This window comes from Macrosteles quadrilineatus, unplaced genomic scaffold (genome assembly GCF_028750875.1).
Source record: "Macrosteles quadrilineatus isolate MER2022 unplaced genomic scaffold, UCM_ALF_1.0 Scaffold_9__3_contigs__length_116548681, whole genome shotgun sequence".
Classification (NCBI taxonomy): domain Eukaryota; kingdom Metazoa; phylum Arthropoda; class Insecta; order Hemiptera; family Cicadellidae; genus Macrosteles; species Macrosteles quadrilineatus.
The window spans coordinates 2,217,734-2,280,614 of record NW_026542602.1 but is presented as its reverse complement, the minus strand read 5'-3'; the positions used below and the strand labels follow the sequence as shown (position 1 = coordinate 2,280,614).

At 35.8% G+C, this 62,881-nt stretch overlaps 3 protein-coding genes across 3 annotated transcripts; 2 read left to right on the top strand and 1 right to left on the bottom strand.

The window, feature by feature from the left end:
- The first annotated feature begins 19,681 nt into the window (after positions 1–19,681).
- LOC129002253 (uncharacterized) lies at positions 19,682–27,401 on the top strand. Its single transcript, XM_054429920.1, has 7 exons — positions 19,682–19,801; positions 20,954–21,141; positions 22,200–22,264; positions 24,900–24,970; positions 25,703–25,923; positions 26,756–26,866; positions 27,251–27,401. The coding sequence occupies exons 1-7, from the start codon at positions 19,682–19,684 to the stop codon at positions 27,399–27,401; spliced, it is 927 nt and encodes a 308-aa protein (XP_054285895.1).
- A 684-nt stretch (positions 27,402–28,085) lies between these two features.
- On the bottom strand, positions 28,086–40,593 carry LOC129003123 (phospholipase A1-like). The gene is made up of 8 exons (XM_054431363.1): positions 40,496–40,593; positions 38,128–38,194; positions 33,604–33,755; positions 32,969–33,087; positions 32,159–32,321; positions 30,867–31,070; positions 30,024–30,183; positions 28,086–28,636 (listed from the first exon to the last, which is right to left on the bottom strand). The coding sequence occupies exons 1-8, from the start codon at positions 40,533–40,535 to the stop codon at positions 28,234–28,236; spliced, it is 1,308 nt and encodes a 435-aa protein (XP_054287338.1). The 5' UTR covers positions 40,536–40,593; the 3' UTR covers positions 28,086–28,233.
- Positions 40,594–41,726: 1,133 nt separating this feature from the next.
- LOC129003877 (phospholipase A1 2-like) lies at positions 41,727–54,100 on the top strand. Its single transcript, XM_054432206.1, has 8 exons — positions 41,727–41,835; positions 42,647–42,710; positions 43,598–43,752; positions 44,301–44,416; positions 45,055–45,217; positions 45,952–46,149; positions 48,508–48,667; positions 53,120–54,100. The coding sequence occupies exons 1-8, from the start codon at positions 41,799–41,801 to the stop codon at positions 53,841–53,843; spliced, it is 1,617 nt and encodes a 538-aa protein (XP_054288181.1). The 5' UTR covers positions 41,727–41,798; the 3' UTR covers positions 53,844–54,100.
- The last annotated feature ends 8,781 nt before the right edge of the window (positions 54,101–62,881 follow it).

Here is a 62,881-nt window from a genome sequence, read left to right as displayed (position 1 = left end):
TTAAAATTTAAGCAAAAAAAAAACATTAACTTGTAAATTCAGTTTATTATTATTATAACTAGATCTCGAGTTTTGGCAGTACATACAAGATTACTATTGTACAACAACTTGTAGTTAGTAAATAATTTCTTTACAGTTTTTGTTATTGAAATCCAGGTTCTCATTTTATTTTACCAATCACAGATTTAAACTTTATTGAAAAAACTTGAAGAATTCTCGAGTCTACATTTCCTGAGTTCTAAGAATTCTGTCATATAATATTTTTACACATTCTGTTTGAAATCCTGCCAAACACGGTTTTGTACAATGTAATCAAGTTCTGTGTCTTCAGATTGAAAAATAGTTTTTCTATTTTACTACATTTGAATGTGCGTACAAATATGAAATATATATAAAATGTTATACTCTGATATGTATTTTGGTTACTTAGCTGCTAGGTTAGGTTGTTTTAGTTTGACATCACAGTCGCGACAGACCTCGCCAATAGGAGTGTGCTTGCGACGGACGGCTTCGGCTGAAGTGAAATCAACTTCTGATCTCAAATGTAGGGGTGTAAAGCTTTAACATGTTTTTCAATTGAAAATAATTTAAGTGAAAATATTATTTCTTTGATACTTAGACAGGGTGTCTACCGTTCACGGAGATCACTGAAAAGTTGCTGATTTTGTGAGAAGGTAATGGATACTGAAATCACTGATAGGGGTCTATGGTCGAGTTGGGTCAAAAGTTGGCTCAAGGGATTGGTCCAGACCAAAAATAATGTTTGAGCCAAGCTCGAATTGGATTTATGCTAGAGGACTTAGAGCGACTCGATTTTCAAATCGAACTGAGCATTTATTTTTGTCACAGAAATCAACTGTTAAAGTGCACGATTAAAAATTAATGATTTTTCTGCGATGATATCTCAGCGACCGCAGAATTTGTACATAGTTTTGCTGTGATGAGGGAAGACGTTCACGATTTTTTGGTGACGGAAGATGTTCACAGTTTTACCTCGGTTCCCAAAATAGGTTCATGATTCCACAGTGGCAACGGAAGATGTTCATGAGTTTGCCATAAACACAGGAGATTACTTACAACATTGTTTAAACTAGTTGTAGCACTAAGGTTAAAATAGTTTCAAATCAATGATTTCCTGAGTAAATCAATTTTGGCTTACAACCAAAAAGCTAAAATTTCTTACAAGTCTGGCCCGCGCACCCCTAGTCTCAGTTACTGAATTTTCTAGAGGCTAATGAAATTCATTGATTTAAATCAAAAAGAATTCTAAATGACTTGATTTTCTTGTACAAAGTAAAGAAATGGTTAAAAATATAAGTGTAGTTTATTCATCCTCTAGTTAAAAGCAAAAATGTAAATATAATATAGTTTTTCTTTATAACTTGATGAATTTAGTAAAAAAAAAACTTTCTCATCATTTACTTTGTGCTTAACTCATTTCTGGAGTCAAGAAATTTATTCTGATAGATTATTACGCTATTACAGATAACTATTTACTTCAAAAGGTCACTGAAAAGTCATGGATTTGTCTTCAACAGAACTGGTAGACACCCTCTGCTAAGAGTGTAGTATTACATAAAAAATAAAATTTCAATTAATTTACAGCTGCAATTATTTGCTTTTTGTTGTCTTCGCTTTTTTATTTGTGTCAATTTAAAAGTTGAATTTTACTGTCATGAAAATTTTGTTCACTTACAAAATGAGTTTTAACAACTGATACAATTGTTTGAAATTGAGTAAAAAAAATGTCATCATTAAAAAAGAGCTTTATGAAACTAAATAAAAAAATTCCAGTTCAAAATTGAATTTTTAAATATGAGAAACACAAGAATTGATCGGATTTATTTTTAAAAGTTGACAAGTTCATAACGTTGAACTGCTAACTTAGACCTTTTAATTTCTTGGTAGAACATGTCACATTCGCACCATGGTTTACACTGCGACATCGTGTTATTTCACTTCGGTTCTGTGTCTTGCGCTGAGTGTAAACATTTGCTCAATACATTGTATGAATTTATTAGTTTTCTATTGAAGTGTTACTTTAATCAAATCGTATTTGTTTCTGTAAAACAATGTGCTTAACTAAATGTAAATTTTGTTTGAAAATTGTGAATCCTGTTGTAAAACAACACCTTAAAGCAAGATAAAGTATGAATTTAATTTAATTTTATGTTAATCGTCACATAGTTATCAATAGTGCTGATTTAATTAACAAAAACCAAGGGCATTATTCAACTTCACTGTAAATAAAATACAATTTCTTTTATTTTTACTGGACAAGTCTTAATTTTAACAACATCTTTGTATTAGAGAGAGTATTTTTATACGTTAAACTGTTTACCAAATTCTCGCATTACGGAGGTGCATATTTTTGTAATTTTATGTTTTAACAAGTGACTAAATAGTTTTATTTTTTATCTCTACCTTTACCTAAATGGTGCAAGCATGTTACAAAGTAAAATATTTTTTGCTATACATTTTCCACTTTACTTACGATAAACTGGTATATGAAATTTCTGATAAGTTTGGTTTTATTTGTGAAGTTTCTGTTTGGGTATTTGAAGATTTACTCTTGTATTGACATATTTTAATAGAGTTGGATGTTTTTTTAGTTGAGAAAAAGTATGTTTACGTTTACGCTCTAACAATTTTGTCCGTTTCAAAGTGTAGTCCTTAAAACAACCATTTTCTCAAAATGTATGCAATGAATATAGAATCGATGAAATATTGAAATAAATTAAGCTAAAACAATTAGGGTAACCCTAACTTTGCGATTCAATATTTTTTTTGGGAATGGCAGTTACATTGATGTTTGACCATTGATTATATATCCTGAAAGTAGATTCCTTATCTTTTTGGGAAAAACCTTAAAATTATTTTGGCCTTTGTTTCATTACTGGTGAAGCTTGAGTGTTTGGACGTTCATTGAATTTTTTTAACTTATTTTAAATTTAAATGTACAATACGTGACCACTTTGTGCTACAAGAGGGCAAGCAATACACCAGAGCATTTCATGCTGTTATCTGTACAGGGCCCCATATTAGTTTTGTTTTGGGAGACTCTGTTGTAGTTTACAAACAGATCATTACATTTGGTTGGAATTATTTTAAAACTAAATTTAAACTAAAATTAAAATAAATTTAAAATATAAATAAAACGCCACACTCAAACATTACTGAATACATTCTTTGTGCATATTTGGTTTCATCCTTGGTTTTGGCTTGGGGTACTTTATTTTCATGTGTACCCTGTATTTAGTGACTAACGGAATGTAAATAAAATATGAGAAAATATCATTACTATTACTAATTCCAGTGCCACTTACGAAGTAAATTTCCCGATTCGGTACTATTTAGTTTTGAAAATATTCACTGAATAAAGAATAGGCCTGAATATGAATAACGGTATAAAACATTTTTCTTCAACAGGGATACCTCCAACTCTATTGAAAATACATGTCAAGATTATTTATTTCATGTACATGACCAGTACTCTAAATGTAGAATCATTGTAAGCGGAAACATGAGAAGTGATAAATACAAAGGAAATTATGACAATGTTTGACTGAAATCATGGGTTACACATAGTCCTTACTCATAAATAAGTCATCCTTATAGATCAGTTGAAGATCAATGTTTCTGTCTCACGTAGAATGTGTTTTATGTTACTCTTTATTTATTGTAATTCCACTAAGTATGAGAAAAAAAAACATTATTTATCCATCCTCAGATTATAACAAGCTAAGCACTGCTTGAGTGAGGAACATAGTCAGAATGTCCTGTACAAAACGGCACACGGAAGATTTCTCAAGTGCCGTTTGACGTCACTAACTGCTGACGTCACTTTGAGGGAACACCAATACCACATCGATACGGTTTTGAGCCATCGGCCTTGGTGGTTTAGTGGATAGCGTGGCGGGCTGATAATCCGAAAGTACCGGGTTCGAATCCCGCTGGTAGCACTAACTTTTTATCAAAAATTTTTTTCATATCAGCAAGTTTGGTTGGTTTGGTTAGGTTATGACAGTTTAATTTTATAATTAAAAAATTATAAAATTGAATTTTAGGCATTTATAATTTTATTTTATGAACAAAACTATTTTTTAGATTAGTAAACCTTCATTCGATTTTTCCATTATCAGCACGTTTGGTTAGGTTATGACAGTTTAATTTAATAATAGAACAATTATAAAATTGTCTGTTTCTTCAGACCAAGGCCATACTAAAAAAACAGTTTTTTTTAGTGTGGCCTTGTTCAGACGCAGCAGTTAGTGACGTCAGCAGTTAGTGACGTCAAACGGCACCTGAGAAATCTTCCGTGTGCCCCACCGTGTCCTGTACGCTTACTTGTCATCAAACATATCTGAAGAAGATTTAGGTTTTAAAACAGATGGATTCTTCTAAAATTTCCTTTGTTTTTATTACTTCACTGAGGATGTTAAAAAAATTGTCCTTGTAAGCTTCATACAATAATAACATTAAGTTTCTGATCACAGCTATTTCATCGTAAGAAATAATTAGGCCTACAGTCACTATTAGTATGCATAAGATTATTTTAGATCAGAAGTGTTAGAAATCGGGATAAGAGTATACCGAATGAGCTTTAGTCAAAATCTCACAACCGAATTAAAATTTCCTTTTCGTTATGTTAGAAACGATATTTTAGTTAGAAGTTTAATTTGTTTATTTGAATTATTAGTACGAGTGAGCGCTTTTGATTTATACAAAGTTGGAAGTATAGTTTTATGGGAGTGTGATTATTTGTTCCTGTACGATTGGTTTTTAGAGTTTCACCAATAGCAATAAATTTAATCCAAGCAATATATTGACAGAAATAACGTGGAGTGTTCACAGTTTTATAGATTGTTTAGTATTTCTATTGACAATTTAATTATTTATTATTAGAAACAATCAAAATCGTGCTACTTTATCAGCGTATTTGTTCCTAGAAACAGGTTAACAACTAATTTTAATCGATGAATTTTTAACTAGGTTTTAAATTGTGCTCACATTATCTTGGTGCTAAAGTTAATATTTACTTTTTCTTACTGAAATTCAATGGTTCTGTATGTTTTTCAGATGTGTCCTTATACTTTGTCCAAAAAGGCCTAAATGCACAGCACACTAGGTTTAGATTCTTTCGTTGTATTTCTTCCTTTCTAACTGTTATGTTGTTGTTTAAATGTTGGATCTATGTTTAAGATCGCTTAGACATTTTCTTTAACCCTTTGTATTATTTAACCCTTGAAAATTTACAATTCTACTTCCTCTTTTTCTTCTTCCTCGCTGTTTTAACAATCTTCCAAGGGTAAAGGTCTTTGGGGAAAGCAGCTATTTTTTAGTTGTACAGTAAAATTAAGCGAACATAAATTTAAGGTATTTGTCAAAAAGAACAAAATGGAAATAGTTGCTTTTGAAATTACAGAATTAAACACGTTAAGATGGTAGCAATTTGTAGCCTTAGCTATTGAAAGAGTATATTTTTATGAAAATGGTGTTTATTTTGTAATTTCAGCACAAACTTTCATTTTGTTTTTTCCTCTGGATTGATATTCTTTTAGTTTTTAAGTTCTTTGTGTAATTTATTTATGAATTTAATGATTTGTACAAATATTAATGATTGAGCTAGATTAGGTCCTTTTTATGGCAAGTTTTGTTGTTTTGTTTCTATTCTGTTGTTGTAAATACTGCCAATTCAGCGCATGTTAAGCAAGCCAGCTTAAATATAATTATTGTTATATATTGTGTTACAAAGTTGCAAAGAATTTATCGATGCTGCAATCTTACTAAAATTAGTTCTGAAACTTTTTTAACTCGATAAAAATTGTTTTAAATTAATTTTTGTGAATGTATCTTCTATACAACACAGCTAATGATTCTTAACATGTTTGTGATTTATTCAAAACCCTGTCTTAGATCCAGTTATTTTTTTTCTTAAGTGCAAAGTATTATATAAAATACTTTTGTTTATTTTTGTTTGGTGACATCTGAGAAGTTCATTTATAACCATAAACATGTTAATACATTCATAACTTGATTCATAGATACAATTATACTTTGTAAGTAAACAAATCTTGTTAAAAAAAATTTGAAGACAATTTTGAGATCTAAAAGATTTAAAACAAAGATGAGTTTTGGTTTTTGTGTATGATGAATTCTCAAGAAAGGTTTTTCAGTACATTATAAAACTGGATAGTTTGTTTTAAAATTTTTTGTAACCTATTTTGCCCCTCTGGATGGCAATACAACACAAGAGAGCAAAATTATTATTTAAATCTGCTGTGAAAAGGTTTGTCATCCACATTTAAATATAGAAATAAAAGTCAACTGTTCTACTTAATTTTGTAAAATTGTTTTTGTAGATCCAATAAGATGTGTGACAAAGTCCAAATTAATAACTTATACTTTATACTTTTTTATTAAAATATAACATCCAAATACAAATTTAATGTAGTTAGTGCAAAAGTTATGGTTGTGGATTTTTATTGACATGGAGACCAATCAATATTTACTTCCGAAACTTCAAAACTATGGATGTTGACAGGGTGTGACGCAAAGTGATGTCTAGGCCTATAAGGCAATGAGTTGGTGGCCAGGCTTAGAATTAAATTTTACCTCAGTGTGAAATTTCAACCAGGTAGTCTTAATAGTTTAGGCTTCACCCAGGATAAACTAAACACAGATCGTACCAAAACCACCTTTTACTGAAAATACAGTAAATGTCAACCTTCATCAGTATTTCAATATTTATCATTTCAAATTCTACTTCTGTTTGGTTTTCAATTAGCATAATGTACTCAACGGTTGGATATGACAAGATTACAACAGTTATATAAGACATGCAAGGTGTATAGGTTTAAAACATTGTTGCAGTCTCTTTACTCAACAATTATCACCAATACGTGATCTAGCGGACATGCATAACAGGGTCTGGCTCGGCCTGTGTAAAGACAGAGTTTAACGAACTCACAATGAACTTCTCAAGTCTGTTGTTTGTGTTTCTATCACTATCAATGATCGACCACAACTGTGCCGCTCGATCAAAAAGACGATTGTTGGATTTCCGTAAAATGATGAAAGTCTTTGTAAGTAAATTATACCTTAAGAGATATTCATGTGGATGATTTAGGAGTTAAGAGTTCGGAAGAAAATAGTTCTGGTGTTTTTTTTAAAGAGTAAGAATAAAATCTTTTAATATTACTCAGATTTTGTCGAAGTGGACCAATAAAATAATTTTTATCTTATAGTCACACACCGGGATAAACATCTATTGTGTTTTGTGACCTTTTAATGTTTTATCTGTTTGTCCCTAGTGCGATAATGATTCGGTAGAATTTTGTATTTTAATTTCAGAGTAATACCAACAATATTTTTTGATATTTTACTATTACTGTATTTGGACCTCACACTGTACTTTGATATACAGTAATGGTTATTATACAAACTTACATAATAAACTAGTATGTTTTATTACTGCCAAAAGTGACTCTTTGCTTTGGGAATCTTTTTTTGCTACTTTCAACAAACAGCTGTTACTAAGTTACTTTTAACATTTAAAGTTTGTGTGAAATGTACAGACGATGTCCTCGACTCCAGCTGATTTACTACTTTAGGAATAAAAATAACCACTCCCAAAACATGCATTGAAAAGCACTGTCATGGGTAAATGATGAAAAATACTATTGACATGTTCACCCATTTTTCTTTATAGGTACGTTACAACGTTAAAGTGAATGTAGTTCCTTACACCTCAATATTTGCTTTTGCCATGGGATTTCGAGGCAATTGGGAAATTAAACCTTCAACTATTATCCGGCCGAAGAAGAAAGTAGACCAACCAGCTGTTTCTTACTACCCAAACTATCCGAGCAGCTATGTTTACAATCAATACGGGAATATTCCGTACAACAGGTATCAAAGTACCCAGTATCAATACTACCCAGCCTCTTACTACCAGAGAGCTATCCATAGTGCAGTGCAAGGGGCTTTTGATTGGTAAGAATTCTAAAAAATAATTACTTATCTGTGTTAATTTATATCTGTTCCTTGATAACTTGTATAATATAATGAAAATTTGAGAGTTTCATCATTATTTCTTTTACACTGGTTATCTATGGATTTTAGTGATGAGAGATCAACAGAATGAAGAATGTTCTTGAAAGGGATTTATTGTTTTTTGTTTTTATTGGTGAAACTACCTTTATACTGTAGCTTAATTTTGGTAAAAAGTTTAAGGTTTAATTACACAGCTATTGGCGATTGGCGGGATTAGAACCTGAGCTTACAGAACCAGAGGCTTCCTCTATAACCACATTAGATCATTAGTACTTCATATTACATTATGCATTTACCTACACAAAAAATACTGCAATCACGTAAATTGGCCATGGCAAAATGACTATAGTCCTCGCCACCCTAAGTTGAGGCAGCCCAAGGCCGCACTGCTGCACGGCGTACTAGTGCGGCCTTTGGCTGCCTCAACTTAGGGTGGCGCGGACTATAAAGATATAATTTTCTCAGATTTTTAAAGTTTTTCATTTTTAGTAGGCCTATTTGACTTTAGGGAATAGTATAGTGAGAAATGTTAGATTAAATTAAAAATGATTTTAAATCAATACTGTATATGACGCTGAAACATGAGAGTGCCCTTCAGTGACAACATCAGTGGCAAAAATAAGAGTGGATAAATGTAGAAAAATTAGAGGACAGCTTTTTTCTGAACAAGATCAGCTGACTTGAGCCACGACCACTTACTAAATCCCAAAATTATCAAGGACAGCTGGGTCCAGTACGAACTATCAGAAAGCCTCTCTGACCTTTCTCAAAATAGATTTTTGTTAACATTGCATACTAGGATAATACTCTCAAAACAGTACTTACAAGAATAACATACTGTTGTGTATCTATTAAGGAACTGGTCTCCGATTTTCTCATGGAGCTTGCTGAGCTTTAAAAAAATAAAAATAAAAACTCCAAATAACGTTTTCTGCCCTTGGGTAAATTCTGGTCTTCCAATAAGGAAACATGAGATAGAATATAATGTAAAAAAATACACCACGGATGAAAAGAATGATTAATTTAGAAAATACTTGAGTATTTATGATTATTAGCGCCAAACAATTATTTGTTATAATAATTTTTACAATCACTGGTCAATTCCTCTGTTATAAGTTACAGGTTACTAAAAAGTATGCTAGTGATTTTATGTATCTCAAAGGCATTCAAAACTAAACTAAATTCGAATTGTATCATAAAAATGGTTGATTTTTGAAAATTTCCATCCCTCGATCTTTATTTATCATAGTTTTATTCATTTGTAGGCATGGATTGAACGGGACAGCTTGCTTAACCAGAGTGTTTTGTGAAGTGAGCTTAATCCACCAAGACGATGTCATCAGCCAGATTCTAAGGCTTGTGTTTAAGTAAGTGATATAAAATTTCAATACACTTTTTTCAAACCAATAGAAATTACACATCAATAGGCATATTTCCTTGATTCTCAATTTATTTTAAATGTTAAGCTTTGGCATTGAACAGTTGAATCAATTTTTCATCTCATTGTAAACATTTTAAGACTTTTTTTTTACCTATTTTTCACTTACTTTTAAAATTTTGAGTGTGCTGTTGACAACAAAATGTCTCTCATTTATTTTTGTTTCCATTTTACCATCTTTGCTTTAGTGTGTTGTATGGTTGTAGTATCTGATAAAACGTTATTGTTAACAATTCGATAATTTCAATTTTTTCAGATAGCGTTAATAGTACATTCATCACTAGGGCTTAAAGTAACCATTTTCAAGCTAAAGTTTAGTAGTAAATGAGTGAAGATCAAAAAGAAGTGGTTGGTCCCTGTGATGAGCAATATTTTTTACTATACTGTGCTATTATTTCAGCAAACTTAATCGCAAAATGACGTTGCGACGAAATTTTCTGCACTGGAAAAAAAATATTAAAAGTGCAGTCGTCGCAACCGTTTGCCGAGGATAGCTCAGCCTACAATGGCTGGGTAAAGTTCCAGGGTCTGCGACAAGGTCAGGGAAACCACTAGGCCAAAAGCCGGGTCTAACCGGTATAGGACTGGCTCATACACGGGCACTGTGAACAAGTCAAAAACAAGTCACCACAACAAACGTGCAATAATCACTACCAGGCCTACGCCGATTCTCCACTCTCCTAGGGGGTCGTTGCTGACTACGCAACTCGGGCTTCGTCCTAACTATCCAATAGTTAAGCCCAGAGTGCCTAAAACACGGTGAGTTACACGACGACTTGCCAATAAAAACCACAACGCGTGTTATCACCAGGCGGGGTCCACTAGGCTACTATAATCCAATACACAACTCTAATGCCCAAGCTAAGAATCAAACAGTTCACTCAATAATCGTACCACATAATAATATACAAGTACACTATAGGTAGAGTGACTACACCACTAGTAGCTGGTCTCAATAAATACCAAGCCAAACAAGCAAAACTAAATGGCAATTGCACTATTAAAATATTGAGCTACTTAGTAGCAGATAAATAAATATTAAATACGTTCCAAACACTAGATAAATATATTATCTGATAGCCGGTACTCCGCTATCCAAGCTACCAAGATAACGTGTTGGACTACTAAGCAAGCTGTTCAGGTTAAATTAAAATAATCAAATGAATAACCAATAACAACCCTACTACTGCTACTGCTACTACCAACTTTATGTTACTTAGCTGGGCTTCTGTTAATAGGCTAATAAAACTAGCTACTAGCCTGCTGGCCTCGTGCTTCCAACTACGCACGCTAAATCGTGCAGCCTAGGTTTGTCGGGCCTCAGAGTTATTAGTAATATAACTAACTCTAGGTACAACGCAAAATAATATCTACTACAGTCAATTAAATTATATTATTTGCGCTCTAGCACCTGCCCAGAACCGTCAGGAATATACTTTAATATTATTCCTGACTAATAAATCCTAACTACCGTCAGGCTTCGACCAGCACGGTTACCACTCTAACTCTCTAACTCTCTTAAACCAAAATATAATAACACGTCGTCCACTCACCCCAAGTGGGTCACTGTTTCACTACCCAACTTGAATGCCGACACTCACTCCTTGAGCACCAACCTCACACGACACCGATGTCACCACAGCACTCCTCTCTACGTACACCACTGGACGTCTCACTAGACACACGCTATCCTCACTCACTCCACGGGATCCACCACTCGAATGTCCTTCTCCTATACTGTCCTGAAGATCTAGGATATCCCAGGCTTATCGGAACTGATAAGCCGGGTCAAAGGGCGCTAGGTAGCTTCGCCGCCGCCGCCTGCCTACCTCAACAACCGGTGCGCGGCCAAATAGCGAAAATTTACCCCCCTAGGAAAAATAACTCGTTACATCCCCCACTTACATCGGGATGAAAAAAAAAGAAAACGGCCAAAAAGAAAAAAAAATAGTCGAACTCCGGCCTAAACAAAATACTCAAGCCCCTAACCCAATGGTGAATCCTACACCACAGGTCTCAAACTCAAAATGAAGAAAAACTCTTGTACTAGTCACTACCAGCCAACAAGGTGCTGAATGGTTTAGCATCAGCAATCAGACGGGGATTTCCATGGCAAGGGCCTTCGGGGTCTTCGTCACCAATTTTGACACTGTCTATGCGGCCACCTTGGCCAGAACAGTCATCACCCACGCCCATTCTTACTACCTCTGTCCCACATGTCACCAATCCGAGGTCTTGGATGACATCCATACCCAGAATCATATCCGTGGTGAGAGTGGGGACATACAAGGCATCTCCTATCCACCGTCTTCCCGCAGCTTCTCCTGCTAGCCGAAACGAATACTCGGCCGTTGACTGTGTTCCATCTGCCATCCTCAGAGGAGTGGTTTTCTTACAAGGCTCTATCCCCAGGCGTTGAAGATGTTCGGCGACTCCTCGCCCAACCAAGTTGACGACGGACCCAGTGTCCAGTAACGCCACAAAAGCGCTGCCCATCAGCACAACTTCAACGAAGAGTCCAAAGTTAGCCGGTCCTCGTCTACTCCACCAACCAGGCTGTTTAGTTTTCCGAGCCACTCGGACCACTCATCTGAGGTCGTTCGTTTTCGGTGGCCTCGCTCAGTTGACCTCCTGATGTCTGAGCTGGCCTGCCGTTTCCCGCACGACATCCACACTGATTCACCGTCATGCCGGGATTGCCACATCCATAACAGGAGACGGTCCTTGGCTTGCCACATTCTTTGGCAAAGTGACCAGTCTCCTGGCACCTAAAGCACCGTACACCACAAGCCACTTTCCTTGTCATTGCGGGCCTTCGTACACGAGCCTCGATCGAGTATGAACCAACCCGCTGCCCAACTGACTTGGCTTCAGGAGACGGTCTCTCAAAACTACCTCTTTCGAACGTGACAGTCTCAAGATTCTTCTCAGCTTTCTTCCTGGGAACGTAGGCGGTTTCCAAAACCAGCGCTACGTTGGGTGAAGGTGGAGGCCGGAAGGCTGCCTTCTCTCGCAGATAGGCCTCATAGTCTTCAGCCAACTCCACCAACTCGGCCAGGTTGCTGAAATCACGCCGGCGTACCATGAGTTTGTATTCTGGACGCATGTTGCTGTAGATTAAGTCTAATCTACCATGCTCCGACAACGTACCGCTACGCCTAAGCAAGGTACTTATAGCCACGACATAATCTCGGAAGTGTTCGCCTTCACCCTGTGTCCTTTTCCGGATCTCCTCATCCAAATTCCTCCAATATCCTGGTGGGAAGAACTGGATTTCAAACTGATGCCGGAAAGCTTCGAATGAATACAGGAGCTCCTGACAATTCCTATACCATAGAAGCGCTGAGCCTTGCAGCAACTCCGGCAGCGCTCTGAGCAGGTCTTCTGATGATATAGAGTATGACCCCATCAGCTCTTCGAGACGCTCCAGGAACGATACAGGGTCTCTACGGCCATCAAACTTCAAACCCCACTTCCGGACCATGTCGCATATTTTGGAGCAATCCTTTGGCTCCACCCTGCTGGCCTCATTCGAGAGTATACCCGAGCCTCGTGGCATCTCCAAGCTAGAAGGACGGACTGGTCTCTCCGAATGATCGTTAGGTCGCTGCCATCCCTCGGGTCTACTGGGTAACCCAAAGGTAGGCATGGGAGCAGCCATAACAGGGGACGTAGGGTTGGCGGGTCTTTCGAACCCATAGCCGACCCCATTACTCGGCGAGCCCCTCGCCTGTCGCACCACCAATGCAAGTTGTTCTCGAAGAGTCCGGGTATCAGTCTCCAAAGACAACCCAAGAATCTCTTTGACCGCCTCTAACTCCCTGCTAATTCCCACTACCTCGGCTTGGTCAGATTCCGTATTACCCAGTACCTGAGGTACGGTTCTCGGGGGGTCAGGTAGCTCCACAGTTGTAGTAGCCGGCGGTACATATGTCGGTGCAGCAGCCCCAGCCGTACACAGCCTATCATCGCTGTACCGACGGGCATTCCGCTGCTTCCAAAACGATGAAAATCTCTGCCGTAATTCCGCAGAAGTCCCAGTGGTCACCAAACCATACTGGTCCATCGTCCTCATGAGCTCCCCTTTCGAGAGGTCATATATCCAACCCACGCGACCGTCCCGGGGCTGCGACCCCAAGGACATAGTCGCTGGCGCGGAATAAGTCAGGGACGTTGTTACTGTCGTACCCACGACCGATGAAATAGTCGGCCAAACAAGCGAAGACGCAGGCCACAATGACGACGTCGTCATCACCGACAGTTCGGAGCTAACCCCAGAACTAGTTGTAACAAGAGCAGACGTGATAGGCGTACCGCCTAGCACAGACGTCGTACTCGTAGTCACAACCATATTTAAAATTCAAAACACCACGACAAATCCGCAAAAATAAGAGCGAAACCAATTAAAATATATTTAACACCGTTATAATAAATCAAACCAATTATAGGTGTGAAAGTCAAACCACAAATACACAATAAGGGTTCTCACTCAAATAATATTCAACACTAAAGCTCAATCAATTAGCAAAATAATAAATCAAACCAATTATAGGTGTGAAAGTCAAACCACAAATACACAATAAGGGTTCTCACTCAAATAATGTTCAACACTAAAGCTCAATCAATTAGCAAAATAATATTTACCAACTAATATATATGTATACAACCACTAAATAAATTAGGGTTCACAACACACCACGCTGTAACAGAAAACAGGTTAGGCCTACCCAACCGACTATAAAATCACAGCAGGTCTGCCTAAAACTCTGCTCAACAGCTCAGGTCCGCAGCCAATCTGCACAAGTCCGCAGCAAATCTGCACAAATAAAATTATTTTGTTCGGGCGCCGTTAATACGTCAGCAACTCAGCACCACTGCCAACCTCAGTCCCTGTTCGCAGGCGCCATCTTGCGACGAAATTTTCTGCACTGGAAAAAAAATATTAAAAGTGCAGTCGTCGCAACCGTTTGCCGAGGATAGCTCAGCCTACAATGGCTGGGTAAAGTTCCAGGGTCTGCGACAAGGTCAGGGAAACCACTAGGCCAAAAGCCGGGTCTAACCGGTATAGGACTGGCTCATACACGGGCACTGTGAACAAGTCAAAAACAAGTCACCACAACAAACGTGCAATAATCACTACCAGGCCTACGCCGATTCTCCACTCTCCTAGGGGGTCGTTGCTGACTACGCAACTCGGGCTTCGTCCTAACTATCCAATAGTTAAGCCCAGAGTGCCTAAAACACGGTGAGTTACACGACGACTTGCCAATAAAAACCACAACGCGTGTTATCACCAGGCGGGGTCCACTAGGCTACTATAATCCAATACACAACTCTAATGCCCAAGCTAAGAATCAAACAGTTCACTCAATAATCGTACCACATAATAATATACAAGTACACTATAGGTAGAGTGACTACACCACTAGTAGCTGGTCTCAATAAATACCAAGCCAAACAAGCAAAACTAAATGGCAATTGCACTATTAAAATATTGAGCTACTTAGTAGCAGATAAATAAATATTAAATACGTTCCAAACACTAGATAAATATATTATCTGATAGCCGGTACTCCGCTATCCAAGCTACCAAGATAACGTGTTGGACTACTAAGCAAGCTGTTCAGGTTAAATTAAAATAATCAAATGAATAACCAATAACAACCCTACTACTGCTACTGCTACTACCAACTTTATGTTACTTAGCTGGGCTTCTGTTAATAGGCTAATAAAACTAGCTACTAGCCTGCTGGCCTCGTGCTTCCAACTACGCACGCTAAATCGTGCAGCCTAGGTTTGTCGGGCCTCAGAGTTATTAGTAATATAACTAACTCTAGGTACAACGCAAAATAATATCTACTACAGTCAATTAAATTATATTATTTGCGCTCTAGCACCTGCCCAGAACCGTCAGGAATATACTTTAATATTATTCCTGACTAATAAATCCTAACTACCGTCAGGCTTCGACCAGCACGGTTACCACTCTAACTCTCTAACTCTCTTAAACCAAAATATAATAACACGTCGTCCACTCACCCCAAGTGGGTCACTGTTTCACTACCCAACTTGAATGCCGACACTCACTCCTTGAGCACCAACCTCACACGACACCGATGTCACCACAGCACTCCTCTCTACGTACACCACTGGACGTCTCACTAGACACACGCTATCCTCACTCACTCCACGGGATCCACCACTCGAATGTCCTTCTCCTATACTGTCCTGAAGATCTAGGATATCCCAGGCTTATCGGAACTGATAAGCCGGGTCAAAGGGCGCTAGGTAGCTTCGCCGCCGCCGCCTGCCTACCTCAACAACCGGTGCGCGGCCAAATAGCGAAAATTTACCCCCCTAGGAAAAATAACTCGTTACAACGTTCTTAACTAAATTCTTTTTCGTTGCTTATTCTTTTGGAAACACATTGAAAACAGCAGTTTTTGCTGCAGTATAACAAAAAAAGTATCAAGGAACAAATACAACAATTGACCAAATCTGTAACGTTCTTTTTTAGCTCTACGGAAAATGCAAACTACGGTTGTCCTGAGGAAGTGGATTGCCCTGTGTCTTTGCTGCATCTTCTAGACCATGCTTTATCAGGACCCACGACTTGACAGCTGTGAAGAAAAGTCTACAATGGATTCATGATTGATTATTAAAATAACGGTTTATTTGTTTGTTGTGGAACCTTAATTATACCTTTGCCAAAACGTGTAGGATTGTACTTTAACTTTTACATAAAACTGGGTTTTCCTAGGTGCGGAAGTGGAAAGCAAGGAAGCGATTTTCCGCTCGTCCAGTGGTGGTCTGCTCTGTCTTTAGGATACAGTACCTAAGACTAGAGAAGAGCGGACTGTACTCTCCTCTTTAGTGCCTTGAAAAACCCCAGTTTAATATATCTAAATAGCTAAAGGATCATTGACCACTTTACCAAGACAGAGAGGTTTTTTTTTAGCAGAATATGAATACAGGCTTGGTGTAGAATAGAGTAAGATGATCCGTGTAGCTTTTTTACTGACTTAGATTAGCTGTTTCTAGTCAGCATCATTGATAAAAAATCCAATGAACATTGCTAGGTCCAGGGTGAAACAACAACTGCCTTTTTCAGGATCAATCTCACAACTTTCTGATTGTTATACAAATTGGTATCGACATTGGATATGTTACTTGTGGTCAAAAACGTATCACTGATTATAGTAAACAATGTGTCTCTGGCCAACTGGTGTGACAACTGTCACATGTAAAATAGGGCTTTAAACAATTTGGTGGCAGATCCTATAATTGTAAAAAATGTTCTATGCGTACAGTGAAGCTTACACTTCATTGAACTTGTGTTGAAATTGCGAAATTCTGTTCACAAAAGATGCCAGTGACAAAAGTAGCAAGGAGCTTAGTTGCAGCCTACATGCAAACTACGAAGCTAATGCAAAAACGGCCCTTAAAAATCAACCCTCGTATATGGAATAGTCCTACGGAAGAAACACTTAATTTTAATTAATTCTTCCAATTCACTATAGTGGTAAAATGTTTTAGTTATTTTAAGTCAAATATTCATCATAAAAATTCAATAAGTAAAAATTAGGGATGGACGAGATTGGATTTTTAGTTCAAGACGAGACGAGACGAGATTTTTTATTTCTCATAAAATTTCGAGACGAGATTTTTTATTTCTCATAAAATTTCGAGACGAGATTTCTCTTCTCATACACAACGGGAAATGCACGTTCAAAATTTTTACCTGATTTTGTAACATTGTTAGATGACTGTTTAAATACTAAAATAATGATAATAGGCAAGAATATTTACAATCTTTCATTAAATAACATCAGCATAACATTTTTTTATTAATCACGCCTAACTTATTAAAAATGCCTACGATTAGGAAACATGGTGATATCAGTTAGGATAGAGTTCAACTTATCCTAAAATAAAATAAATCATAAAATAAAAGCAATATTAATTTTTATAAAATAGTTACTTGTTTTGACTTTTTTTATAGTAATAAAACATTCCTCACACTGCTTACACTTAACAAAACTTCTCAAATGTTATTAAAGTAATATTATTAAAATAATGAAAGTAATATTTACATTAAAAGAATTAAAGTAATATTTACATTAATAGAATTAATTAAATAAGAACGCCTTCGAAAAGGAAACGCAACTACAACACGCTCCTGTATTGCGGGTATTGCATTGACTTTTTGCAGGCGTTTTTAATTTTTTTTTTTTTTTTTTTTTTTTTTATTCTCGTCTCGATAAAAATCTCGGCCAAAAAGTAATCTCGTCTCGTGTAACGAGATTGAAAATTTCCCAAAAATTTCCCGAAATTTTGAGACTTGACCATCCCTAGTAAAAATCGAGTGATGTAATGAGTGAGTACTTGCAAATTTTGATTCAATGCCTCTCTTCACGCATACATTATCCTTTATCAACTAAGGTTGATTCTGTAGCATGCTGCGAGAATGGCTATATTGCTTGAACATGTAGGAGTTTCCAGCTTCTTATTCTTTTGCTTGAAAATATTTAAAATTGTAATCTTTATTGGCTTGTTAAGTCCTCTATTATGAAAAGGAAGCAATGACAATATGTGTTAATTTTATCTTTTCAACATCACCAATGGCATTGCTTCCTTAGGCTATATAGTTATTATCTGTCTTTTCACCTGATTAATATCAGACTAAAATCTTATTTCATGATGGTTGGCCACTGGATTGTTAAAATTAGCACTAATAAGGTGTAGGTTACCTGGCTTCAGTCTACGATCCACGGTAGATTTAGGAAACTACAGCTGTTTCATGCCTCTATTATTATTGGCACATCATCAGGTTTGTTGAACACCAAACTTTATACATCCCTCGGTGTCGAGTTCGTCATGGTTTTACGATGAACACACACGAAACATTTTAAACATTAATTATGGACTGCGAAACGTGATATGGCGCTGAGGGATATATAAGGAAGCTGGTGTTCCACAAACCTGATGATGTGCCAATAATAGAGGCATGAAACAGCTGTAGTTTCCTAAATCTATACTGTGGATCGTACGCTGAAGCAGGGTAACATAAACCTTATTAGTGCTAAAATCTTATAGTTTCACCAATACAACTCAAAGCATAAACACAAATACAATACTAAACTATTCTGAATATCTGTGCATCAAAACTACAGTTGCATATTTTAAATCTTACTTTTGAAAGTAAATTAAATAGAAAAGAATTTATTAATAACAATATACACGTCTGCATTAACAAATAAGTTTGCCAATGACACAGAAAAAATGTACACTTAAATGATTATATTATAACATCTTTAAGACTGATTAATTTTAATACAAATTTAGGTATTAGATATTAGATAAAAAAAACTTAAATACAAAATTTTTTCAACCTAAAAGCTATAACTAAATTTCTCTGTTGGAACATAAAATGCTTGTTGGGATTTGATTAAACAATTGTTTTAAACTATTAAATGTGAATGTATATGAATATGTGTAGTTATTGAAGTAAATAATTTCAAAAACACAAGTTATTTAGTAGTAAAAATCCCCTTTCGACTCATATACTGAGTAACGTAAAATCCCTAGTTACATAATGATAACCTTTTTTTACCAAAATAACCGGTTCTTTAGTTTGTAACATAAATTCTAAAACTCCCTACATGTGATACAAAATACCAGAAACCAATTTACTCAAATGTGGCTTGAAATCTAAGACTCATAATACACCTTTAAACCTAAAATTTTGAGTAGATAGTACAATTGCAATTATTTAACCTGTTTTCCTCAACGTCTAGAACTGTATTTCATCTCCGTTACTCAGTCTTCAGTAATTTTCACGTAACTGTTTTAACACCCGAGCGCTAACTCTCTAGAGCCCAGTCGTTCAACTTTGCCCATCATGTACCGTTGTGTAATTCCATTGAAACTTATCTATTGTTGATCTTTTAGTCATTAAATTATTTTTGGATTTTTTCAGTATGGTAAGTAGGTAGCTTTTCAGTTTAAAATAAGTTCAAAAATTTTTGATTTTTACTCCTAAGAGTTTTAGACTTATTTGCATTTAGCTACAGTTTTTTCACAGTGTGTTATTTAAACAGTTTAGCTGGTAATTTTGTTATTTATTGTGTCCACATCTTTTTCCAGAAAAATTATTTGAAGATTTTCCACCTTGTTTTAATAATTCTGATGACATCTTTGATTTCAACGCAACAAATAATAGAATCGTCGAAGAATTCTTCTGAGACAAATGAAGTTGTGTCAAGGAGAAAAAGGTTTATTATTTTCCCAAAAGGAAGCTCACTACAGGTAACCTTAAAGCTGTTCCTTATAAAAAGTTAGTATTACCGTACTTACATTTGGTGTAACGTTATTGCAAAGATAGCGACGCTACTAAGCTATAATTTGACTATGAATGAAAAAGGAGTGTGACGTTGGTAGCTTTGTTACTGTTAATCAGGCCCATTTTTGACAATGTCAGCGCCCTAGGCACAACTAATAGTAGCGCCCCTTTGGAATATTTATAAAAGGGTGACCACCGACCAGGTAATGCGTGGACTTTTTTGAACCAGGAATTATGCATATGTGAATGTTGTATTTCTAACTGGAATTGCCAATTTACCGCGATCGGGCATGACAACATTACGTGACCTCGGGAGACGATAATATGTCTACACACGGCCCCGAGGGATGATCATAACATTGCCAAGATCGCAGAAAACGATGATAATGTCTACACGACTGCGGGAAACAGTCAGAATTTTGCCGCGATCGCAGAAGACAATGATAATCTTTACACGACTGCGGGATAAATCGTGGGAGGCGATTACGACGTCTTCACAACTGTGAGAAACGATTACGATCTCCACAAGACCGAGGGAGAATTATGATATCGGCCCCGAGGGATTATCAGAACTTAACTGCAATCGGCCAAGACAATGATAATGTCCACACGACCGAGGGAAATTATCAGAATGTTGCTTCATTTGACGATAATCTCCACGACCACGGGATATGTTCATATATTGCCGCAATCATGGAAGACGATGATAATCATTGTCTTCACAACCGGGGGAAATATTCAGAACTTTGCCGCGATCGCCTGTTTATTTATACAGGACCATTTACTAAAAGCCCAATCAAGGACATCTGGGTCCTGTACCATCAAAAAGCTACTAAATTTTTCTCCAACCCGTGACCTTCTTATTTACATGTTTGACAAACTCTAAAATTTCAATGTACTCTGAGTTTTAATCCTGTTTTTAGAATGTTTATTTGAAAGACAATCTCAATAATAACGATATCAAATTTGTACCATTAGAATTCTGCTGATCTTTCTATAGTTTTATTGTCCTAGTGTGTGTAGTGTTCCTAGCTGATGTGCGTTTGTGTTACCAGGACTGGCCTTGTATTACCCTGACATGTAAAATTCCAACACAATTGATATGTTTTGGTCAACAGATGGTCTACTGCTTCCTAACCACTGCTTATGGTACACCAGGAGGTCTATTTACCATCGGCATAACCCTCGGACTTGCGTGGGAGATACCTCAAGACCCCAGACCTTTCCTACGGAATGCAACAATGTCTTTCGTCCATCGTCGTCACAGAAGAGATCTCTTTCCCAAGATTGAGACTTTTTTAGACAAGTAAGGGTTTGATCCAAAATATAATTTGTTAGTTCCTCATTTATTTGTTTGGCATCAGGCATGTCTTAAAAGCAACATCATACTAGGTGTAGTAACTTAGTGTGGATATCCAGCCTTGGTTTTCTCACTCCTTGGTTTATCCGGTTATTTCTTGGAAGCCAATTTTGGAATGTATTTCCCGCGTAGTTGCATGCACTAACCTCCGCGACTTTGTGTACACTACTCAGTAAAGCTAGTATGTGTAAACTACAAACAATTGGTTGATTATTTCTATGACAGTAAGTACCAGTAATTGTTTTATGCCACACTACACTGTTTTAACGAGCTTCCCACTCAAGGATTTAGTCCAGAAAACCGCTGTTTGCCGTCAGCTTAATGAAATGGTGTTTCATTACGTACTACTGTACTGTAATGAGTTTTTACCGGACACCAACCAGCTGATTATATTTGGAAATGAGTGGTTATAAACATGACCTCACTTAAAATTGTTAGTCCTTTAGTCCGTGGGAATATATTAGGATCTGTACAGATTTTTTGTTGTCAAGTTAGCTTAGTGTAGTATGGCGTAAAATATTGTACGTCACTCGTCCAAAATGTGTTTACCGGACTCGTATGGTAATCCCGCATTCAACTTCGTCTCGCATGGGAACAACCACACTTGTTCGGTAATCACCTATTTTCAGGACTAGTAACGTAATATAAAATTACTTAACCCCTTTTTCTTACAAATAAATTTTATTTTGTTTTTACAAACATGTGCATTTTTAAAAGTCCCAAAATTTGCTTAAACACCATCTTTGACTATTATTAGATACCATATTGATTATCAACAATTTATATAGGTTGGTTTATCCAGCCTGAGGCTTTGTCCTATGGTGGTGGAATATAAAAATGACGGGTTCTACTGTTGTAGACCTAGAATAGATGGCATGGTAAAATAAACGACAGCCTTCTTTACTTCCAAATTATACAGTTCTTGTACACTTAATAAACATTGAAAGGGTTGATTGTAATTCAAAAAATTCCGCATACTTTGTAAAATTATTATATTTTTTCAGATATGGAGTGAGTGGAAGAGGGTGTATTCTCAGAGCAATTTGTGAATCAAGAGAACGGACAAAAGGCAATGGAACATTTATGGAAGAAATATTCCATTCTATTTTTTCGTAAGTAACTACTTATCTGGGGAATTTATTTAACATGTCATTAATTTCATCCCTTAGCATCTAATTTAAAATTTTATAACTAAATATATCAAGTATGTTACGTCCAAAAAATGTTTAATAATTTGTCACTAAAGTTCACAAAAACTGCTTTCCATCCAAAATTTGTTTCAAATATTTTTTTTTCCGTTTCTCTTCACACTAATCTCTGAAGAAGAGGATGAAATGTTAGTGTTATGTTTTTGTGACTTGTTGTGTGTCTATTAGCATTTAGCACCTGGGGCTGGACTTTCTTGGGGAAGCTAACAGATTTCTATCACCTTAAAACCTTTTTACCGTATCTAATCATGAATTTTCGCTTGTTACAAAAGCCTTAACGAAACCCTAAAGAATAACAAAATTAGTAAATCGATCACACACTCATGAAATTAAATAGCACAAATTTAAATGCACTCAGTAAAAATAATAAGAGATTTTCATCACATTCTGGTACTGTATAGTGTAGTTTTATTTTTATTGGTTACTGTATATTTTTTCTTTTGGGAATTTTTCATCTGCATTGCTGGTTACACAATCTACCTTTGTGTTATGTACAATCTGTCTTGCAATTTTCAAAGCAATATATTAGACATTGATTTAAGTTTGAGGTCACTGCCACAATTAGAAACTATACCATGTTTTCCTTTTCTTATCAGTGCTTTCTTTTAGGCTCCCATTGTTCGACGACACAGAAGAGGATTTCTCTAGTGTTTATGACGAAGCTCATCACAATTGTTGTGCTAAGTACAAAACACTTTGCCCTACTTCAATCCTGGATCTGGACTTCACCGGGACTTCAGATCAGAGAAAATACTCCGATGACAACACCTGACCTACGAGGACTTTGGGGTTCATCACAACCAACTAACAGCAACAATCAACAAACTTTACCGTTTATCATAATAATATACAGCAATAATCTAACAAATTTAGAGACTCCATCACAATAATTGATCAACACAAATCCTGCAGCTATAACAATCAAACAAATTATATTTTTCAGATTATTTATTGTCATTTTATGTGACTACACTATTTTATGTTTATGTTTACACCATCATTATGTGTATGAATAAGGTATTTTTATAATCAGTGTTTTGTGATTGTAATTTTATATTAAATGTGTATTAAGCGTCATACAATTTTATTCTCACCATTTATACTCTTGTTTACAAGTTGTCCTCAATGGTGAATGGTGATTTTTTGGGCTATTATGAGAAAAAAAAAACTACCTATTATATCATCTACCTAAAAAACAGATGCTCTTGTAAATTTTAAATGTTTGCTTGAAAACAGTTCTGTAAAGTGCAAAGTTTCCTTCCACCAAAGTAATATCTTGCATTGTCCAAGTTGCTTGGAGTGTCATTCAAATATGAATTATTTTGTACAAGTGTTGTGCCTAAAACCCCAATTTCTTCTTACATAGTTTTTTGTTCGACACACACGCACACACACACAACATGAGGAAAAGGTGAAAATTACCTCAATGTGCTACATGTTACTCACTGGGAATCCACCTATCCTGTTTATTTCCACTGAAACTGACCATTGATTATTTTGGGTGGGCCTCTGCCACTTAGTACTCTCAAAGGTTTGGGTTGTTCTCATATGTAACAGTTAAAAAAAAGTTGATATACTCAAAAAGTCAGGTAAATTCCCCATGAATTAGTACACCAGAGAGGAGATGCAAGCTCTTAAATCTATGGTGTTGTCTCTCGTCTCCTAGTTGAAGAGTTTATACCCTACTGACCGCTTGGCCATTGATTATACTTATCTTCTGTGATAATAATCGAAACAGTTTTGGTGAAACGATGCAGTGTAGTACTTAAAAGCTTTCCTACATGGTTTCAGCCCATATACATTATTGGTAGTTTATAGTACAGTTTTCAGCCGCTTTGTTCTGTCATGTCTTATGGTAGTAATTGCCATTTTGTTTGTTTGTGGTATTCACAACGTTTGATTATAATTAAAAAATGGTTGGGATTAGGTAGTAGCCCAAATCTATTTCAAACTGTGCCCTTAAAAATAAAGCAAAAAAATGTCACGCAAAAAATTTTTATACAAAAAGTACACCACACAAAGTATAGGTACACAGAATAAAAAATAAAAAGGACACAAACTTCCTTATATAAAAATCCTGGCATGAAAAAATACAACTAATAATCTAAAACTACTATAATACGTTTGAATGTATGCATTGCATGGCTCTTGTTGTCATTAAGTTTGAATCATCTCAGGTATAAAAATTAATGGTGACGTACTGAACCGGTTTATTGTTTTATCCAAATAGCTAAAAATATGGTAATTTATTTGTTTATTCATGGATTCACCATCTTTACATAATTACAGAGATATTAAAAGATGTTGATTATATATATTTGGTAACAACTTGTTAATAATTAACAGTCACCTTACTAATTTAAATAGACATAACCGTAGTGTGCTACTTAGCACCTACAGTTAGTGTTAATGGACAGTTGGGCTTCATCATTGCAATGGTTTCCTACAGATTTGTTTGCCTGTTTGTTTCTTTGTTGTGTTCGGAGTTTGTTCTAGGTGAAAATCTTCTTCCAACCATCAAGAGACAAAAAAGATATCTCAGTTTTCCAAACAAAGCTGCGTTTGTGGTAAGTTTGAAATAGTTTTTGCTGACAACAACTTATTATAATTGTATTTCTAAAAGATATTTACGGTAAATTCATGTTTTTAACTAGTTTCGAATCAGGCTACTGAAAATTCGAAGTGTATTTAAAATCTGTCACATTTGGTATTGAAATAAACAAAAGTGAGGTAAAATGATGAAATCCAAAAGCAGTTAATTTAGCTCAGTTAACTAAATGGAAAGTTTTAATCTTAATAGTGTCAGCAATGTGCTTACTTGTACATCAAGGAAAATGTTAAACAAATTACTTAACAGTCAAATTATTTTGTACTTATTACTTAAGGAATTAGAGATGTTTATTTAACCATTGTACAGCTTGACTTCTCGAATAATATTTATTTTATAATTCTGGAACAAAGAACTTTTTAGTTATTGACTCGGTAAGTCGGTGGCTCAGTTGGTAGCATCACGGACTTCGGGCCCAAGGCAGCGATGTCGTGGGTTCGGATCCTGGTCACTACTACTACTTTTTATCAGTAAAGTTCACCCTTGTACTGTACTGGCTCACCCCTTGCTTTGCTGGATACGCTACACTCACAGGCCTCTGTGGCCTATGTGGACGGACAAATAATGCATGGTAAAAGAGGTCACTTCTTTAAACCAAACAAAGAAAAAAGAATTATAAATTATCTCCACAAGACGCTTCAACTGCACTGCCACCAGTTGTCATCAATAAATGATTATTTGATGTTCACAGCTAACATGTTCCCTACTGAAAGGTGTAGCCAGTGAGGTGGTTGTAGGACCTACAATCAAGCTAGTTACTATACATGAGCTGGACGTTATATTCCCACTTCCTCACGACCCCAGCCCGTTCCAGCTAGCACAGACAGCCCTAGGTCAGCCTCCTATCTACCACACGGCACACTCCAGGCAGCGACGTGACCTCTACGATCAGCTGGAGGAACTGTTGTACATGTACGTATAGTTGGTTGGTAGTCAGAAGCTGAATACCTCAGACTTCCGTACAGCAGAAAACAGAAAACTGGCTGTGTAGCTAAGTGTAGAAACATACAGACAGCGTAGTGTAGCGCAACGCAGCTCAGCGTAACAGAGCGCAGAGTAGTCCAAAATACACAGAGAGCGCAGCGTAGTGTAGTGCATTATAGGTTTTGACCAGGGCCATCCGAAGGGGGGGGGGGGCAACCGGGACAAGCTGCCCCGGGCGCCGTGGCTGAGGGGGCGACGCACAGCGCCTATTTGTATTAACATAGTATTGAAATATGCGAATACGACTATTACTGCTGAGGGGGAGGGGGCGCCACGACCACGTTTGCTCCGGGCGCCGCCAACCCTAGGGACGGCCCTGTTGTAGACGGTCTTCATAAGGTACATCAGTACAGAAGATGGCCCTGTCGAAGACGGCTCGTATTAGTCTTGTCGAAAAGACCTTAAGGTGGCAGTTTTTGATCAGTAGGAGAAGTGTCCGGGGTGCATGAAGTGTGTAAAGGCAGGGACAAACATGGTGAATATCACCAATTATTTCACCAAACATAAAAATATGGCTTCTCTTTACCATAATCTCTTTTCTTGATCAAAATTAGATTCTTCAGTGATGTAAATAGTTTTAATGCGACAATTTTTGCTTTTTACAAATTTTAGAACTAGTAAAATTACTCACTACTTTATAAAGTGACCATCTTAAGACTACTTGAGTCAATTTTCAACACAGAAATATACTCTAATCATGTAGAATTGTGTTTCTTTTGTTTTATATAATTTAATGAGTTCTTTTGGTGTGGTTTTCAAGGCAAGGTCATGATGGGAGAGCCTGCTTGCTTAAGGCATTATGCGACACTAGAACCATGCCAAAAACATCGGAAGAAAACTTGATACAGGATTTACTGAATGTTATATTTTCGTAAGTACATTATGGATCCCTTCATCCTTGAATCTTATCATGAGTGAAATATTTATCACGATTCCAAAACAATAATTGACTTAAGATATTATATATATATGATACTTTGATGAAAAGTTAGGATTTAGGAATTAGACTTACTGAAAGTACAGACTTCTTCTATTATAACATAAATGCTAAGCTTACAGTTTCATAGTTTAGTTGTTTGACAAGGCTTACAAATTTGGAAATATGTTTCATTTATGATCCTGACTTATTAAAATTTAGATATAAATCAAGCAGACAAACCTTATAATTTTTGACTTCAATGGTAAAAAGTAGTTGGTTGCTGTTCTAAACTTTTATAGTATTATATTTTTCATTTTGTAAAAAAACCTTTTCTAGGATACCCACGAATGAAACAACAGGCATACTGGAAGAGTACCATATAGACGAGAAGAAATGCTCCAAGTACAAAGAAAAGTGTCCCTTGTCCATTTTTGATCTGGCTTTTGAATGGGCTGATCAGTTTACCAGGGTGTATGATGCGTCATAAGCGAATAAATAAGGTTCTCTGCATTCAAATTTTCATTTATTTCTCTTAGCATGCCAAAATCATCATTGTTCCTATGTATAAAGCTCTGTACTGATATAGTGTAGCTTGGTCAACTTCATTATTAGTACCATTGACTATATAGGCCTACCATGAATAGAATTCCCGAGTTCATGGTAGCAGTTGAGGCCAGGAAATCTCCCTGCGCACCTAGCAGATTGAAAATTAAATTACACTTGTGGTGTATAGTCAATGGTAGTTCTATAACCTCTGGATCATTAATTTAACATCCAAAGGGTAGCTACTTGTTTATGTGTTAATCGCTTAAACTGCATTAAGCAACTAATTTTGATACTGAATTGAACTCAGTCTAAGCTCAACTTAGCCTGATTCAATTTTGCAAAATCAGCTGATTTGAAAATTTATGTGATTTTTTTGTTAGTTTTTTAAATGTGACAGTCTTCAGCAGAAGTTGACAACTGAAATAAATTTTTCAACACAGTTTATTCTCGTAACATACCAGTTCATCCCTTGGTTAGCTTTTGCTTGATGCCTTCCATGCAAAGACCAGATATTGCAAGTATGGATAGAAAAATACAAGGTTAATAAAAAGCCGCCGACCCCTTTGAAAATTCCATATTTTTACTAATCAACAAAAGTGTATATACCGGTAGCCTATGTGTTTCTTAAATTCTTATCATCACAAATTTTCTTTTCGTATTATCATTTAAAATTTAAAATCTTTTTGAAGATTGCAAGAATAGAAGCAACGGTAAAATTTAGATATAAAATAAACAAATTTCTATGGATAATTTCACAAGATGGGTATTAGAAATCATTTATCAACTACGTTGTGATGCATATGTTCCACCATATCATGCATGGATATATCATGTGTCTTTGATTGCTTCTTAAGTTTAGCACTGCGTTTAACTTTATTTTTACTACTTCTTGATGTCGCTGGTTTTTTCGGATGTAATTTAATATATTTGTCTACAGTCCTATGACGAAATGATATTGGAGATTTTGCCGTCTTGTGAACTTTTCTGCTTGACGTTTTGACATATTTTCCATTTAGTTTCAAGCCCTGCTTTCTGATTTTCTTATTGTTTTCTTGAAGTGATTTCACAAATTTAGATACTTCCAACACTGTGGTGTCCTTTTCACATTTGACACCGGCTTCTGAAAGTCCAAACGGTGTTTCTGAATTTGTCTTTAATTGATAAGTTCCTTTAGCTCTGAAACATAAGGGGTTTTTAGTTTTTAACAAACCATTCCGACCTTTTAAACTTCATAAATTATTTTGTGATTTCACAATTCATATTGTTATCAGTCATTTCCCTCATCTTTATGAACCCAAAAGAATCAATAATTTCAAACAAGTTTTTAATAGCCTTTCACAAGAATGTCTGACTTCAGGTGTGACTCTCAAAGAAAACACCCATCCAAACATCCCTTCACCTTTCACCCTTAATTCCCCACTAAACTCTGCCACGGGTGAATCAGTGGGGGCAATAGCGGGCCTGCAGGGCCTCTGGTGCTGGGGGGGAATAGTCTTGACCGTAAGTTTAGGAAGATTTCACTAGCACACAGACACCATCACAACATAACAGTATTTATATGAGTATTACCATAAGTTTTTTATTAGGATTAACGCTTTTGCCGCGATCGCGGATGTTGGCGAGAACATTTCCCCGCAGGTGATGATGTCTGCTTGGCTGTGGGAGATGTTATGCCGCTATTGCCAAAGACGATAATGATGTCCTCAGGACCGCAGGAGGCTTTCAGGATTTTGCTACACGATAGTGGAAGACGATTTGAATGTTTCCGTGATTGTGCAAGACATTTAAGATTTGAACTCTACTACAGAAGACGATGATGACATTTCTTTTTCCGCAGTACATTTAATTGGGATTTTGCTGTGATTGTAGAAAAATAATATGTTTCCGTCAACTCGGGAAATATTAGAGATTGGGCCGCTATCGCGGGAGACCATGATGTTGTTATCTGATGATGCCCTAGGTTTTTTGAAATCACAGTAGACTATAATAATGTTTCCGTGACTGTGAGAAGTATTCATAATTTTTTTGCGATCATTAGAAGACAATGATGGCAACTCGGTGCCTCGGAAGTTGCAAAAAGCAAAAGTGCAAGTTTAGGGGGACCTGTGATAATGTTTTTAAAGATTATTAAGAGAAGAGTTGAAGATGGCCCGCGGGTACTTCTTATTCTTATCGCCGCCACCGAGGTGTACACCAGACCTGACTTCAACCAGGGCCAGTGGGGGGTTGGTGATCATTTGTACCCTTAATCCATAGTTTTGTCTCCTAGCCTGGAAGACAGCACCTTACACTTTTGATTTAACATTACTGTCTAGCGCTCGCTCTAAAATCCCCTGCCAAACAGAAGCCAAAGCTTAGTAGTCTAGTTCTAAACTTGGCCTCCAGGTAGCAGAACATGTCATATATACTCTGCATAGTAGACAAACTAGACTATTTTATAGCCTTTAAAAATATATTCTTATATAAAAGATGAGTTGATTATATTTATAATGTATCGTTTGAATCAATATGCAGAAAAATTAAAACTACATTTGATAAGTGATGTTTAATATTCTAAACATACCCCAAGACAGGTGGGAAGGTCACGAACACCGTTTCTTCAGATTCACATTGACAGGAGGTGAAACTTTTCCACGAATCACATTTCTTAGCTACAAAGTTTTCTGGGTACAAAACACTGTCAATGAAGTAGAACGGCACTCTGTTGTGGCTGCATCCGAGATCTAAACAAACCAGAGTCTAACTGATAATTATAAAGCACTTTACACTTGTATGAGTAATAAATATTAGTTATGATTTATTAGGAGATGGCTACTAGTGATGCTCCCTAGTTCGAACTAGTCGCCCTATGGCATAATTGTGGATTGAATGAACGTAGGTTGTTAGAAATTAGAATTCATTCCTACTACTGGAACGTCAGTTATTAATAAATAATATAATGTTACCTTCAAACGTTGGTTGAAAGAACGTGTAAGAAATTGTTCTAGATGAATTTTTAGTCATAAATATTTTGGAGATAGCATGCATGGTAAACTAGCTCTGAAATTCCTTTGTCGAAGAATTCCGTCGTCTGCAATCTCAGCCACACCAGGGAGTCCAGGACAAGCAGTCTGAAAAATTTCTGTAGGTTTTACGTTTTTGGCTTCAAAATTCGTAAAGACGCACGCACACACCTCCCAACTAGCAAGATTTTCAATTGCAAATTTGTAACATCGCAAAAAATGGGCAACAACACTCACTACTGTGAGAGCTGGACTTACAGAGGAGACGAACACACCTGTACTTGAAAACTCACAATGGGTGCATGCCTAACGTTAGACACAAATGCTCCTTCTTTCTGAATAACCCTCGTATTAACAATAAGGGGATCAAGACGTTTATATATTAAAAAAACATTGCTACCAACTTTTACTGGTGGCACACCCAGGCTGGAAATTCCCTCCGTTGAAGACAAAGTTTGCCGTGGCTTGGTAGTGAAGTGTTCCCCAGCCGATGGAGTTGCAGTGCACGAAGTGGACATATTTTGCGTCGTCTGCCGTCACGTGCGTCAGTCCGGTGTACCACGAGGCGAAAGTGGACGGGGTGAAGCCAATACCAGCTGGGTCTAGTCCTATGGCAACATATCAAAATGCACAGTGTGTTGACTGACTGGGTAGCTGAGTGGTTATACGGTTTGCGTAGCAATCAAAAGGTTACCAAATTGATCCTGAGAAAAATCAGAACCTTTTTGATGTTTTGAAACTGAGTCCAGCTGTTCCTGATCATAACTTTTAATAAATTATCCTGACTAATGAAACAGCTGATCTTAGTCAGTAACAAAGCTACACAGATCATCATTCTACATTCATCCTTCGATCCTTCACTCGTTTTGGGTTAAAATATGTGCATAGGTAAGGTCCCCATCTCAATGTTTGATAATTGATTGATAATTGTATTACTTTTGCATGCTGTTTTTGTAAAAAATTATCAAAAATATATGTGGAGAAAAAAATTTAAACATTTTCTGCAATAATGCTGATGCTATACAATCAAAAATATGTTTAAGGATTTTCTTACTAACATTTGATGGGAGGGAATTTTTTCTCTGCATGGACCCCCTTGGAAAATGTCATGGTTGAAAGATTAGGTAGGTACTATATGAAAACACCATCACTGAATCAATAAGACATTTTCTATGAAATTACAGAATGAACTTTTACATAAACCAACCATAAATTTCAATATAAAAAACCTTTCTAAGTTTTACGGTGCGTAATGTATTTATTGTATTGGATGGCTCCTTACCACACTCTGGAATTAAATTCCATTATTGATATAATTTTGTACGCTAGAGTAAAAAGGAGTAAGCCAGGTGTTGTTAGTGATCTCTATTAAACTCACTAATATTGTCAACTTCCAACCAAGCCGGACATTGGTTGTTTAAGGCAGGCTCTTCCACCGACTAAGCCAGACATTAGGAAGCTTATGGATTGCACACATATGGAAATTGAACCTGCAGGCTGCACATGTAAAAAGTCCTCAGTGCTACACTCGTCAGTACAACACCAACTGAGCTTTCATGTCAGACATGTCGTTGGTAGGGGCGAGTGCCACTTAAAAGTACTGCGCCAGTGAGTTTGCAGTACACCTAACTTGGATAAAAAAATCAATTAAGAGCTTTCCTGACGAGCAGCGTAAGAACCATTAAGTTTCACTTACCCATAATGAAGTTTATCAATCCATGTTCTGCTTTGACTTCCCTAGCTAAGTACCCAGATACTTGAGCCCCCATGCTGTAACCGACCACGTGAATCTTGTCCGGGGTCGTAAATTTTTGTTTTATAACATTGTTTAAAAACTTTCCAACTGCAACCCCTGCTATCTGGAAAATATTGCTTTCTTATCAAATATTGAGGAAATACTCATTTTTTGGTTAATAATTTTGAAAAGGTGTAAAGATTGCCTACCTGAGAGAGGCAAGAGTCCAGGGGCTTATAGTTACATAAAAAGTCACACAAATAAACGTCGATATTTCAGTACTTCATCTGCAAAGAGTAGATAATTGAGTAGCCATCAGTTAAAACTCAAAACTTTTATATACACTCTAAAGTTCCTTTCATACAAGGTTTCCGCCATACGGTAAAAAAATGTAAGAGTAAGTTATTTGGTATTCATACTACATGGTTACGGCGACGGCAAAAAACTGTGCTGCGTTGTAGCCGTTCACCGCTACTGAACCTCGGTTGTTGCACTGTAGCCGTGCGTCAGTGGCGCATGTAGTAAATGCAAGCTTTCAGCCTGCTCGTTTTTAGTTGAACTGGAGCCCAGTCTGTGCAAATAGTTGAGCTGGTCACTGTTTAATGTTTCCAATATTTCTTGTCAATTGTACACTGTTTACATTTAATTAATGGTTTATGTTTAATAAACCATTTGATAAATGCTACAATACAACTACACTGTTTCTTGGTGAAAATATTTGCATCATAAACCATAATAATGGGAATCAGTTCAATAAAATGCCAAACCTACCTTGCTGTTGACTGCTGTGGTGTATAGATATTTATCCATCACACTCTGAACTGCCAACAGCTCAGGTAGGTTCAGAGCAATGATGTTGAAGTTTTTGTTCAACCCCCGGAAGTACATTGCTGAAAATGAATGAAATATATAAATTTTTATACATATACAGTAAAAAAAAATCAAAGATAATGCATTTAGTATCCCACCTAGTATTTAAAATTAAAGTTATAATTTGAATGGCAAAGAGATTACCATAAAAAATTCAAGACAAAAAATTGGGAGAAAATAGCAAATTCAAAGTTATTTATGAGAACTTTCTTTATAAGATGTTTCTTTATAGATAAATACCCGTAGCTAAAATTATATTATTTCCACTACAAAATAATACTCTGGCACCGCTAAACACATAGTAGGTGAATGGAAAATAACACAAGATACAACAAGTATAAATTGAATTGAGTGCTTAAGAAGCAATAATTGAAATTGGCATAAAGAGTTACAAGAATAGCCATTAAAAATAATTATTGCTCTAGATATTTACCTTAAGTACATTAAAGTGATCATTAACATAGCATCACAACTGTAATCATACCACTCAAATACAATTCAATACAAAATATTTGTTGGTATAATTTTACACTTGCCTTTGACACTCTCCTCTACAAATATACAGTCGACTGACGCATCCATTCCATGAATAAGTATGACCACCGGCAGAGTGCTATTGAAATGGTTGTGGCTGAAAATCTGTACTCCTGACTCTATTGGTTCCTCTATGTAGACATTGGGGCCTTCCCTGGAGAAAACTTTAATGATTACATGTTTATATATAGATAAGTATCGGGGGCCCGTGACGGCTCTTGCCGTTCTTGCGCCAAGGCCGGCCGAGCGTTCTTCATCATGGATATTTTATCCATTAAACCGGGTTCATTTTCATTCTAAAGCTGGCTACAACTCAAATAATAATAATACTAATAAAAATATATATTTTTATCTGTTATGAAAAGAAATGTTTAGAAACCAAATTTATATGGTTTTATTCAACTTAATAGTCAGCTACATTTTACATGAGAGAATTGCACAAAACTGTAAACATTACATACATAAACAAAACAGTCTTAAATAAAACAGCTGAATAAATATTTGACAGTACAAAAGGAATCATATTACATAACATTCACCCCATCTTTTTTTTTTAAATGTAATCCCTTAGATAGGTGGGAGGCCTTCGGACTCTAGTGGAACGACGCAGGTTTGTTTCTTCGTTATCCCTCACAGAAGTAGGGGTCACGGTCTCATGCAGAGGGGATGTTTCGATTTCAGATTGAATAGAGTTCCCAATTTCAGGTTGAAGCAGATTTGATTCACGTCTCAGGTCTTGAAGAGCAGGATCTAGTTCTTGACTGGGATTTTCCGAAGTCACTGGCTCATCCTCTTGTTGGATAGCTTCAGGAGGAACAGCGAGATGTCGCACCGATACCAGAGCCTCTCTACCATCTCTATACTTGATGCGAGCATAGTCTGGATTAGCCTCTATCAGCTGAGCTTGTTCCACTAAAGGTTCATATTTGTTATTTCTTACATGCCTTCTCACTAATACTGGTCCTGGATTCATGAGCCATTGAGGTTGAGAGGTGCCATAAAATGATCGTCTCTGGTGTTTGAAAAGTCGTTCATGTGGGGTCTCATTCGTAGCTGTACATAGTAACGAGCGTATACAAAGCAAAGCTTCTGGCAAAACGTACTCCCACTGTTCTGTCTTCAGTCCCTTGTTTCTCAGAACAAGAGATACAGTCTTCCAAATCGTTCCATTATATCGCTCAGCTTGAGAATTACCTCGAGGGTTATAAGGTGAAGATCGGCTAGTGGCGATTCCTTTAGAGTGTAAGAAATCACTCAGTTCTTTTGACATGAAAGCAGAACCTTGGTCGGAGTGGACAAAAGCAGGCATACCAAAGATGGTGAAGATTGATGTAAGTGCTTTGATGACAGAAGATGCTGATGTGTCCGAGCAAGGAATAGCAAACGGATATCTTGAAAACTCATCAACAACCGTGAGTATGTATTTATTCCTTGGCACAGATGGTATTGGCCCCTTAAAATCAATGTTAAGTCTCTCGAAAGGAGCCATTGCATGGATGAGTGTTGATGGGGTTTTTTGGTAGAACCGAGGTTTCACTTCCGCACAAACAGAGCATGAAGCGGTCATTCGCCTGACATCTTCGATAGAGTAAGGGAGATTTTTACTTTTTAAGAAATGAACCATCCGTATTATTCCAGGATGTCCAATGTCACAATGAATTCTACGGAGTTTTTCGAAATCTCTACAAGAGATGGAAGATGAAACTCGTGAAAATGCATCTGCTACTACGTTTTCCTTGCCAGAACGGTACACTATGTCATAAGAGAAAGGTGCTAGTTCCAATCGCCACTTTAAAATCTTGTTGTTCTTAACCTTTCCCGCGTGTTTCTGATTGAACATATATGACACAGATTTCTGGTCTGTAATTAATTTAAACCGTCTTCCAATCAGGAAATGCCTCCATTTCTGTATTGAATCGAATATTGCGAGGGCCTCTTTTTCCACAGCAGGTAGATGTTGTTCACTCTTAGTTAGGGTTCTTGAAAAGAAACATATTGGCCTTCCAGCTTGTGAAAGGGTAGCCGCTATAGCTGATTCAGATGCATCTGTTTCTACAGTAAATGGAATATTCTCTTCAACTGCAGACATACTGGAGTTCGCTATTTCTTCTTTTAATGTCTTAAAGGCCAATATTTCTTTCCTGCCTACTGGGAATGATTTGACTGTAGTAAGGCAATGAACCTTTTCAGAGAATTTAGGAATCCACTTTGCGTAATAGGACAACATGCCAAGAGCTCTTTTAAGGCTTGCATTATCAGTTGGAACGGGGAAATTCAAGAGTGATTGCAGGCGGTCAGGATCAGGACGCATGGACATGTTTTCTACAATGTACCCCAGAACTGGAATGCTGGTCAACGAAAACTTAGATTTTTCTTTGTTCAGGGTAAGATTATACTTTTTAGTTGCTTCCATGAATCTCTGTAGGTTTTGATCGTGTTCTGCTTGGCTACGACCACAAATAGTTACATCGTCCAGATAAGCAAACGTGTCTAGTAGATTTTCATTTTCTATAATCTGATCAATAGTTCTTTGAAAACACGCCACACCATTAGTTACGCCGAAAGGAATTCGAGTGTATTGGTAAAGTCTCCCATTAGCTTCAAATGCAGTGAATGGTTTATCTTCATTCCGAATAGGTATTTGGTGATATGCCTCCTTCAGATCGATTGTACTGAACACTTTGTATTGAGCAAGCTTAGAGACAAATGATTCAATGTGAGGTAGAGGGTAGGCATCAAGCTGTGTGAATTTGTTGATGGTTTGAGAGTAGTCAATACAGAGACGTCTCTTGTGCCCATTGTTGACCACAATCACTTGTGCTCTCCAAGGTGATTTACTCGGTTCAATTATTCCTTCTGATATAAGCCTACTTACTTCACTTTTTATGAACTTACTATCATCTTCAGAGTAGCGGCGGGACTTGATGGCTACAGGCTTGACGTCATTAGTTAGATTATCAAACAGTGGTGGTGGTGATACTTTAGCCCTAAGTAGATTGCAAACGTTGAAGGGTGGGCGTTTACCACCGAAATTCAGCTCCACAGCAGAATGTTGCCGAAGGATGTCATGTCCAATTACAACATCGGCACATAAATCAGTTAAGATGAGCAGCTTTGTCAGTGGGTATTCGTGGCCATCGCACACCATGTCAACAATACAGTGGCCAAGAGTTGATGAAACATGACTTGTTGATGCCATCGATATTTCATGCTTTGTTGGGTATTTAGAAATATTGAATCTTTTCACAGTAGCTTCAGATAAAAAACTGTCGGAACTCCCAGTATCAATGAGTGCATCTACTGGTTTGCCGTTTAACATCAGTGACACTGTAGCTTTTGAAAGACATTTTTGTGAGGCAGCAACAAGAGAAGAAGACATTGAGTTTATTTCTGTCTTATCACTTTGAGTTGTTTTACCCTTAAATGTCCTACTTTGGTTGCGAGAATTGCAAACTGTTGCCCAATGGCCTTTCTTGTTACAAATATTACAAACTGAGTCTTTGGCAGGACAGTTGGCTCGAGAGTGTCGTGACCGTCCACAAAAGAAACATTTTTCTCTTCTTATCGAGGATAATTGGTGTGAAGACGAATCAGAAGCTGCCTGAGAAACATTTGTATCAGTAACATCAACATCTTTAGGAGTTGACTGAGATATAGAGTTACAAGGGCTTGAAATATATGAAACCGCCTGATTTTCAGCTGATTCCAAGGTAATGGCTTGATTATAAGCTTCTTCAAGAGTCAAAGTTAGATTTTCAAGAAGTCTTTGTCGAATGGACTGTGATATTAGTCCTCGAATGAAAGCGTCTCTTATGTACTCGTTGCGATTTTCATTAGCAGTGACAGATTTAAAGTTGCATGCTTTACTAAGTTCTTTTAGTTTTCGAAGATACTGATCAATATTTTCTCCAGGTTCCTGTCTTCTAGTGGCCAGTTGATGACGTGAATATACCTCATTAGTAGGCTTTATAAAGAGTTTGTCAAGAATAGATATAGCTTCGGTATAAGAATCAGCCTCTGAGATTATTTCATGTATGTTGTAGTCCACAAAATTAGTTAGAAGTTTTAGTAGATCATCTTCTGCAGCACATATTTCTTCCACGAAATTCTTGAAAGTGGTTTTCCAATGTTTCCACTGACGATCAGAATGGGGATCATTAGGGTCTAAAGATAGGCGCTCCGGCTTGAAGAATTTATCCATTTAGATTTCTTGGAATAAACTTGAATAGAAAAGATAGAATACAACTTGTATAGAAGAACTTGTAATAATATAGTTAAAAGATTAAGTTGAATAAATTGTTATGAAAAGAAATGTTTAGAAACCAAATTTATATGGTTTTATTCAACTTAATAGTCAGCTACATTTTACATGAGAGAATTGCACAAAACTGTAAACATTACATACATAAACAAAACAGTCTTAAATAAAACAGCTGAATAAATATTTGACAGTACAAAAGGAATCATATTACATAACATTATCACTAGCCAAAGCTTGTTAAAATTGATAGGTTTAATATACTCACGTGTAAAATCGTAATCCAACACGTCCTTCTGCCGACCATTCTGCTTTTGATATTTGCAAAGAGGACACTGGAAAAATATGTATTCATTAAACTCTTTGACCTCCAAAGGCCAATAAATCAAGTGAAGAGTTATTATTATTACTAACTAGAGGACCCATCATGGATGCTACTCCGCAGCCTTAAATAAATATCATATCCGAGAAATAATCAAATTTATGATTTTTGATTGAGTAATTCAGTCTCTTGAACTTAAACTGATTCAAACGAACAATAGCTAAAATTAAAGCCTATAATTTACTGATTATTTTGAGTCTAAAACATATAAAAAACCATAAACAATACTGGAGCTATATTCATTTTCAATCATAGAAAAACCTAAAAAAATAATTTTTATGTTGGTTGTCCGCATTTGCTTGAAACTCGTCCGATTTGAATAACTAATAGCTTAAATAAATGCTGGTATTTCACTGAAGGTTCTTAGACAAAATATATAGGATTATACAATTATAACTGGTGAAATACAGGGTGTTTATAAAAAAACTTTACAACTTTAAACAATCATAAAACCTTTATTTTTTCACTTACAGCTATGAAACAAAAATTAAAATTTAGGAAATTTTCTCAAGTTTTATTTACATGATAAGAAGTTTACCTAACTTCAATGTGTTTCCCGTTGTTTGCTCGCAAAAAATCAAGTCGACATTCCAGTTCTGACCAAACACGACGCAAAATTGAATGATCTATTTCATCAAACGCTCTCCTGATCCTTTCTCTTAGTTCTTCTTTGTTGTCCACTTTACTAGCGTAGACACGATTCTTAACAAAACCCCAAACAAAAAAGTCACATGGAGTTATATCTGGTGACCTAGGAGGCCAAGGTGTTGGCCCACCACGGCCAATCCAACGATTTGGGAATTTTTGATCCAAACAATCCCGAACAAACCTCTTCCAGTGCGGGGGAGCACCGTCCTGTTGAAAAATTACATTTGGCTGTAATTCTTCTAGTTGGGGAAAAGCAAAATCTCCAACATATCAATGTAAATGTTTCCATTTATGTTGTTTTCTTGGAAGAAAAAAGGACCTATCATGAAACAATCCACACCAAACATTAATTTTTTCACTGTCCCTGGTGTGCTCTTGATAACAATGGGGGTTCTCGGTTCCCCATATTCTAACATTTTGCTTGTTGACTTTACCTGATAAATGAAAGGTAGCCTCGTCTGAAAAAAAAATTCTTCTCAAATAATTTTCATCTTCCGCCAACCGATCTAGCACAGTCACAGCAAATTCTTTTCGGAGAATCCAGTCATTCGGCGTGATCTTTTGCAAAATTTGAAGTTTGTATGAACGAAATTTCAATGATTTAAGGATTTTGTGTACAGTAGAATGTTTTATATTCAAATCACGTGCCGCAGATCTGGTGGATTTTTTCGGGTCGTTCACAAATGATTGTTGAACACGCCGCACATCTTCATCGCTTACACGGGGTCGACCGTTTCCTCTCTTGTGATTCAAACTGCCAGTGTTCATAAACTTATAGTACCAAGCCCTAATTGTGGGTCTTGAAGGAGGATTCCTATTATATCTTGTCCGAAATCTCCGTTGAACAACAACATCAGATTTCGTTTCAATGAACCACTCCACACACTGCGCTTTGATTCGTGCTTCCATTGCGATGCTAATGAGACTTTTCAATTATTTGTTTTTGTTTACCAAACAACAATGTAAGGCCATCAGCTGATTGAACTGCCAGCTGATTAAAACTTTTTGAGCAGCCCTTTCATGTGGTGTCAATAGGAAACGTTTATGTCCCATGGATCATGAATGGGAGAATGTTAAAGTTGTAAAGTTTTTTTATAAACACCCTGTACATCTTAAATTGAAGTAAGAATTTAAAAATAAATCAAATTTATGTTTTTTGGTCAAGTAACACAGAAGATAAAAAAATGCAAATATATGCCGATGCTTGATGTGATATCTGTGGGTTCATACCTTCAATTTGAGTCCTCGTCATGAAAATCGGTCGGGTAGAAGAGCCAAACTAACTCGGAAAAAAACCAGTTATCACTGTATAAACACAATGCTCTCCTAAATTTGAGTCAAATATTTGGGTTGCATACAAATTTTAGGGTTAAAAAGATAAAAAAAAAAACATGATACAAGTATGAATAATCCCCAAAGCTTAAAGTTTCAAAATAAAACTCAACTAGACTCTTAAAAATACACAAGGTCAAATCACACATTATAAGTAATCTCTAATTTGTTCAAAACATTTTGCTGACTGTAATTAATAATTAGTACTGTACATTCATGCAGCCATATGTTACAAAATGAATTGACAAAAGTAGTACAAATTAGAATTACATACCCAGTACTAGCAGCCAAAATGTCGCTTTCGTAAATGCCATAAGAGTTTATACGGTAGGCCGCCATACATGTAAAGGTAGTCACTCTTGCTTACGTACATAACACGAACTAAACAGATGTTTGATAGTTTTCAGCTATTAATCATGAAATAATTACTGGTTATGTTGACAATTTGATTCCGACTTGGAACATTCACTGATGAAATAAAATGAAATACACTAATAATCTAGCTTTACAATGGGACAATTAGTCTTGGTATAGTTGAAAAGTCGTGAAAGAAAATTTACACTACCAACAAGTATACCATGGGTAAATCACGGTCTGTACGGAATTAAATTTCTAAATTCAAATCCATCACTATTTCACAGACATGAATAGAGCAATGTGTTTGGACCTAAAAATTGTTAAAGGGTGGAGGGAGTTTTCAACATTTGTACGATGTTTTTCATGGTTTGGGCCAACTGGTGTCGTTCAATAGTCTTCAAGAATAGACCAAAGTTGGGTGAATTTTGCTTGTGGAGCAAAGTTTCTTTAAATTTAATCACATTGCATCGATGAAATTTTACGAACGCCCGCTACCAGCCCTATTGTTTTATAAATCTTTTGACGTACAACTTAGATGCATTCCAACAACTTCAAGGTATCGTAATGGGTGATTGGAAAGACTTTTATCTTACAAACTCAATACTCATCTAATCCTCGATAAAGTAATTAAATGCCGTGGTTAGAAGGGAAAACAGAACGCAAGGGAAGGGTGATGTGATCATGATTGATACTTAGCACTTCAGACAAAAACAAACTTTTCTTAGAGACACCAACTTTGTAAACTTGAATTAGAATGTTAATTAACCTTTCTTGATTGGATAAATTTACCTCACAATTGGCTAACTGATTCACTGGAATTTGATTTGGATTTCATACTTATATTTATTGTAATATTCACTCGACATTTATTTGAGGTCTGATTGAGGTTCAAACAATCTAGATAAGCAAAGATTCACTATTTTTTCAAATTAATTCCATACATCTAATGACAATTTTAAAACCAAAACGCTACAAAGGTATATTGTGAAACATAAATAAAAAATATTTGTTAGGTATAGGGAGGTGTGAAGTAAAATGTGAATACAATAGAATTTTACATAACGTATATTGTTCTACAGACAACATTGCTCAATAATTAATACGAGCAATTATTTACCTCAATAATGACCCCAGGACAATTACACAGTTGGAAGAAATTGGAGGGTTCTATTTATTGTGACAATAGTTTCTAGAATGTGTTGGTGGTCTCATACAAAATAATGAAGAGTCTTTTCATCACAGCTTTATTAATACATTGTAAGTCCAGTACGGTATTGGCAATGACTGTGATTTATTTTATATAGTTATTTATATATATTTTCAAAACTGTTTGAAAACCTTCCTATATTTTTCAGATTGCCTTTTTCTATAAAATAATACTTTATATATACAATTTTGTCCACATCAACTTGATATGGGGAGTTTTATCACAGTGCAGATTGTAATCATATAAGTTTGAAAATGCTTTTCAAGATTTAGTTTACTCTTATGCAAAGATGGTACCTGTATTAAAAGTGTTCTACCTACAAAGTGTTGTTAGAAGTTCAATGTGAAAGTTGTAGCAAGTTTTAGAATACAAAATAACATAATTCAATTGAAACATTGACAGGTACAAAACTAAATTTATTTCTCATCGTACCAACTTTTTGAATTACACTAAATAATAAAAAAAAACTCATCGTAAACTTTATGTTATTTTATGTTCCTATAAATACTTATTGTATAAAAAACTAAAAGAGAAAATAGAATTTAAATGGACGCTTCAATAGGAACAATATATAAGGCTTATTTAACTCTATTCAATAAGAGGGATAGGATACCGGTATAGTACCTAAGTCAAAGACAATGGTATTAGCATCCATAGAGACTTAAGAACTACAATCTCTGGACTTACTAAGGAACAATGTGACACTAGTTTAGTTTATAGACTATAGATTTTTTTACAGATTCAAATGATTAGAAGAATTCCAAATTGGAAAATAATTTGTAAAATATCAAATTAAAAAAATAGGATTGAAAGTTGAGAAGATGTGAAAAATGATGACTTATGATTAATATATTTCTTTAGGTCTTCAGCTATGTCTGGTGGAGGCAATATATTATGAAGACAAAATAAAGCTGAGATTATACAGGTAAGGTATGTTTGTAACACATTCCAGAGAAAAACATTTGAGACAAAAACACAGTTTTAATTGTCATTCTACTATTAACGATCTTATATGAACGATAGTGTATAAACAACTATTTTAGTGTACGTAGTTCCCAAGTAGATCACCATCAAGAACTATGATGCCACATATACACTTGCTGTTATCATTCTTCACTTTCATAATCACCTCATGAGCCAGGCTTGCTGCAAAGTGTTTTGACAAACCGAGGTTTAATAATTTTGAATATTACATACCGTATTTAAGTGTTATGGTAAGGGAAAAATCAATTATCAAATCTTAAAAATATTAATAAAAAGGTTTAAACACCTGCTATTAAACCGGGTTAGGGTCTGTTACAACTGATCAGTTATCTACCATAAATGTTTTTCCGGGTTCGTATCGTGTCGTGTAAATGTTTATTTATTTATGTGTTAAATGTGACGCTCTTCTTATGAAGTCCTTGTACAATGATGATGGATCAATAGTGATCCGAAATTAGTTGCGACTGCAATAGAATGGATTGCTTAATAGCAGGTATTTAAAAACCTTTTTATTATTATTTGGCAATTCACAACTTAAAACATTCATCATAATTTAAATATTGTTAATTAGTCATTGACTTTTATCCAATCTAAAACGTTCATCTACTCTTTCAAAACCAATGCTATTTTGAGGCTTCTTAAGCTTTACTGGAAAATGGAAATTAATTTTTTAGTGATACAGTACCGTATGCACATGAACCCCAGCGGGTTGCTCCAAAGACCACGGCCTCGGTTAAACTCATGTAAAATAAAAACCTGGTTTTATTTCAAAATAAAATCAATTTTTATTTCAAAATATTTTTTTTTTACCCACTGTAAGAATTTCAGGGAAGGATATTCAGTTTTTGAAACAGCCCGTATCTCTGAAGGAGAAACGCTGTTTCAAGAAAGCAAAGGATTCAATCAAACGCTACCTTTGGTACTTATAATCCATGGGATGGACCATGGAGCTGACTGTTATGCTGTAAACGGAATCATTCGGGGTAAATATATTTTGTGGTTTTTATATACTGACACTATAGTTACCATAGTCATAAGCAGTTTTTCAACGTTTTGGTAATATGATAAGTTATGATACTAAAAATGTTACATGAAATACAGTTAAATTGAATTGAAAGTAAAAATTCAAATATAAATATGAAGTCTAAGTATAAATGCTTATATCAACATATTTAACATGTCCGAAAATCTATCATGAATTAATTGTGCTACTTGAAACTTCAGAAATATCAGACTTTTCCAAACTTATACATTTAACAAAGCTTAACTTACTAAGCTAAGCTTGAAAAGTAAAACATGAATTTATTCAAGGGGTGAAAAGTCCCATCTTAAAATCCTTAACTATCTTGGATGAAGTGAATCTTACAATTTTCAACAGGTTTAAAAATGCACCTCTTTCAATTATGACCAACAAAATAACTATCTAATGTATAGGCAATACAGTGATTGAGGCCCAAAACAGGTTATTTTTACATTCACCACTTAATCAAATGTAGAAGGCCTACGTACTTTATGATTTTTTTACTTCTAGCATTCAACAAAAGAAAGCTAACCAACAAGTACAACATCTTTGCCGTGGATATGCCAGAACTCTTTGAGAACAGTTTTAGAAATCAATTCTACTTTGGAATCCTCGCTAATGTTCAGGTATAATATTTCATGCAGTACCTGGATAAGAATAATTTCACATACTTAACTTGTTACTTGTAATTTTCTCCTAGTACTACTTGATAACGGAACAATTGCTTTACTTATGGTCTTTCTTCTATGCTGTGTGTGCAACCTTGTAAAAATAATACAAATTTTAAACCTGAAAGATGTGAACTAAGCTTCTATGATCACGGTCTATCAAATCTTTGTCTTAGAAATGTATGCGTTGTTAAATTGGAAAATATACTCACATGCGTCGCAGTGATCCATTTTTTGTGGTAAGCTAAAATTACAAGTTGTTGCAGGTAGCCAATCCTAATTAAATCGTAGCTTGATCAAAAACTTGCTACAACGTTTCCTAAATCCTGCTTTTCATTTCCCAAAGACCAACATTTTTTTATTTTTTTATGTCCCACCTTCACATTCTAGGACGCTAGTTCTAGCATGGAACTGTTTTACACATTACTTCAGGCTAGTCCTAGTGGGTTGTAGCATTATCATATTGATAAAATCCACTGGTGATTAGTGGGATTTGAACCCGCTACCTTGGGCACCGAAGCTCCATGCTCTACCACTAGACTATCTTGCTCCCCAAATACCGACCTAGTTTGCTAAGTCGACATTCTGTTTTGCAGCCTGCTGGAGACGCGATCGGTGAAATGTTCAGTAGAGCCGTCCAACAACAGCTGGTGAAGCCTGAAAACATCAATATCATTGGGTACAGCATAGGGGCACAGGTGGCGGGCTATGCAGCGCGAGTGGTCAAAGAAACGGTCGGGGAAATCAACTTCATAGCTGGTAAAATTGTTGTATGATAGATTAAAAATAACACTAAATCCTTTGTTTGTCCTTTGAGTTAATGTTGCTCAAAGGTTTATTGCGGATTGTGATGGAAAATGACCGCAACAAACCTTTGAGCAACACTAAATTGGTCAACCCTTACAGTTCTTCTCAAGACAACTTTAAGGTATATTTTTGTCCTTGGTGATTTTTGGTGTGTTTTGATTTATATATTGACATTTTAATTTTAAAACTATTCCAACGAAATATAAATACATAACAGTACTAGGCAATCATCGTGATGACAAAGTTGTAATGATAAAGCCTTAGGAACACAATTGAAGCTTTGGATTAAACAGTCTCTTTTTATAGAACCATATCACTAAATTTGAAGGCAATTTTAGGTTGATTTTGTTGATTTTTAACCATGTCCAAAATACAGTACCGCCAGTCTCAGGGTTTTTATGACTAGGAAAATAAAAAGACTGTTATTATAGTTGTACCATAGAATAAATTAAACACCATTTTGTAGGATCAACAAATTTTAATTTGTGAATAATTTCCACAAATAAAAATTTTTGTTCGCTGCACCTGCAATTCACCCAGCGTAAGCGTGTCCAGTTGGTACTAAACCATCAACAACATCTTAATCAGTTCTTCGTACTGTTACTTTTCCTATGAACCGTTGGTACCAAGTGTTGCCTATAGGTACCAACACATCACCATATATACATACAAATGACATTCTACAGGTTTGGACCCAGCAGGTCCAGGGTTTCACGCTAAGTGGAAAGGTCATCCAGCTCTGATGCATGTATCTGCCTCGGACGCTCGCATCGCTCACTTCTACCATACCAACTCCATCTCTTGTGGAACCAGGAACAGGGTAGGCACAGCGGACTTTGTCTATAACAAGGGAACCATCCAACCGGGATGCACTAAGGATAAAGGTAAGAGGAAAAGTATTTCTAAGTGGGGATTAGCTGGTGAATTGGTAGAGCGCATTGCTTTGCCAAAAGGGTTTATCAAAGTGATAATGCTGCAACCATCTGTGCCTAGCCTGAAGTATTGTGTGAAATGGTTCCGGGCGTCCTAGGATGTGAAGGTAGGACAAAAACACTAGGATTTGACAGTGAGCTGGACAATTAAAGTTCTGCTACGAGGCTTGTCCAGAAAGTAAGTACCGTTTGTTCTACTGCCGGCACAGCAATAACAACGATGTTAGGCGCAAGTGCACTAGTCTCCTTGGTTCATTGTTCAACAGCTGATGCAATTAAAGCAAAATTGTGTTGTGTTTACTTACATTAATTAGTGTACACTCAACATTTTTGAAACAATCTCTGATCTGCAGACTGTGAAGTGCATTCTGTAATGAGTGAAAATTTAAAAACGTACGTTTTCATGTCCCTGGCCTTTTACTTTGTAGTTATTGGATTTGTAATTTATTATTATGTGTTTTAATATTTTTTGGGACAGGAGCAACATGTTACACACATTTATTTGGTTTTAAATAGGTTCTAGGTATTTTTTTCGTATTTTTAAAGTCTCGAAATTCACGACCATGACGTGTCCCTAGGGTACATTTTCCAACTTTCACGCTGTTTTTAGACTAATTATTCATGCCGAAATATATAAAGCCATATTTTTATGTCATCAATGGATATTAAATTTACATAAAAGGAGCATATTATAATTTTATTGTCATTGCAAACTGACTACCATGACAAAATAAGTCTGTCCCTCGATTTGGCGTCACGACCATTTGGGAAAAATTTTTAACTTTGGAGCACGACACTGGCAAGCCTGGCGTCAATGGAGTCTGTTGGTTTTAGAGACTAGTTCGGGGTGTACTTCAGGATTGTAGTGCCGGTCGTTTCGAGTTGAAAGGATGAATAGCAAGATTAATAAAGGAAAGATTGTGTTTTTTGTAATTTTGGTGTGTCCATGACCGTACGTAGTCATTCGATGAAGTAGACATGGTGTTAATTTTTGTTTATTAGATATTTCAATTGCTAGATTAACCTAGAAGTCCACTTTGTATCCTCGAACATGAGGTGCAGGGCTACCACCAGAACAGAGCCAAATAACACGTAATTTCACGACCAAAGTTTCACGACCATCGCGGGTTTTTTCACGACCAATCCAGCCTTATGGATTATAGTGTGTTTGGTCGTGACAATAACTTTAATATAATTGTAAATTGAACAGTTTAGTTCAATTGAAACACATATTTTTATTATAACTAACAGTATAATTGATAGATTGTTTAGAAAGATTTAGATTATTCCAGACAATTCACGACCGTAACGCTTGTCCCTGACCATCACGTTTATGATTTCTATCATAAAAATTTCAAAAATTAAAATATCGTCATATTACAATGTTTTATACACAAAAGAAGCACACCTCTATACAAACATAACGATTTTTCGGATCTCAGGTAAGTTTTTTCGGAGTTATACAAACTTAAAAAGATTTTATTGGCTTGTTTTCAATTTTTTGAGTTTTTTTATTTTTTTCTAGAAAGACCAAATATACCAAAAGCTCAGGGACCTTTTTATTGTATAATGGTCTTAAAAGTAAATTAGTTTATAGCAAAACATAGTTATAAAAATAATATTAACCATTTTTAATATTCATTTAAACGTCCGTTATGGTCGTGACAGGATTTTGTGTTTTTCCACTAAAGATGCTCTTTAAAAAAAAAACTACCAAAGATATTGCGTTACCATGGACATTTTATGAAACTTCAAATGTTAATGAAATAAAAAAAATAATAAAAGTTTTGAAAAAAGGGGGAAAAAATTTGCAAAGTGCTTTTCCTGAAAACGTACGTTTTTAAATTTTCACTCTAATACGATTTTTGAACGCAAGGAACGTGAAGCCTGCTGAAATTCATTGCCGACTTACAGAAGTTTATGGAGAAAAAGTTATCAGTGGTGAAATGGTAAGAAAATGGATTTGGCAATTCAATCATGGGTGAACCAATGTTCATGACGAGGCTCGCAATGGGCGGCCATCTGGTGTGAGTCCCCACTCTACTGCTGCTACTCATAGCCTTATGCACGGATTTGTTTGGGAGCAGCTTGATCATCCGCCGTACAGCCCTGATCCGGCACCTTCTGATTTCCACTTGTTTTTGCACTTGAAGCGGGATATCGGACGGCTGCGCTTTGACAGCGATGACTATATATAGCTATATCAACAAAACAGCTAGGTTCCTGAATCATAATTTTATGCAAACTATTATTTTGTGCGAGAAAATGGTTGTTTCAATGCAACCAAGCTAATGCCTGGATCTTTTTCAGGTTTGGACTGCAGTCATACTCGAGTTCCGAAGTTGTACATAGAATCTGTCTACAGACCTCACAAGTTTGTTGCCAGAAAGTGTCCGAACTGGAAAGAGTTCAGTAGATGTGCTTGCAACAAGCATGAAACTGTTGCGATCACCTTCCCTCCAAATGAAAGGTAAGAGGGACACTTATACATCCAAATAATCTGTACCTTTAGCAATAATGTCAACAAAAAAAAAATGTCATCCCCATAAATTGTCACACCCCAAATTGTCACCGAAAATGACATCACTCAGTCCCAAGCACGTCAAAAATACACGTTACTTCAATGTTACTTTCACGTTACTCACTCCATTGATTCTGATAACTTCACTTCCGGTTTTGGTCTGATACCGTTTAGATACTACTAATTTTTATCACAATCATATAAAGTGGTACATACGTAACATCATAATGTTTTCACGTAGTATAATTAGTGTGATTTCAATTTGAATTCTCAGAAAAAAGGAACGCTCATGTGTGAATAAAATATTATATTTAACATTAGTTATGCATATAGTGGTGAATTGTTTTGTTTAGATATAACATTACTATGATGCAGTGGCGGCTCTAGGACCTAGTCTATTTTTTAAATTTTTAAAGCCGTTTGGTGACTTTCTGAAGCAATTTTAACGCCTAAAACTGTGTCCAATAATAGTCCAAAAACTCCCATTTCACCTGTTTTTTGTCATGCATGAGCAAATAGACATAAGTAGAGTAAAGTAAAGTATATTTTTTAAATAGTTTTTACCAATTTATTTAATAGATCAGATTTATTATCCTAATATAACTAGGCCTATATTAAATATGAATAGATATTGCAAAACATAACAATTAATCCTCTATTGTGGTTTCTATTTCATAATTCAACTTTTTAAACCTAGTTTTAATTTGTACTGCTCAATTTCGGAATTTTGGGGGAGGGGTTTGACCCTCTAACCCCCCTCCCTGCCTACGGCCTTGTAAAACGGGACTACACTGTATTGAAAATATAACTAACAATTGATAATTTAATAGTAAAATATCCACGGCAATAATGAGTAGATAACCAAACGGTAAGGCCTGACATTGATTGAATTGTATAATTTAAACACCCACGGCAATAACGAATAGAAAACCAAACCATGAGGGTAAGGCTTGACTAATTGTATTTTATATTAAAACATCCACGGCAATATGAGTAGAAAACCATACCATGAGGATAAGGCCTAACTTTAATTGTACTGTTTGAATGTGGAATCCATCCTCCTTTCTTTCTGCCCGGCGAAGTGATCTATTACTTTTTCGTTGAAGTTTAAAGTTGACAACAGCTTTTTTTCGATAGAACACATAGCAAGCGCACTTAGTCTGTCTTGTTTCATGGTACTCCTGGTAAACGTTTTAATTCGTTTCAAAGTAGAGAAACAACGTTCACTTTCCGAAGTAGTCATAGGTATTGTGCTTATGATTTTTAAAAGTTTGATTGACTCTGGAAGCACATCTTTGAGGTTGTTGTCATAGACAAAGTTGAGAAGTCTTAATGACCCTGTGGCCGTTGAAAAATCATCCCTATTGTAAATAACATTTAACTCCTGTTTCAATTCAGTTTTATTTAGGCTAAATAGTTCCGCAGCAGCGTGTAACTCTTTTTCGGGAAACTTGGTTTTAAACTCCCCAAACAAACTTGGCTGAAACAGTTTTGCCGCGGACAAATGATTCACAAACGTAAAACGGTCATCAATTCCCGACGTAATTATGTCACACACTTCCTTTGCGACGACGCGTTTTTGATCGTCGTGTCTTCTCCGCTTTTTGCTCGATTCGGGTTCACTATCTCTCGGTTGATCTAACATGGTCGAGTTTCTTACGCGATCTACCACAGTTTTGAAATCGCCGACAAACTTAAACGCCTTGACGCAATCAATTGTTGTTTGCTGCAGTTGGTTGTACAGAATGTCACTGTGGGGCAGTATTTGATTGAAAAAGTCCAGCCAGAAAATAAAGTCTTCGTCTTTTAGAATACTTCTTAGGCCAACAGCTTTATTTATTGTGGCATAGTCATTGGTGTCATCGTCGAGTATGTAACTTAAACATTCCTCCAACTCTCTTTGATAATTAAAAATTGTGCTTACAATTCTGGATTTAAAATTCCACCGAGTACCTGAGCTTTTTGGAATACGACGTTTTACTATCTCATCGAGAACTGCAGTTCTCTTTGTTGACTGGGAAAAGAATGATGAAAACCCCTCGATATTACTGAAGAATATCTTAACCTGCTTATTTTGTGTAGCACTGCGTTCAATGATTAAGTTTAATTGATGTGCGTAACAGTGGACAAAATTTGCATTCTTATATTTAGATTTTACACGCGCTTGTACTCCCGTGTGTTGGCCACTCATTACGGAAGCCCCATCGTAGCTCTGGGCAATGACTTTATCAGGAGTTTTGTCGAGGTTTAATTGCTCTAATACTTCAAAAATTGTTTCGCTAACTGATTCTGCATCATGGCCTTTTGGTCTAATAAAAGTGATAAATCGCTCGTGAATCGTGCCATTCAGCTCGTACCTAATAACAAATACTAGTTGGGATAAAGTGGCACAGTCTGTTGTTTCGTCGGCTTCAATAGCAACATAGTCGGTTTGTGTCAATTCGTCACGAATCATTTGCAGACAAACGTAATATATTGAGTCCAATAACTCGTTCTGTATGGTTTTAGACAGACCCAAAAACACTCGGTTATTTGTTTGATTTATGTGCTGTTGCAATGTTACATCCAGCTCCGCCATAAGGTTAACCAAACCACGAAATATGCCAGGATTTTTTGAATTTTCGCGTTCATCATGTCCTCGTAATGCTAATTCAAACGCTCCACAAAATTTAATTGCATCAATTAGCTTACTTAGAATGTATCGATTTTTCGAAACATCTTCATTTTGTTTTTGTATTCTTAACCTATATGCATTGTCCAATTGGCATCTAATATCAACTTTACCTAAAACAGCATATTCTATTGACGCATTTATGTGTTTTTCACTTGTTTTGTGTTTTTTTACTTTTTCCAGTAGATGTTTAAGGTCTGAAATCCCGTCTACAGTCCATGCTCTATCTTGAACCCCCATGACCAAACAAGTGTAGCAGAAAAATGAATTTTTAATTGAACAACCACATAGCCAATCTGCATGATTGTACATATGTGGCGAAAATTTCCGTGTGAAGCTATTCTTATTCTTTGAACTGTTTTGAATTTGGTTTATGTTCATGAAAGGTCTAGGAGGTCCTAATTTTTTCAAAGAAATTCTGTGGTCAATATTTTTGATCCCTTCATTGATAATCAGGCTAACTTCGTTAGTGACGTTAGCCGTCGACGACAACGAAATGCCGCCGTCCATTATTATTTAGATTTAGGCCTTCAACCCACGGCAAATTTACCCGTAATAACTTATTAAGACTAATAATAAGTAACTATAACTAAAATTGTCCGAGTCACTTTACCTATGGCTAGTCTACTTAGTTTTCGGGTTGATTAGGTTAGCCTATACTAAAACTACAGACGTAACTTATTGACTCAAAGATACCAACTAACTAACTCAATCAATTAAGTATAACTATTAATAATTTCTACTTAGCTCTTTCAATCTTCAACAAACTACCGCTGCCTTCCTTACGCCTCCATCACTATCACTAAACACTATTGATCACAAAACAACAGGTCGTTTGGCACTAAACTATAACTGAACTGTGGTCATGGACATGGAAAGAAGTGAGGTTAGTTAATGTTTATGGTAGTGACAGTGTGGATGATGGCTCCAGCGCTGCCAACATGGTTCTTCCTATCCTAATCGTGTGTGATGCAGAATTATCCAGTTTAGGGTGGCTGCCCTGATTTATGGATGCGCGCGCAGCTTTGGACTCTGCCCCAGAGTCCCTATTGTAAAGCATTGGAATGACGTCACGGCACCCTCAGCGCTGTTAGGTGTTTCTACCATAAGACTACATGCATTGAGTTTGGGACGGAGGTTGCCGCCGTCCGCAATCCACATTATGAAAGCGACTATCGCAAAACAGTCATTACTGGATTCAAAATTTAAAACTATTTCATTTCATATTATTATCATATTGATTAAGTAGTCGTAAGTAATTGTAATTTAATTTTAATTACGACATATTATTTTTTTATTACATAAATAAAAAAAATACTGATTTCTGTATTGTTGGGAGGGCGGCGTCCGAGAGTCCTTATGGGCTAGCCGCTACTGCTATGATGATTTTTATGTATTACTTATCACTTCATTGGTGTCAACAATTTGGGATAACTTTACACGTGCTTTAAAACGAAGTTGTAATTGAAAACAAGGATTAGTTTATTGATCTATGAACTTCACAACATTCTAACTAATATTGCCTTAAGTTTCAAACAGGCTCAATAATTAGTGTCTCTAAAAATCAGTTACAATAAAGCGTATTTACGAATAAACCCAAACAAAATACCACGTCTAAATACTTTTTGGTTGTAATAAATATTTTATTGTAGGGGTATACAGTATTTCTCAATATCATGGTAAATAAATAGAAATTAAAAAGTTTTTACTTATATACCGATTTGTTACAGTGCAAAAGGAATATATTATCTGCGCACAAAAGCTCAAAGTCCTTTCGCTCTGAAGAAGAAAGGAGCTCGATGTCCAAAAATCGTGCAAAAACATAAGAAAAAGTTACCGAAAAAACATAAAGTTACAGTCGCGAGTGAGATAAAACCGTCAAAAGACTACATCCTCACTAAGTACAACAAGAAGAAGAGTTTCATAACAAACTTGATAGAAGGAATACAGAAAATCGTAGACGCAGAAATGGGCGAAGAGACTTCAGAAGTGGTGGTAGATGAAAGTGAAGAACCTAAAGAAAAGAAAGAAGATTCAAAATATCTTGAAACGAAGCAAATCCAGAAAATTGCAGACACAGAAATGGCCGAAGAACCCTCAGAAGTAGTAGAAGTAGATGGAAATGGAAAACCTGATGGATTAAATGTACAAACGAAAGAAGATTCGAAATATCCTGAAACAAAGCAAATACAGAAAATTGCAGACTCAGAAACGGGCAAAGAACCATCAGAAGTGGTAGAAGTAGATGGCAATGAAAAACCTGATGGATTAAATGTACAAAAGAAAGAAGATTCAAAATATGCTGAAACAAAGCAAATACAGAAAATTGCAGACTCAGAAACGGGCAAAGAACCATCAGAAGTGGTAGAAGTAGATGACAATGAAAAACCTGATGGATTGAATGTACAAAAGCAAGAAGATTCTAAATATCCTGAAACAAAGCAAATACTGTGATGAAGAAAATTAAACTTCACTAGACAAGGATAATATTTCACTCGTTTTTCCACCGCTTTATTTTTATTGATGATAGAATTAATTCCTTTAATATACAGGGTCATAAAAAATCTGGGAGCGGCTTTTTAGCTGATGAATAATTCCAGATAGTGCAGCAAATCGTTGCAAATCGATACATAAAATATAGTTTTTGAAGGAATTATGAACTATTTAATTACTATGAGTTTGTTTTATCATACTGGAAACGGTCCACAAAGAGTCAGGAGGAAATTCTCAATGGCATCGTAGGTCGAATTTGACAATGAAAAGGTTTCTACTGGAAAAACAGAGTATGTATCTTCACCTTTAAAGGTTTATCTTAGCAAAAATGACGGTTGCTTAAAATTACAAATCTATGCTCTCTATTTAGAACACAACCGTGTTGCGAATCTGACATAAAAAGGTTAATTATAGCCAAAACAGGGGCAGCTTAAAATTGCTAGAAATAGCATTTTAGCTAATCTAAACAATTCTTAATTTGATGTACTAATCGATCATTGCTCTGATTTAAGATATCCTTCTGACTTTTTGGACCGTCCTCTCTGCCTAATATGATGAAACAAAATTATATTTGCTAAAAAGTTAGTTTATGGTTACGTCTTACTTAGTGTAAGTCTTTCTTACATTAACTGCAATGGGTGGAAAATAAAATAAAGTTCCAGGACTTTTTGGTGACCCTGTATACTCAAGTTAAGATAATATTTGTTCGTGAATGAAACAATCATAAATGATTAATATTTACTTTCTATCACGTTTATTTTCATAGACTCGATGCATCTAGTGGTTTCTAGTGGTCTGAGTTTTACAACCAGTAAACAAATATGCCCTTAAAGATGATTAACATAAATAAGTTCAAATTCTTCGTAAAAATCAATAGACAAAGTTAGCAAAAGTACAATATTTGGCTGCTGAACTCCAGCTAATTTCTTTCAGCCCGAGGGATGAAAATAAATACTTTTACCCCACAACAAATTTATTGAGAACAGCAACTGTTTTTACTCCAGTATGACGGACATATATTAATAAACTTGAAGCATAGGAATATTAATAACATCATGAAGTGGTCTAACTCTGCACTTAATTAAAATAATTTCATTTTCAGAAAGATTAATAGATCTAGTAAGGATGGGAAAGAAGCAAGAAATCAATTATCCGCAAAACCAAACATCAACTGTTGTTATTTCCACCTCTCCAAGATTGATTGTTTGAGATTTGTTCCAATCGAAGCGATCCGCTTCAGGCATTTTCAGTTGGCAATGAATCGGAATTTTTTCCTATGAGGAAAACCCTGTTAACTAAATATTTGGCCAAATACTAGACACTTTTTTCATGGAAATGTTTGCTAACAACTTCCAATGGGCAGTCTTAAGGTCAGGAACTGTCATAACCTGTTCCATAACAGGTGATTTGTTGGCTTACTCATAAATTTGATTGTCACACAAAAATAAACATAATTAATAATAGTTCTGTAATTTTTTAACAGGAGATTCAAAGTAGGCATCTTTTTATGATTTTAATTGTGGTGCACAGAATGGGTAAAACTACTATAATTGTATCTTGTAAGTTCAGTTGTTCCGCGTGTGGTTGCCCGGGTAAGCATAAGATCGCATTGTCCCCCGATTGATCGAATAAGGTGTTTAACAAGATTTCATATCATGTTCCTTATCTTAATGCTTCCAAGTATCACCAAGGCCAAGTTTTCTTCTTATCTTTGGCTTGTCTTCGCAATCTTTCAAATTTCCTATAACCCAAGATTTACAGTTTTGTTCCTATAACCAATGGTGGATGTTGTCTGTGGATTCAAAGAACCACATTATTCTCTTCTGCATTCTTCCTCCGTTGCAAAGCACGGGTAAAGCAACTAGTTCAATTAAAACTTAACAGTTGGATAATTTTAGTAAGATTGACATAATTAAATGGTAAAACTCGAGAGGCCAGAATTCTGGAAAATTTTAAAATCAGATGTAAGACTAAATGTTCCAGGATTATCTAATGCTCCATGTAGAACAATGTACCGACGATTCATGGTGATTGGGTACATGGCTGTGTAGCGTATAAATGACAAACATGCAGACAAAATATACATTTAATATCAATTAATTTTTTCCTTACAGACTAATTTTACCCACACATTATTGAGGTATATTCACTAAGGGCAAATAAGATTTGGCTATTTAATGTGGTGAGGGACTAAAGCCTGAGGAGACAGAAACTCCGACTGAAATCTTATTATGACGAAGGTGTATTTACGGAAGGTATTATTGGACTAAAAATACATTTGAGAAGAGATGAACGTGGATTTCTTGTGCAGTGTTAACAAGATTAAACTTTTAATACAATCTCTATGCTTCATATTACAAAAACCCAATAATTTTAGTACAATTTTAAATTGAAATATCTCCTATATGCTGTGTTTTTATTTGTACACAAAATTAAAAATCACACAACATCTTAACTCAGGTACCTATATTGTATTACAAAAAATATATAATTTTCACCGATTGTCTTTAAAAAAATTAAAAAGAGCCTACATTACATTTTATATTTAATATACTCTTTATCGTAGGTTATTATTTATCTTTTGAATGTTCTTTCAACAGTTCTATTTTGAACATATTTGATGGAACATGTCTGAACATGGCTATTTTAAAAGAAATTTATGATTATCGTATATGTTTATTGTGTAAAATATTTTGGAAGTAAATCCATAAAATTATAAGATTTAAATTAATCTTAAGATTGTACGGTACTTAAAATTTTAAGTACAAACTAAGACAAATTTCATGAAATTGAGGAACTAAATTATACGAAAATTATAATATATTAAAGCCCTACTATTAAAGTACGTTAGGATATCGCACAGAGTATTAATCTGAAATTTTTCTTCAATTATAGACAGATTAACAAATATTTGAACATATAAAATATTTTCAGCTAACCTAAGATATAGTGCATAATTTGATTTAGTTTAGTATGTTTAAACTATTTATTAGCTTATTTCAAACAAGATACAATCATACAGTCATAGTAAAGTAGAATCCGATTCCAATCCTGTCACGTTAAAGTAGGATTTTAAGATCAACGCTACGTAAAGCCTTACACTGGAAGGATATAAAACTCCTCAATAGTTTATACCCCAGGGTATTTTACGTCCACCTTTTACTATCTCTTGGTTTATTAAAAGAAATAATCAGCTTAAATGGTACAAAACCGTTTTAATTACTAATTACCGGAAAGTACATTCTATTTATTTGGACCTTGGTCCACCGATGTTGTCCAGTCCCGAATTACTTCTGGAACACTGTTTCTGCATTCTCTAGGGGAGCAAACATAAAATTAATTATGAAACAGTAATAAACTGTAAATTCCTTTAGTTTTCAGGTTCAAAGTAAATCTGAAAACTAAAGGAATTTACAGTTTATTACTTTGTAGTACTGTAGTTTTTAAATCCAATATATTTTCTAAAAAAAAAGATTTGTTCTGAATGAAATCCTGTGCTTTACACCACAGGAATACAGTTTTACATATGTTTAGGTACTGCAATAAGCAAACTAGTTTAGATACGACAGAATTCAATATAAAATGTGAATCTTTGTTGCAATATTACATATTTATTTATAAGTAAACTCATATAAATAACATATTCAAGGGGAATCTGAATTAATATTGACCTACTGCTTATTGTATAGGTAGATTTAATCAATTGGCTGAACGCCTGGTATGGAGTATGCACTGTTAGGTAATACAATATTGTATTATTTTTAGTACTTTTTGCAATAAACTGATTGTAATATTAGAAAAGTAGGGTAAATATCCTGTTAACACTTCTTTTGTAATGAAATATCCTTTTGTGCCAAGCTCTTTTAGAGAAGAGAAGAATGTTTAATATATTTCTCTTTGAAGGAAAATGTTTGTCCCTTATTGATTGTTCTGGATTTGGACAAAAATTATTGTTCATCTGATAAATAAATGATATAATAAGTAAATACACATTGTTTAAAATGTAACATTAAAAACAGTTACTCTTGTGGACATGTCCCAGGACACTTAACATTAACATTAAATTTCATCATGTCTTTTGAGTAAAAAGTGCACTATTTCCACATCGTCCTTCCTTATGAATTTTAACTCATACATTTACAGGAGTTGAGACAATTATTCACGTTATAACTGTTACACCTCGGCTGTCGATAGAATATAAAGGCTATAGTTTCAAATAAACAAAATCTATGGATGGACTTGTGATGAAGCTCCAGGAGTAGTAGAGAGATCATCTTCTGTTGTGGTTTAGTGCAAGGTCTTAAGAGAACTGTACAAACACCAGCATGTAAGAGATGAGAGCAGCAGTCGCTGTGACTAGAGACACGCGGTTGATGACGAACAGTCCCAGAGCTGACAACTGGATGGGTGTGTGATGCAGCTCCAGGAGTAGCAGAGAGATCATCTTCTGTTGTTGTTTGGTGCAGGGTCTTAAGAGAACTGTACAAACACCAGCATGTAAGAGATGAGAGCAGCAGTCGCTGTGACTAGAGACACGCGGTTGATGACGAACAGTCCCAGAGCTGACAACTGTATGGGCTTGTGATGCAGCTCCAGGAGTAGCAGAGAGATCATCTTCTGTTGTTGTTTGGTGCAGGGTCTTAAGAGAACTGTACAAACACCAGCATGTAAGAGATGAGAGCAGCAGTCGCTGTGACTAGAGACACGCGGTTGACGACGAACAGTCCCAGAGCTGACAACTGGATGGGTGTGTGATGCAGCTCCAGGAGTAGCAGAGAGATCATCTTCTGTTGTTGTTTGGTGCAGGGTCTTAAGAGAACTGTACAAACACCAGCATGTAAGAGATGAGAGCAGCAGTCGCTGTGACTAGAGACACGCGGTTGATGACGAACAGTCCCAGAGCTGACAACTGGATGGGTGTGTGATGCAGCTCCAGGAGTAGCAGAGAGATCATCTTCTGTTGTTGTTTGGTGCAGGGTCTTAAGAGAACTGTACAAACACCAGCATGTAAGAGATGAGAGCAGCAGTCGCTGTGACTAGAGACACGCGGTTGATGACGAACAGTCCCAGAGCTGACAACTGTATGGGCTTGTGATGCAGCTCCAGGAGTAGCAGAGAGATCATCTTCTGTTGTTGTTTGGTGCAGGGTCTTAAGAGAACTGTACAAACACCAGCATGTAAGAGATGAGAGCAGCAGTCGCCGTGACGAGAGACACGCGGTTGACGACGAACAGTCCCAGAGCTGATAACTGGATGGGCTTGTGATGCAGCTCCAGGAGTAGCAGAGAGATCATCTTCTGTTGTTGTTTGGTGCAGGGTCTTAAGAGAACTGTACAAACACCAGCATGTAAGAGATGAGAGCAGCAGTCGCCGTGACGAGAGACACGCGGTTGATGACGAACAGTCCCAGAGCTGACAACTGGATGGGCTTGTAATGCAGCTCCAGGAGTAGCAGAGAGATCATCTTCTGTTGTTGTTTGGTGCAGGGCCTCGCTGTCATGGTTACGTCAAGCTCTTGTATGATTTCTTCCATCTCGTCAGATATTGAAGATGAAAACATGGCCAAAAGTATCACTGAAGATGTCAAGTTGAATAAATTCAACATCGAATATATCGGTGAAAAAGCCAAATAATTGATTGAGTGTTCCCGAACTCCATAGAGTGTCCAATAGCCGTATAGAAGCCTAATAGTAAGCGTAAACGTAGATACAGCATACACTGCTACTTGGGATTTGTACGCTTTGTTTATTTTGTCGTTACATTCCAGCAACTGACGGACTCCAGTGACTACCTGGTCCAAGATATCAGCTGATTCTGCCATTCTCCAGACGGCATTGAGTCTCTTGGCTACCAGATGCTTCAAGATGGCTGCGTTTCCAATGTGATAACAACACAACCAAAGACCAAGTACAATAACTGTAATGGCTATTTGGGATTTTATGGTGTAAACGATCACCAGGGCGGAGACAAATGTCAGCCATTTATGTACAACCAGTGCTGTCAACACGAGATCTGCAGAATTCAAAATCTCATCGTTGACTTCTTGTCCGAGAGATTCTATTACTTCACCACACAACACTGTGAGGTCCTGGCTAAAGAATGTTGAATGAAGAGCGCTAAGCATCAAGCCTGTATTTATACACCGCACAACAATAGAAAAAATCATCACCACCTTCTTAACTGGTACAAGATAGATTCCACTCAGCAAACAAAACATGGTGTTCACGTAAAGAAAAGCTGCGATAATATTTAACAGTGGAACTTCTTTTTGAAATATTTTCACTGAAATATTACATTTGAGAGTCACAAATCTCATTACTGCATTTTCAGAAAACATTTTAACTAGCTTTTGGAAAAAAAATTGCAAATCGTCAGTTTGGCTTGAACTATCTTAGTTGCAAAAGTATTTTGCAAAGCATAGTGTTATTATTTGCACGAAATGTTCAGCAGAAATATTACAAATGGAAGTGTACCTCACTATTGATTCAACACATTACAATCTAATCAACAAGGGACTGTCAGAAATATAGTAAATTTGAATGCCATATGTGCATATCAAGCTGTCTTGGTGTTCATTGATTCATCATTTTAGTACATATTTATAAATTTACTTAGGTAATTTGTTTATTTTCTACATAGATGATGAAAACAGTATTATAATTGGGTTTTCGGGAAACTAATATATTTTATTATGAGTAATTATTGAACGTTTTTCTTATACATTTATATCTAATCTTCCATCTGTCCATCAATCTATCTAAATACTGACAATAAGGTTTTTTTTTTAACATTCCTTTCCAGCCGTTCTACTTAACCAATTTTTACGATTGGTGTCATTGTAAAGCTTATGATCGAGCCCAGTGACGAATGTCAACTAAAAAGGAAATCTTTTTCAGTGCTTTGCCTAGGGAGGCAAAATATAATATTATGTTTTAGTGATATGATTGGGATAGCTTAACAACGGAGGAGAAGCTTCGGGAAACATAATTCTGTAGGATTCATCTTGTGTCTGCCTTACAGTTACACAGTTGATATAAGACACATCCCCATTTAGATTTAAAATAGATTTACAAACTCAGTGCTGAATCGATTAAAAAGGAATTTTGATTCCCTTTAAAAACAATGAGCAATTGAGAAAAGACAACATAGATCATTAAACATTGAAGATGAACTAAAGTTTGTTGGGGCAAAGGTTTAAATCATGACATAAAGAATTTTGTTTGTCTTATTATAGATTTTAACGAGAAATAAATGCAACACTTACTTCATAGACACTTTAAAAGGTCTTAAGTGCAACAGTTTAATTTCAATAATGAAGATAAATTCAACTATCTGTGACTTTCCTTTCGATATAACTCTTAATTAAACGTAAGATTTTGTAAGTTTGTATAAGAACCCTAAGGAATTAGTGACATGATTTTCTTAATTCACAAAAAAAGTGTACTGGCCGCTATACCCGTACTTTGAAATGGGGAGAGGAATGATGTAAATCTACTGTACAAAATTGCTACATACATATTTGTGCAAAAAACCTTTCATCTAGTAATAATATAGGATGCAGATTGTAATTTGCTAAAGTAAATATAGTCATCGCTCAAAACTCATATCGGCAACAAACAACATGTAAAGGCATCTCGACTTAAAAGCTATTCCACAAATTACTCTCTCATATTGCAATATTCTCCTGACGTTTCTCAACCAAGCTTTTATTACAACGTTTTTAACGTGTATTTTTGTACTTTACTCTGTATATCAGAAAATTGCCCTAGTTATCTTGCAATATTCAGTTTACGAAATCTAATCACAGTATTGTAATAAATGTATTGAAGGTACCTATTTACTATATTACCGTGTCCAATATATCTTAAAGGTATTTTCTGAAATTTGTTACTCTAAAACTGTCTAAATGATAAGCGGTTAATCGTTTTTCCTCATAAATGTAAGCTATACGCCTACAAGGGGTTACTATGTTTTCAAACCACATAATGTATCTTTAAATTAATATTTTGTATGTCAAGAGTCTCTAAAATACTTACTTTTATTTTACAAACCTAAAATGACTGCTACCATTTATTTCGAAATTTTATTTTATCACAAGGACTGTAATATAAAGAACATTAAAAGTTATCTAAGGTGACAACTTTAGTCCTACAGTTATTACGTGAAGTTCTAAAACTCGTAGAGGGTTCTTAGAACTTGTTATATCTTATAGCACTTGCTTAAACGAATCAGAGATTTTTGTATTAAGTTATCTCTATTTTGTTTTACATAATTTTAATGATTTATTAGCCTGGTTGTGACACCAGATCGAATAAAACAAAATAAACTGAAATTAAAATACAGGGCTATTCAAAAATATGGACCGAACTTCATGACTCCGTATATTAAGTATAAATCGGACAGACATAAACTTTACACCATTAAATAGAAGAAATTTCACAGTTTTTTACTACAGTTCTGTAAACAGCCGAAAAAGCTATAACAACAATGGGCGTTTTAGCATAAGTTGGTAATAAGCCTACCATATAACATGAGATTTTTTGTGTGACAGAGTTTGCAAAAACTGAATATACAATTATTACAGTGTAGCAGGCTTTTCGCATCGAATTTGGTAACCAACCACTGACTAAAGAAGCATAACTCGTTTTAGGCAGTTTAACGGAATTTGTGATACAAAAGATACTGTCTGGTGTGTGGGACTTATTTGGCTATCGCTAGATGTTTGCCGCGCAGCACATTGATCATTTGAAAATTGTAATCAGTGTAAATAAAACTCTTTCAAACGGTGTAAAATTTAGTTATTTCCGATTTATACTTTTAAATATACAAACTCCCGAAATTGGGTCCATATTTTTCAATAGCCCTGTATAATTGGATACTATTAAAAGAATATAAATATTTCACGAAATTTCTAAAATTTTTTTTATCTACCTCTGTGGTATTTTTACTTTTCTCACAAGGAAACGGTCTAAGCCCTGGTCTTGATACTATCTAACGAC

Excerpts from the sequence above, each read along its gene's own strand:
- LOC129002253 (XM_054429920.1), top strand. The coding sequence starts at position 19,682 with ATGACATCTTTGATTTCAACGCAACAAATAATAGAATCGTCGAAGAAT. Across the intron at positions 19,802-20,953 it reads CAAAAGGAAGCTCACTACAG|ATGGTCTACTGCTTCCTAAC; the intron begins GTAACCTTAAAG and ends TTTGGTCAACAG. Across the intron at positions 21,142-22,199 it reads ATTGAGACTTTTTTAGACAA|ATATGGAGTGAGTGGAAGAG; the intron begins GTAAGGGTTTGA and ends ATATTTTTTCAG.
- LOC129003123 (XM_054431363.1), bottom strand. The coding sequence starts at position 40,535 with ATGGCATTTACGAAAGCGACATTTTGGCTGCTAGTACTGG. Across the intron at positions 33,088-33,603 it reads TGTAGAGGAGAGTGTCAAAG|CAATGTACTTCCGGGGGTTG; the intron begins GCAAGTGTAAAA and ends ATTCATTTTCAG. Across the intron at positions 31,071-32,158 it reads ATTGATAAACTTCATTATGG|GACTAGACCCAGCTGGTATT; the intron begins GTAAGTGAAACT and ends ATGTTGCCATAG.
- LOC129003877 (XM_054432206.1), top strand. The coding sequence starts at position 41,799 with ATGAAGAGTCTTTTCATCACAGCTTTATTAATACATT. Across the intron at positions 42,711-43,597 it reads ATAAAGCTGAGATTATACAG|GGAAGGATATTCAGTTTTTG; the intron begins GTAAGGTATGTT and ends TAAGAATTTCAG. Across the intron at positions 43,753-44,300 it reads TGTAAACGGAATCATTCGGG|CATTCAACAAAAGAAAGCTA; the intron begins GTAAATATATTT and ends TTTTACTTCTAG.